Source organism: Carassius carassius, chromosome 4 (assembly GCF_963082965.1).
Source record: "Carassius carassius chromosome 4, fCarCar2.1, whole genome shotgun sequence".
Taxonomy (NCBI): domain Eukaryota; kingdom Metazoa; phylum Chordata; class Actinopteri; order Cypriniformes; family Cyprinidae; genus Carassius; species Carassius carassius.
Window position 1 is genome coordinate 16,064,730 of NC_081758.1, and position 51,289 is coordinate 16,116,018.

General features: G+C 38.6%; 3 protein-coding genes across 4 annotated transcripts; 1 reads left to right on the forward strand and 2 right to left on the reverse strand.

Annotated features, from left to right (window-relative positions):
- Positions 1 to 23,719: 23,719 nt before the first annotated feature.
- Positions 23,720 to 29,732, reverse strand: mboat4 (membrane bound O-acyltransferase domain containing 4). 2 transcript variants are annotated; one of them, XM_059547623.1, is made up of 3 exons: positions 29,006 to 29,732; positions 24,904 to 25,128; positions 23,720 to 24,826 (listed from the first exon to the last, which is right to left on the reverse strand). In XM_059547623.1, the coding sequence occupies exons 2-3, from the start codon at positions 25,080 to 25,082 to the stop codon at positions 23,893 to 23,895; spliced, it is 1,113 nt and encodes a 370-aa protein (XP_059403606.1). In that variant the 5' UTR covers positions 25,083 to 25,128; positions 29,006 to 29,732; the 3' UTR covers positions 23,720 to 23,892. The 2 variants fall into 2 exon arrangements, with proteins under 2 accessions (XP_059403606.1, XP_059403604.1); XM_059547621.1 differs by lacking the exon at positions 29,006 to 29,732 and having other exon boundaries at positions 24,904 to 25,557.
- gldc (glycine dehydrogenase (decarboxylating)) lies at positions 27,971 to 46,539 on the forward strand. Its single transcript, XM_059547624.1, has 25 exons — positions 27,971 to 28,392; positions 28,609 to 28,687; positions 35,865 to 36,000; positions 36,302 to 36,466; positions 36,639 to 36,716; positions 37,151 to 37,298; positions 39,295 to 39,491; positions 39,578 to 39,674; positions 39,758 to 39,863; positions 39,955 to 40,094; positions 40,231 to 40,311; positions 40,408 to 40,505; positions 40,663 to 40,747; positions 40,837 to 40,878; positions 41,000 to 41,142; positions 41,453 to 41,528; positions 43,024 to 43,149; positions 43,603 to 43,752; positions 44,050 to 44,162; positions 44,255 to 44,396; positions 45,099 to 45,210; positions 45,291 to 45,386; positions 45,472 to 45,644; positions 46,003 to 46,083; positions 46,182 to 46,539. The coding sequence occupies exons 1-25, from the start codon at positions 28,117 to 28,119 to the stop codon at positions 46,317 to 46,319; spliced, it is 3,078 nt and encodes a 1,025-aa protein (XP_059403607.1). The 5' UTR covers positions 27,971 to 28,116; the 3' UTR covers positions 46,320 to 46,539.
- A 225-nt stretch (positions 46,540 to 46,764) lies between these two features.
- On the reverse strand, positions 46,765 to 50,927 carry LOC132129968 (4-hydroxybenzoate polyprenyltransferase, mitochondrial-like). Its single transcript, XM_059541577.1, has 7 exons — positions 50,456 to 50,927; positions 50,199 to 50,365; positions 49,837 to 49,958; positions 48,676 to 48,761; positions 48,428 to 48,561; positions 48,155 to 48,343; positions 46,765 to 46,933 (listed from the first exon to the last, which is right to left on the reverse strand). Exons 1-7 carry the CDS (start codon positions 50,760 to 50,762, stop codon positions 46,790 to 46,792), a joined length of 1,149 nt encoding a protein of 382 aa, XP_059397560.1. The 5' UTR covers positions 50,763 to 50,927; the 3' UTR covers positions 46,765 to 46,789.
- Between the last annotated feature and the right edge of the window lie 362 nt (positions 50,928 to 51,289).

Genomic DNA, 51,289 nt, shown 5'->3' on the forward strand with positions numbered 1-51,289 from the left:
GGACACACTGGTGCTGCAGACACTGAATGTTTTTAGATTAATATTCTGTAAAGGACACACTGGTGCTGCAGACACTGAATGTTTTTAGATTAATATTCTGTAAAGGACACACTGGTGCTGCAGACATTGAATGTTTTTAGATTAATATTCTGTAAAGGACACACTGGTGCTGCAGACACTGAATGTTTTTACATTAATATTCTGTAAAGGACACACTGGTGCTGCAGACACTGAATGTTTTTCCATTAATATTCTGTAAAGGACACACTGGTGCTGCAGACACTGAATGTTTTTACATTAATATTCTGTAAAGGACACACTGGTGCTGCAGACACTGTATTAATATTCTGTAAAGGACACGCTGGTGCTGCAGACACTGTATTAATATTCTGTAAAGGACACACTGGTGCTGCAGACACTGAATGTTTTTAGATTAATATTCTGTAAAGGACACACTGGTGCTGCAGACACTGTATTAATATTCTGTAAAGGACACACTGGTGCTGCAGACACTGTATTAATATTCTGTAAAGGACACGCTGGTGCTGCAGACACTGTATTAATATTCTGTAAAGGACACGCTGGTGCTGCAGACACTGAATGTTTTTAGATTAATATTCTGTAAAGGACACACTGGTGCTGCAGATACTGAATGTTTTTAGATTAATATTCTGTAAAGGACACGCTGGTGCTGCAGACATTGAATGTTTTTATATTAATATTCTGTAAAGGACACACTGGTGCTGCAGACACTGAATGTTTTTAGATTAATGTGCTGTAAAGGACACACTGGTGCTGCAGACACTGAATGTTTTTAGATTAATATTCTGTAAAGGACACGCTGGTGCTGCAGACAATGAATGTTTTTAGATTAATATTCTGTAAAGGACACACTGGTGCTGCAGACACTGAATGTTTTTACATTAATATTCTGTAAAGGACACACTGGTGCTGCAGACACTGTATTAATATTCTGTAAAGGACACGCTGGTGCTGCAGACACTGTATTAATATTCTGTAAAGGACACACTGGTGCTGCAGACTGAATGTTTTTATATTAATATTCTGTTAAGGACACGCTGGTGCTGCAGACAATGAATGTTTTTAGATTAATATTCTGTAAAGGACACACTGGTGCTGCAGACACTGAATGTTTTTACATTAATATTCTGTAAAGGACACACTGGTGCTGCAGACACTGAATGTTTTTACATTAATATTCTGTAAAGGACACACTGGTGCTGCAGACACTGTATTAATATTCTGTAAAGGACACACTGGTGCTGCAGACACTGAATGTTTTTAGATTAATATTCTGTAAAGGACACACTGGTGCTGCAGACACTGTATTAATATTCTGTAAAGGACACACTGGTGCTGCAGACACTGTATTAATATTCTGTAAAGGACACACTGGTGCTGCAGACACTGGATGTTTTTAGATTAATATTCTGTAAAGGACACACTGGTGCTGCAGACACTGGATGTTTTTAGATTAATATTCTGTAAAGGACACACTGGTGCTGCAGACACTGAATGTTTTTAGATTAATATTCTGTAAAGGACACACTGGTGCTGCAGACACTGAATGTTTTTAGATTAATATTCTGTAAAGGACACACTGGTGCTGCAGACACTGAATGTTTTTACATTAATATTCTGTAAAGGACACACTGGTGCTGCAGACACTGAATGTTTTTATATTAATATTCTGTAAAGGACACACTGGTGCTGCAGACACTGTATTAATATTCTGTAAAGGACACACTGGTGCTGCAGACACTGTATTAATATTCTGTAAAGGACACACTGGTGCTGCAGACACTGAATGTTTTTACATTAATATTCTGTAAAGGACACACTGGTGCTGCAGACACTGAATGTTTTTAGATTAATATTCTGTAAAGGACACACTGGTGCTGCAGACACTGAATGTTTTTAGATTAATATTCTGTAAAGGACACGCTGGTGCTGCAGACACTGTATTAATATTCTGTAAAGGACACACTGGTGCTGCAGACACTGTATTAATATTCTGTAAAGGACACACTGGTGCTGCAGACACTGTATTCATTTTCTGTAAAGGACACACTGGTGCTGCAGACACTGAATGTTTTTATATTAATATTCTGTAAAGGACACACTGGTGCTGCAGACACTGTATTAATATTCTGTAAAGGACACACTGGTGCTGCAGACACTGTATTAATATTCTGTAAAGGACACACTGGTGCTGCAGACACTGAATGTTTTTAGATTAATATTCTGTAAAGGACACACTGGTGCTGCAGACACTGAATGTTTTTAGATTAATATTCTGTAAAGGACACACTGGTGCTGCAGACATTGAATGTTTTTAGATTAATATTCTGTAAAGGACACACTGGTGCTGCAGACACCGTATTAATATTCTGTAAAGGGCACACTGGTGCTGAAGACACTGAATGTTTTTAGATTAATATTCTGTAAAGGACACACTGGTGCTGCAGACACTGAATGTTTTTAGATTAATATTCTGTAAAGGACACACTGGTGCTGCAGACATTGAATGTTTTTAGAATAATATTCTGTAAAGGACACACTGGTGCTGCAGACACTGAATGTTTTTAGATTAATATTCTGTAAAGGACACACTGGTGCTGCAGACACTGAATGTTTTTAGATTAATATTCTGTAAAGGACACACTGGTGCTGCAGACACTGAATGTTTTTAGATTAATATTCTGTAAAGGACACACTGGTGTGCAGAAATTGAATGTTTTTAGATTAATATTCTGTAAAGGACACACTGGTGCTGCAGAAATTGAATGTTTTTAGATTAATATTCTGTAAAGGACACACTGGTGCTGCAGACACTGAATGTTTTTAGATTAATATTCTGTAAAGGACACACTGGTGCTGCAGACACTGAATGTTTTTAGATTAATATTCTGTAAAGGACACACTGGTGCTGCAGACATTGAATGTTTTTAGATTAATATTCTGTAAAGGACACACTGGTGCTGCAGACACTGAATGTTTTTAGATTAATATTCTGTAAAGGACACACTGGTGCTGCAGACACTGAATGTTTTTACATTAATATTCTGTAAAGGACACACTGGTGCTGCAGACACTGAATGTTTTTACATTAATATTCTGTAAAGGACACACTGGTGCTGCAGACACTGTATTAATATTCTGTAAAGGACACGCTGGTGCTGCAGACACTGTATTAATATTCTGTAAAGGACACACTGGTGCTGCAGACACTGAATGTTTTTAGATTAATATTCTGTAAAGGACACACTGGTGCTGCAGACACTGTATTAATATTCTGTAAAGGACACACTGGTGCTGCAGACACTGTATTAATATTCTGTAAAGGACACGCTGGTGCTGCAGACACTGTATTAATATTCTGTAAAGGACACGCTGGTGCTGCAGACGCTGAATGTTTTTAGATTAATATTCTGTAAAGGACACACTGGTGCTGCAGATACTGAATGTTTTTAGATTAATATTCTGTAAAGGACACGCTGGTGCTGCAGACATTGAATGTTTTTATATTAATATTCTGTAAAGGACACACTGGTGCTGCAGACACTGAATGTTTTTAGATTAATGTGCTGTAAAGGACACACTGGTGCTGCAGACACTGAATGTTTTTAGATTAATATTCTGTAAAGGACACGCTGGTGCTGCAGACAATGAATGTTTTTAGATTAATATTCTGTAAAGGACACACTGGTGCTGCAGACACTGAATGTTTTTACATTAATATTCTGTAAAGGACACACTGGTGCTGCAGACACTGTATTAATATTCTGTAAAGGACACACTGGTGCTGCAGACACTGCATGTTTTTAGATTAATATTCTGTAAAGGACACACTGGTGCTGCAGACACTGAATGTTTTTAGATTAATATTCTGTAAAGGACACACTGGTGCTGCAGACACTGGATGTTTTTAGATTAATATTCTGTAAAGGACACACTGGTGCTGCAGACACTGAATGTTTTTAGATTAATATTCTGTAAAGGACACACTGGTGCTGCAGACACTGAATGTTTTTAGATTAATATTCTGTAAAGGACACACTGGTGCTGCAGACACTGAATGTTTTTACATTAATATTCTGTAAAGGACACGCTGGTGCTGCAGACACTGAATGTTTTTAGATTAACATTCTGTAAAGGACACACTGGTGCTGCAGACACTGAATGTTTTTAGATTAATATTCTGTAAAGGACACACTGGTGCTGCAGACACTGAATGTTTTTACATTAATATTCTGTAAAGGACACACTGGTGCTGCAGACACTGAATGTTTTTACATTAATATTCTGTAAAGGACACACTGGTGCTGCAGACACTGTATTAATATTCTGTAAAGGACACACTGGTGCTGCAGACACTGTATTAATATTCTGTAAAGGACACACTGGTGCTGCAGACTGAATGTTTTTATATTAATATTCTGTAAAGGACACACTGGTGCTGCAGACACTGTATTAATATTCTGTAAAGGACACACTGGTGCTGCAGACACTGAATGTTTTTATATTAATATTCTGTAAAGGACACACTGGTGCTGCAGACACTGAATGTTTTTAGATTAATATTCTGTAAAGGACACACTGGTGCTGCAGACACTGAATGTTTTTAGATTAATATTCTGTAAAGGACACACTGGTGCTGCAGACACTGAATGTTTTTAGATTAATATTCTGTAAAGGACACACTGGTGTGCAGAAATTGAATGTTTTTAGATTAATATTCTGTAAAGGACACACTGGTGCTGCAGAAATTGAATGTTTTTAGATTAATATTCTGTAAAGGACACACTGGTGCTGCAGACACTGAATGTTTTTAGATTAATATTCTGTAAAGGACACACTGGTGCTGCAGACACTGAATGTTTTTAGATTAATATTCTGTAAAGGACACACTGGTGCTGCAGACATTGAATGTTTTTAGATTAATATTCTGTAAAGGACACACTGGTGCTGCAGACACTGAATGTTTTTACATTAATATTCTGTAAAGGACACACTGGTGCTGCAGACACTGAATGTTTTTCCATTAATATTCTGTAAAGGACACACTGGTGCTGCAGACACTGAATGTTTTTACATTAATATTCTGTAAAGGACACACTGGTGCTGCAGACACTGTATTAATATTCTGTAAAGGACACGCTGGTGCTGCAGACACTGTATTAATATTCTGTAAAGGACACACTGGTGCTGCAGACACTGAATGTTTTTAGATTAATATTCTGTAAAGGACACACTGGTGCTGCAGACACTGTATTAATATTCTGTAAAGGACACACTGGTGCTGCAGACACTGTATTAATATTCTGTAAAGGACACGCTGGTGCTGCAGACACTGTATTAATATTCTGTAAAGGACACGCTGGTGCTGCAGACACTGAATGTTTTTAGATTAATATTCTGTAAAGGACACACTGGTGCTGCAGATACTGAATGTTTTTAGATTAATATTCTGTAAAGGACACGCTGGTGCTGCAGACATTGAATGTTTTTATATTAATATTCTGTAAAGGACACACTGGTGCTGCAGACACTGAATGTTTTTAGATTAATGTGCTGTAAAGGACACACTGGTGCTGCAGACACTGAATGTTTTTAGATTAATATTCTGTAAAGGACACGCTGGTGCTGCAGACAATGAATGTTTTTAGATTAATATTCTGTAAAGGACACACTGGTGCTGCAGACACTGAATGTTTTTACATTAATATTCTGTAAAGGACACACTGGTGCTGCAGACACTGTATTAATATTCTGTAAAGGACACGCTGGTGCTGCAGACACTGTATTAATATTCTGTAAAGGACACACTGGTGCTGCAGACTGAATGTTTTTATATTAATATTCTGTTAAGGACACGCTGGTGCTGCAGACAATGAATGTTTTTAGATTAATATTCTGTAAAGGACACACTGGTGCTGCAGACACTGAATGTTTTTACATTAATATTCTGTAAAGGACACACTGGTGCTGCAGACACTGAATGTTTTTACATTAATATTCTGTAAAGGACACACTGGTGCTGCAGACACTGTATTAATATTCTGTAAAGGACACACTGGTGCTGCAGACACTGAATGTTTTTAGATTAATATTCTGTAAAGGACACACTGGTGCTGCAGACACTGTATTAATATTCTGTAAAGGACACACTGGTGCTGCAGACACTGTATTAATATTCTGTAAAGGACACACTGGTGCTGCAGACACTGGATGTTTTTAGATTAATATTCTGTAAAGGACACACTGGTGCTGCAGACATTGAATGTTTTTATATTAATATTCTGTAAAGGACACGCTGGTGCTGCAGACAATGAATGTTTTTAGATTAATATTCTGTAAAGGACACACTGGTGCTGCAGACACTGAATGTTTTTACATTAATATTCTGTAAAGGACACACTGGTGCTGCAGACACTGTATTAATATTCTGTAAAGGACACGCTGGTGCTGCAGACACTGTATTAATATTCTGTAAAGGACACACTGGTGCTGCAGACTGAATGTTTTTATATTAATATTCTGTTAAGGACACGCTGGTGCTGCAGACAATGAATGTTTTTAGATTAATATTCTGTAAAGGACACACTGGTGCTGCAGACACTGAATGTTTTTACATTAATATTCTGTAAAGGACACACTGGTGCTGCAGACACTGAATGTTTTTACATTAATATTCTGTAAAGGACACACTGGTGCTGCAGACACTGTATTAATATTCTGTAAAGGACACACTGGTGCTGCAGACACTGTATTAATATTCTGTAAAGGACACACTGGTGCTGCAGACTTAATGTTTTTATATTAATATTCTGTAAAGGACACACTGGTGCTGCAGACACTGTATTAATATTCTGTAAAGGACACACTGGTGCTGCAGACACTGAATGTTTTTATATTAATATTCTGTAAAGGACACACTGGTGCTGCAGACACTGGATGTTTTTAGATTAATATTCTGTAAAGGACACACTGGTGCTGCAGACACTGTATTAATATTCTGTAAAGGACACACTGGTGCTGCAGACACTGAATGTTTTTAGATTAATATTCTGTAAAGGACACACTGGTGCTGCAGACACTGTATTAATATTCTGTAAAGGACACACTGGTGCTGCAGACACTGTATTAATATTCTGTAAAGGACACACTGGTGCTGCAGACACTGGATGTTTTTAGATTAATATTCTGTAAAGGACACACTGGTGCTGCAGACACTGAATGTTTTTAGATTAATATTCTGTTAAGGACACGCTGGTGCTGCAGACAATGAATGTTTTTAGATTAATATTCTGTAAAGGACACACTGGTGCTGCAGACACTGAATGTTTTTACATTAATATTCTGTAAAGGACACACTGGTGCTGCAGACACTGAATGTTTTTACATTAATATTCTGTAAAGGACACACTGGTGCTGCAGACACTGTATTAATATTCTGTAAAGGACACACTGGTGCTGCAGACACTGTATTAATATTCTGTAAAGGACACACTGGTGCTGCAGACTGAATGTTTTTATATTAATATTCTGTAAAGGACACACTGGTGCTGCAGACACTGTATTAATATTCTGTAAAGGACACACTGGTGCTGCAGACACTGAATGTTTTTATATTAATATTCTGTAAAGGACACACTGGTGCTGCAGACACTGGATGTTTTTAGATTAATATTCTGTAAAGGACACACTGGTGCTGCAGACACTGTATTAATATTCTGTAAAGGACACACTGGTGCTGCAGACACTGAATGTTTTTAGATTAATATTCTGTAAAGGACACACTGGTGCTGCAGACACTGTATTAATATTCTGTAAAGGACACACTGGTGCTGCAGACACTGTATTAATATTCTGTAAAGGACACACTGGTGCTGCAGACACTGGATGTTTTTAGATTAATATTCTGTAAAGGACACACTGGTGCTGCAGACACTGAATGTTTTTAGATTAATATTCTGTAAAGGGCACACTGGTGCTGCAGACACTGCATGTTTTTACATTAATATTCTGTAAAGGACACACTGGTGCTGCAGACACTGTATTAATATTCTGTAAAGGACACACTGGTGCTGCAGACACTGTATTAATATTCTGTAAAGGACACGCTGGTGCTGCAGACACTGTATTAATATTCTGTAAAGGACACACTGGTGCTGCAGACTGAATGTTTTTATATTAATATTATGTAAAGGACACACTGGTGCTGCAGACACTGTATTAATATTCTGTAAAGGACACACTGGGGCTGCAGACACTGAATGTTTTTATATTAATATTCTGTAAAGGACACACTGGTGCTGCAGACACTGGATGTTTTTAGATTAATATTCTGTAAAGGACACACTGGTGCTGCAGACACTGTATTAATATTCTGTAAAGGACACACTGATGCTGCAGACACTGTATTAATATTCTGTAAAGGACACACTGGTGCTGCAGACACTGAATGTTTTTAGATTAATATTCTGTAAAGGACACACTGGTGCTGCAGACACTGAATGTTTTTACATTAATATTCTGTAAAGGACACACTGGTGCTGGAGACACTGAATGTTTTTACATTAATATTCTGTAAAGGACACACTGGTGCTGCAGACACTGAATGTTTTTAGATTAATATTCTGTAAAGGACACACTGGTGCTGCAGACACTGGATGTTTTTAGATTAATATTCTGTAAAGGACACACTGGTGCTGCAGACACTGAATGTTTTTATATTATATTCTGTAAAGGACACACTGGTGCTGCAGACACTGGATGTTTTTAGATTAATATTCTGTAAAGGACACACAGGTGCTGCAGACACTGGATGTTTTTAGATTAATATTCTGTAAAGGACACACTGGTGCTGCAGACACTGTATTAATATTCTGTAAAGGACACACTGGTGCTGCAGACACTGAATGTTTTTAGATTAATATTCTGTAAAGGACACACTGGTGCTGCAGACACTGTATTAATATTCTGTAAAGGACACACTGGTGCTGCAGACACTGTATTAATATTCTGTAAAGGACACACTGGTGCTGCAGACACTGGATGTTTTTAGATTAATATTCTGTAAAGGACACACTGGTGCTGCAGACATTGAATGTTTTTATATTAATATTCTGTAAAGGACACGCTGGTGCTGCAGACAATGAATGTTTTTAGATTAATATTCTGTAAAGGACACACTGGTGCTGCAGACACTGAATGTTTTTACATTAATATTCTGTAAAGGACACACTGGTGCTGCAGACACTGTATTAATATTCTGTAAAGGACACGCTGGTGCTGCAGACACTGTATTAATATTCTGTAAAGGACACACTGGTGCTGCAGACTGAATGTTTTTATATTAATATTCTGTTAAGGACACGCTGGTGCTGCAGACAATGAATGTTTTTAGATTAATATTCTGTAAAGGACACACTGGTGCTGCAGACACTGAATGTTTTTACATTAATATTCTGTAAAGGACACACTGGTGCTGCAGACACTGAATGTTTTTACATTAATATTCTGTAAAGGACACACTGGTGCTGCAGACACTGTATTAATATTCTGTAAAGGACACACTGGTGCTGCAGACACTGTATTAATATTCTGTAAAGGACACGCTGGTGCTGCAGACACTGTATTAATATTCTGTAAAGGACACACTGGTGCTGCAGACTGAATGTTTTTATATTAATATTCTGTAAAGGACACACTGGTGCTGCAGACACTGTATTAATATTCTGTAAAGGACACACTGGTGCTGCAGACACTGAATGTTTTTATATTAATATTCTGTAAAGGACACACTGGTGCTGCAGACACTGGATGTTTTTAGATTAATATTCTGTAAAGGACACACTGGTGCTGCAGACACTGTATTAATATTCTGTAAAGGACACACTGGTGCTGCAGACACTGTATTAATATTCTGTAAAGGACACACTGGTGCTGCAGACACTGAATGTTTTTAGATTAATATTCTGTAAAGGACACACTGGTGCTGCAGACACTGAAAGTTTTTACATTAATATTCTGTAAAGGACACACTGGTGCTGCAGACACTGAATGTTTTTACATTAATATTCTGTAAAGGACACACTGGTGCTGCAGACACTGAATGTTTTTACATTAATATTCTGTAAATGACACACTGGTGCTGCAGACACTGGATTTTTTTTTTAGATTAATATTCTGTAGAGGACACACTGGTGCTGCAGACACTGAATGTTTTTAGATTAATATTCTGTAAAGGACACACTGGTGCTGCAGACACTGTATTAATATTCTGTAAAGGACACACTGGTGCTGCAGACACTGTATTATTATTCTGTAAAGGACACACTGGTGCTGCAGACACTGTATTAATATTCTGTAAAGGACACGCTGGTGCTGCAGACACTGTATTAATATTCTGTAAAGGACACACTGGTGCTGCAGACACTGTATTAATATTCTGTAAAGGACACACTGGTGCTGCAGACACTGTATTAATATTCTGTAAAGGACACACTGGTGCTGCAGACACTGTATTAATATTCTTGTAAAGGACACACTGGTGCTGCAGACACTGAATGTTTTTATATTAATATTCTGTAAAGGACACACTGGTGCTGCAGACACTGTATTAATATTCTGTAAAGGACACACTGGTGCTGCAGACACTGTATTAATATTCTGTAAAGGACACACTGGTGCTGCAGACACTGAATGTTTTTATATTAATATTCTGTAAAGGACACACTGGTGCTGCAGACACTGTATTAATATTCTGTAAAGGACACACTGGTGCTGCAGACACTGAATGTTTTTAGATTAATATTCTGTAAAGGACACACTGGTGCTGCAGACACTGTATTAATATTCTGTAAAGGACACACTGGTGCTGCAGAGACTGTATTAATATTCTGTAAAGGACACACTGGTGCTGCAGACATTGAATGTTTTTACATTAATATTCTGTAAAGGACACTGGTGCTGCAGACACTGAATGTTTTTAGATTAATATTCTGTAAAGGACACACTGGTGCTGCAGACACTGTATTAATATTCTGTAAAGGACACACTGGTGCTGCAGACACTGTATTAATATTCTGTAAAGGACACACTGGTGCTGCAGACACTGTATTAATATTCGGTAAAGGACACACTGGTGCTGCAGACACTGAATGTTTTTACATTAATATTCTGTATAGGACACTGGTGCTGCAGACACTGAATGTTTTTACATTAATATTCTGTAAAGGACACACTGGTGCTGCAGACACTGTATTAATATTCTGTAAAGGACACACTGGTGCTGCAGACACTGTATTAATATTCTGTAAAGGACACACTGGTGCTGCAGACACTGTATTAATATTCTGTAAAGGACACACTGGTGCTGCAGACATTGAATGTTTTTACATTAATATTCTGTAAAGGACACTGGTGCTGCAGACACTGAATGTTTTTAGATTAATATTCTGTAAAGGACACACTGGTGCTGCAGACACTGAATGTTTTTACATTAATATTCTGTAAAGGACACACTGATGCTGCAGACACTGTATTAATATTCTGTAATGGACACACTGGTGCTGCAGACACTGAATGTTTTTAGATTAATATTCTGTAAAGGACACACTGGTGCTGCAGACACTGAATGTTTTTACATTAATATTCTGTAAAGGACACACTGGTGCTGCAGACACTGAATGTTTTTACATTAATATTCTGTAAAGGACACACTGGTGCTGCAGACACTGAATGTTTTTAGATTAATATTCTGTAAAGGACACACTGGTGCTGCAGACACTGGATGTTTTTAGATTAATATTCTGTAAAGGACACACTGGTGCTGCAGACACTGAATGTTTTTATATTATATTCTGTAAAGGACACACTGGTGCTGCAGACACTGGATGTTTTTAGATTAATATTCTGTAAAGGACACACTGGTGCTGCAGACACTGTATTAATATTCTGTAAAGGACACACTGGTGCTGCAGACACTGAATGTTTTTAGATTAATATTCTGTAAAGGACACACTGGTGCTGCAGACACTGTATTAATATTCTGTAAAGGACACACTGGTGCTGCAGACACTGTATTAATATTCTGTAAAGGACACACTGGTGCTGCAGACACTGGATGTTTTTAGATTAATATTCTGTAAAGGACACACTGGTGCTGCAGACATTGAATGTTTTTATATTAATATTCTGTAAAGGACACGCTGGTGCTGCAGACAATGAATGTTTTTAGATTAATATTCTGTAAAGGACACACTGGTGCTGCAGACACTGAATGTTTTTACATTAATATTCTGTAAAGGACACACTGGTGCTCCAGACACTGTATTAATATTCTGTAAAGGACACGCTGGTGCTGCAGACACTGTATTAATATTCTGTAAAGGACACACTGGTGCTGCAGACTGAATGTTTTTATATTAATATTCTGTTAAGGACACGCTGGTGCTGCAGACAATGAATGTTTTTAGATTAATATTCTGTAAAGGACACACTGGTGCTGCAGACACTGAATGTTTTTACATTAATATTCTGTAAAGGACACACTGGTGCTGCAGACACTGAATGTTTTTACATTAATATTCTGTAAAGGACACACTGGTGCTGCAGACACTGTATTAATATTCTGTAAAGGACACACTGGTGCTGCAGACACTGTATTAATATTCTGTAAAGGACACACTGGTGCTGCAGACACTGGATGTTTTTAGATTAATATTCTGTAAAGGACACACTGGTGCTGCAGACACTGAATGTTTTTAGATTAATATTCTGTAAAGGGCACACTGGTGCTGCAGACACTGAATGTTTTTACATTAATATTCTGTAAAGGACACACTGGTGCTGCAGACACTGTATTAATATTCTGTAAAGGACACACTGGTGCTGCAGACACTGTATTAATATTCTGTAAAGGACACGCTGGTGCTGCAGACACTGTATTAATATTCTGTAAAGGACACACTGGTGCTGCAGACTGAATGTTTTTATATTAATATTCTGTAAAGGACACACTGGTGCTGCAGACACTGTATTAATATTCTGTAAAGGACACACTGGTGCTGCAGACACTGAATGTTTTTATATTAATATTCTGTAAGGGACACACTGGTGCTGCAGACACTGGATGTTTTTAGATTAATATTCTGTAAAGGACACACTGGTGCTGCAGACACTGTATTAATATTCTGTAAAGGACACACTGGTGCTGCAGACACTGTATTAATATTCTGTAAAGGACACACTGGTGCTGCAGACACTGAATGTTTTTAGATTAATATTCTGTAAAGGACACACTGGTGCTGCAGACACTGAATGTTTTTACATTAATATTCTGTAAAGGACACACTGGTGCTGCAGACACTGAATGTTTTTACATTAATATTCTGTAAAGGACACACTGGTGCTGCAGACACTGAATGTTTTTAGATTAATATTCTGTAAAGGACACTGGTGCTGCAGACACTGGATGTTTTTAGATTAATATTCTGTAAAGGACACACTGGTGCTGCAGACACTGTATTAATATTCTGTAAAGGACACACTGGTGCTGCAGACACTGTATTATTATTCTGTAAAGGACACACTGGTGCTGCAGACACTGTATTAATATTCTGTAAAGGACACGCTGGTGCTGCAGACACTGTATTAATATTCTGTAAAGGACACACTGGTGCTGCAGACACTGTATTAATATTCTGTAAAGGACACACTGGTGCTGCAGACACTGTATTAATATTCTGTAAAGGACACACTGGTGCTGCAGACACTGTATTAATATTCTGTAAAGGACACACTGGTGCTGCAGACACTGAATGTTTTTATATTAATATTCTGTAAAGGACACACTGGTGCTGCAGACACTGTATTAATATTCTGTAAAGGACACACTGGTGCTGCAGACACTGAATGTTTTTATATTAATATTCTGTGAAGGACACACTGGTGCTGCAGACACTGTATTAATATTCTGTAAAGGACACACTGGTGCTGCAGACACTGTATTAATATTCTGTAAAGGACACACTGGGGCTGCAGACACTGTATTAATATTCTGTAAAGGACACACTGGTGCTGCAGACACTGTATTAATATTCTGTAAAGGACACACTGGTGCTGCAGACACTGAATGTTTTTAGATTAATATTCTGTAAAGGACACACTGTTGCTGCAGACACTGAATGTTTTTACATTAATATTCTGTAAAGGACACACTGGTGCTGCAGACACTGAATGTTTTTACATTAATATTCTGTAAAGGACACACTGGTGCTGCAGACACTGAATGTTTTTAGATTAATATTCTGTAAAGGACACTGGTGCTGCAGACACTGGATGTTTTTAGATTAATATTCTGTAAAGGACACACTGGTGCTGCAGACACTGTATTAATATTCTGTAAAGGACACACTGGTGCTGCAGACACTGTATTATTATTCTGTAAAGGACACACTGGTGCTGCAGACACTGTATTAATATTCTGTAAAGGACACGCTGGTGCTGCAGACACTGTATTAATATTCTGTAAAGGACACACTGGTGCTGCAGACACTGTATTAATATTCTGTAAAGGACACACTGGTGCTGCAGACACTGTATTAATATTCTGTAAAGGACACACTGGTGCTGCAGACACTGTATTAATATTCTGTAAAGGACACACTGGTGCTGCAGACACTGAATGTTTTTATATTAATATTCTGTAAAGGACACACTGGTGCTGCAGACACTGTATTAATATTCTGTAAAGGACACACTGGTGCTGCAGACACTGTATTAATATTCTGTAAAGGACACACTGGTGCTGCAGACACTGAATGTTTTTATATTAATATTCTGTAAAGGACACACTGGTGCTGCAGACACTGTATTAATATTCTGTAAAGGACACACTGGTGCTGCAGACACTGTATTAATATTCTGTAAAGGACACACTGGTGCTGCAGACACTGAATGTTTTTAGATTAATATTCTGTAAAGGACACACTGGTGCTGCAGACACTGTATTAATATTCTGTAAAGGACACACTGGTGCTGCAGAGACTGTATTAATATTCTGTAAAGGAAACACTGGTGCTGCAGACATTGAATGTTTTTACATTAATATTCTGTAAAGGACACTGGTGCTGCAGACACTGAATGTTTTTAGATTAATATTCTGTAAAGGACACACTGGTGCTGCAGACACTGTATTAATATTCTGTAAAGGACACACTGGTGCTGCAGACACTGTATTAATATTCTGTAAAGGACACACTGGTGCTGCAGACACTGTATTAATATTCGGTAAAGGACACACTGGTGCTGCAGACACTGAATGTTTTTACATTAATATTCTGTATAGGACACTGGTGCTGCAGACACTGAATGTTTTTAGATTAATATTCTGTAAAGGACACACTGGTGCTGCAGACACTGTATTAATATTCTGTAAAGGACACACTGGTGCTGCAGACACTGTATTAATATTCTGTAAAGGACACACTGGTGCTACAGACACTGTATTAATATTCTGTAAAGGACACACTGGTGCTGCAGACATTGAATGTTTTTACATTAATATTCTGTAAAGGACACTCGTGCTGCAGACACTGAATGTTTTTAGATTAATATTCTGTAAAGGACACACTGGTGCTGCAGACACTGTATTAATATTCTGTAAAGGACACACTGGTGCTGCAGACACTGTATTAATATTCTGTAAAGGACACACTGGTGCTGCAGACACTGTATTAATATTCTGTAAAGGACACACTGGTGCTGCAGACACTGAATGTTTTTACATTAATATTCTGTAAAGGACACTGGTGCTGCAGACACTGAATGTTTTTAGATTAATATTCTGTAAAGGACACACTGGTGCTGCAGACACTGTATTAATATTCTGTAAAGGACACACTGGTGCTGCAGACACTGTATTAATATTCTGTAAAGGACACACTGGTGCTGCAGACACTGTATTAATATTCTGTAAAGGACACACTGGTGCTGCAGACACTGAATGTTTTTATATTAATATTCTGTAAAGGACACACTGGTGCTGCAGACACTGTATTAATATTCTGTAAAGGACACACTGGTGCTGCAGACACTGAATGTTTTTAGATTAATATTCTGTAAAGGGCACACTGGTGCTGCAGACACTGAATGTTTTTAGATTAATATTCTGTAAAGGGCACACTGGTGCTGCAGACACTGAATGTTTTTACATTAATATTCTGTAAAGGACACACTGGTGCTGCAGACACTGAATGTTTTTAGATTAATATTCTGTAAAGGACACACTGGTGCTGCAGACACTGAATGTTTTTACATTAATATTCTGTAAAGGACACACTGGTACTGCAGACACTGAATGTTTTTAGATTAATATTCTGTAAAGGACACACTGGTGCTGCAGACACTGAATGTTTTTAGATTAATATTCTGTAAAGGACACACTGGTGCTGCAGACACTGAATGTTTTTAGATTAATATTCTGTAAAGGACACACTGGTGCTGCAGACACTGAATGTTTGTAGATTAATATTCTGTAAAGGACACGCTGGTGCTGCAGACACTGAATGTTTTTAGGTTAATATTCTGTAAAGGACACACTGGTGCTGCAGACACTGAATGTTTTTACATTAATATTCTGTACAGGGCACCCAAAATCCAAACCTTGTGGTTTTCAGACAAACATTTTCTTCATTTGAAAAGAAGGCCAAAAGTTATTAATAAAAAATTTATAATAATAAAACACCAGGTTTGCTGTACTTGAAGGGCTGCACAATTTTGCCCAATGTTTTTTATTTTTATTTTTTATTATATATATATCAATAAAACTATTAAAGGTTATAGTTATTATTTCTAAATAAAAACACTAAACAAAATAAGGAACATTACTTTTGTAATAACACTATTTCACTATAATATACAAAATGACTAGCCTATATAATAATAAATATAATAATAAATATAGCTGCAAAAAAAATGCACACTTCTTTACCCCAGAGAAGAACGTAAGGAATTGCACATTTTTACCTCAAAGTTCTTAATTATTTTAGCTATTTTTACTCAAATTAGGGTTTTGCAAGCAATAATGAGTACTCAATGAATTTATTTTTAATTCAAAATCGTCGCCGGAGGGCGCCCTCGCGCAGAAACTCCACAAGTGAGACTCCCTGATGAAGTTCCAGGAAACTCAGCTTTCGCTGTAGATGTAGCTGAATAACATTCAGATAGAGGTTTTACTGATGAAACTTGATGAAAATAAACAATGACTGCGACAGTATATGCTTTTATCTCTGCTCTTCAAACCAATCGCGCGTATTTTTATGAGAATAAAGTTCAAAATGCAATCCTAATGCAAATTTATTCTGCATGTTGTATTACCATGTGGACTCTGATTGGACGGTGGAGTATGGAATGATATTGCGGAATCGAAAATGAAAACGGTAATGCGCGATTTGCATTTGCGTTTGGATTATGTCACATTTTATGCGTCCACAAATTGAAAACGCAATTGCAAATACAATTTGCAATTCCTTTTGAATAAAGTCCGCAATATCATTCCATAGTGGAGAGGTACTCATGTTTATGCATTCTTACTAGTTCTTAATGAGGATGAAGATATCTCCAAACGAACAGGGACTCGGAGTTATTCTGTTTTTGATATCATCTTTTAATTTCTGACTAGTAATTATTGCAATAGTATCTAGTATCTATTTAAATATTACTAGTAAGTATTCATTAGATACTAGTTCTTATTTAATAGATACTAGTAGTTATTCATTAGGTACTAGTTCTTATTCATTAGACACTAGTACCTTTTTAAATCACTACTAGTAACTATTCTTATCTTACTAGTCATATCTGCTTTTTTACTCGTCTTATGTTATGACTAGTCCAAATGGCTACGGTAGAGTTCAACAAAAAAAATTACTAGTAAAATAAAAAATCATACTAGTAACATTTAGAATAAGTACTAGTATCTAATAAATGTGTACTAGTATCTAAAAAATAAGTACTAGTATCTAATAATAAGTACTAGTATCTATTTAATAGGTACTAGTATCTAATGAATGAGTACTAGTATCTAAGAAATACATACTAGTACCTAATGAATAACTACTAGTACATAAAAATTAAGTACTAGTTACTAGTGGAATACATACTAGTCAAAACTCAATAGTTGATATCTCAATGACGGATCCCCATAGAAGTCAATAGCAGAACAAATTTAATTTGTTACTAGTAACAATATAAAAGTTACTAGTCACTATTGAATTAAGTACTAGTATCTAATGAATAAGTACTAGTGTTTAATAAATAAATACTAGTATCTAATTAATAAATACTAGTATCTAATAAATAAGTACTAGTATCTAATTAATAAATACTAGTACCTAATAAATAAGTACTAGTATCTAATGATTAAGTACTAGTAGTTAATGAATAAGTACAAGTACTTAATGGAAAAGATACTAGTATCTAAAAAATAAGTACTAGTAACTTGAAAAAAGATACTAGTACAGCTTATAGATTAAATGTTACAAAGGCTTTCCATAGGTGTGAAGAGTTTGTGACCAGGTGTGTGGAGTAAAGGTAAATGAGTCCGGGATCACGGGAAATGTCGCCCTCTGGTGGTGAGAGGGTGGAACACCGGGTCCGGACTCATGACAAGGATTTGATCGTCCTGTTACAACAGCAATTCTCAGGCACAATTCTTTTGGCACCCTTTGCAGCCATTTGTAATAATAGCCTATGTAAGGTACATAAATTGTTTATTTTGTATTACATTATGTATTTTAACCGTGTTATTCAGTGAAAGCATATGCTTATTATTAATTAACCAATCATTATTGCCTCATTGTTTTTATTTAATGCATTTTATGGCATTTTAAAGGTTATTTTTAGCTAAGGTCTGTTTTTGTAACCACAAAAATATTATCTGAATTACTTACTTCATAAATTATTATTTGAAGAAATTTAAAGTATCAAAGCATGGTTAATTTGTAGTTACTATTGCTACAAGAACCAATTTAAGGAAGGGAACATGAAAATTCTAAGAGAATAATAAAGCAGATGCAGTGGTGATATTTTCACCCACATTAAAACACGATATTAACTTAATGTTATCAACATCCAAAAAAGTTTCACAGAATTATAAACGTAGGGTGAATTGCCCTAATGAGGGATATTTTCTGCATTTCTAATTTATGTGACATATTGCAATGTGTAGCCAAAATATTAAACCCACACCTAATACCATTAAAAAAAAACCAGGATGTATCCTAAATAAATCAAAAGAGAAAATGCAGATAGCACATTCATAAAAGAAATGATAGACATATTTGTGCTCTTAGTACAAGTCGTCTGAGAAAATCTGCAGCTTCCTAATGTGGGACAGAAGTGTTGCTAATGTGTGACAGTAATAAGTCTATGATAAAATATAAAAGTTAGTATTTCTCTTGGTTATGGATGGATAAAATAATCAAACAGCATCAGACAAATAATATATGATAGTTTTGATGCATTTATTAAGACATTAAGTTACTATTATCATAGACCTGTGTTGTGTTATGTTATGTAGGTAGAATTCTACAACCACAGTTAAGGCTTTAGGTTAAGTCAAAGTTAACCTTAGGCTAGATCAACCTTAATTCAGAATTCATGAGCGTGCAGTGAAATACAATTAATAACATTTGAATAGTTACTAGTAGTGATTTAAAAAGGTACTAGTGTCTAATGAATAAGAACTAGTACCTAATGAATAACTACTAGTATCTATTAAATAAGAACTAGTATCTAATGAATACTTACTAGTAATATTTAAATAGATACTAGATACTATTGCAATAATTACTAGTCAGAAATTAAAAGATGATATCAAAAACAGAATAACTCCGAGTCCCTGTTCGTTTGGAGATATCTTCAACCTCATTAAGAACTAGTAAGAATGCATAAACATGAGTACCTCTCCACTATGGAATGATATTGCGGACTTTATTCAAAAGGAATTGCAAATTGTAAATACTGTTAATAACATTTAAGACCAATTTGCCTAATTCTTTCTCTTTTACTAAACAAACATAAAATCATAACTGTCTTTTTGAAAACCTCTAGTAGCCTGCACAGACCTTGAGAACTACCTGAATAAAAACCACCTACAGAGGTTAACTCATTGCAACTCTGAAAACAAGCAGTCTTTTGCATGTCAAAACACCACCTTTATCATCTACAATCCCATGCAGTAACAGCATTCTAATATTGCATAACAGCACTAAAACCCTGTAAATAATCATTTTTACCCCACACACCATGCCCCTCCACACATTTTTGACTGACTGAACTACTGTCCCACATTAGGCTAATCATACTGACTCACTTTTCGAAACCATGCTTCCTAAAGTGGGACAGTAAATTTTATTAAAATATAAAATACATAGTTTATACAGTACATACACAGTTATACTATTTTTTGAAGGACAAACATTTAATAAGCACATTAGGCAAAAAGTAGCAGGATTGTTTTGTTTAACATGAATTTTGACTCCTTAATATCAAGTTTGTCAAAACTCCATGTCACTGACCTTTGAGCGGTCTTCACACAATGTGCTTTCAGTTTGATGATTTCTCCACCCCCATTTATGACTGTAAATTTAAGAGATGATGTGATTTTAATCATATGACACCACAGCTTTGGTAACCCAGAGTTTCACTGGAATTCATATATTTATGGGGGAAAATCCTTGTAATACTCACCTTTTAGCAGTTAAAGGTGATTTTCGATGACAGCGCTGCTCAATGCATTCATTAACAGTGTCTTACAAGCTGTTATTGAAAGTAAAAATCAGAAGATCTGGCTGAGGTGGGACTGCTCTCAGCAGGTTCATGAGCATTGGACTGCCACTGACTGCAAATTTTCAAATAGACTTTATCTTTATTAACAAACCGTATACATGAAGTCTAAACAAGTACACTCTCATCTAAAAACTCTTAAAACTACATTATGTGACACAAAAACTATATTTGATCATTTTTGTGGATTTGGGTGTCCACCATGACACTTGCTGAGAGCAATACTGGAAGCGGAGAAACAGTGAAAGGGCATTTCTGGAGGATACCAGTACAATATCTCATAGTTCTTAACCAATCAGATTTGAGAACCAGAACGAACTGTTGTACATACCCGATTAAAAAAAACACTGGGACACTGTACAAATTGTGAATAAAAACAGAATGCAATGATGTGGAGGTTTCAAATTTCAATATTTTATTCAGAATACAACATAGATGACATTTCAAAGGTTTAAACTGAGAAAATGTATAATTTTAAGGGAAAAATAAGTTGATTTTAAATTTCATGGCATCAACACATCTCAAAAAAGTTGGTACAAGGCCATGTTTACCACTGTGTGGCATTGTCACGCTGTCTAGTCTCTGTTTCCCTGGGTGTCCACTAGTGGGCTCACTTCCCCTTAGGCACTTCACCGTAGGCACTACAATTCCCACTAGCCTTGTCCCTTCATCACAGTAATTGCACTCCTGCTAATTGCACCAGGTGCCTTCACTTAATTGTCATTAGTCTCCCTATTTTTACCAGTCCTTTCCTGTTGTCTGTATGGAGTCCTTACCTTTCGTGATCCCAGTCTTCTCGTCCTCCGAGATTCCTTGTCTTCCTGTTCCCTTTCCTGTTCCTTCCCTGTTTGTTTTATTTTGGATTGTTTTCTGGTTTTGACCCGGCTTGTTGGATTATTCTTTGGATTACCCTAAATAAACATACCTGCATTTGGATCTCTCTCTCCCTGTGTCTTACTGCATCGCGATCGTCACAGGCATCCCCTCTTCTTTTTATAACAGTCTGCAAACATCTGGGGACTGAGGAGACAAGTTGCTCAAGTTTAGGAATAGGAATGTTGTCCCATTCTTGTCTAATACAGGCTTCTAGTTGCTCAACTGTCCTAGGTCTTCTTTGTCTCATCTTCCTCTTTATGATGCACCAAATGTTTTCTATGGGTGAAAGATCTGGACTGCAGGCTGGCCATTTCAGTACCCGGATCCTTCTTCTACGCAGCCATGATGTTGTAATTGGTGCTGTATGCGGTCTGGCATTGTCGTGTTGGAAAATGCAAGGTCTTCCCTGAAAGAGAAGACGTCAGGATGGGAGTATATGTTGTTCTAGAACTTGGATACCTTTCAGCATTGATGGTGCCTTTTCAGATGTGTAAACTGCCCATGCCACACGCACTCATGCAACCAAATACCATCAGAGATGCAGGCTTCTGAACTGAGCACAGATAACAACTTGGGTTGTCCTTGTCCTCTTTAGTCCAGATGACATCGCATCCCAGTTTTCCAAAAATAACTTCAAATTTTGATTCGTCTGACCACAGAACAGTTTTCCACTTTGCCACAGTCCATTTTAAATGAGCCTTGGCCCAGAGAAAATACCTGCGCTTCTGGATCATGTTTAGATATGGCTTCTTTTTTGACCTATAAAGATTTAGCCGGCAACAGCGAATGGCACGGTGGATTGTGTTCAACAATGTTTTCTAGAAGTATTCCTGTGCCCATGTTGTGATTTCCATCACAGTAGAATTCCTGCATGTGATGCAGTGCCATCTAAGGGCCCAAAGATCAAGGGCATCCAGTATGGTTTTCCGGCCTTGACACTTACGCACAGAGATTGTTCCAGATTCGCTGAATCTTAGGATGATATTATGCACTGTAGATGATGATAACTTCAAACTCTTTGCAATTTTTCTCTGAGAAACTCCTTTCTGATATTGCTCCACTATTTTTCGCCTTTCACTATTGGTGATCCTCTGCCCATCTTGACTTCTGAGAGACACTGCCACTCTGAGAGGCTCTTTTTATATCCAATCATGTTGCCTATTGACCTAATAAGTTGAAAATTGGTCCTCCAGCTGTTCCTTATATGTACATTTAACTTTTCCGGCCTCTTATTGCTACCTGTCCCAACTTTTTTGGAATGTGTAGCTCTCATGAAATCCAAAATGAGCCAATATATGGCATGACATTTCAAAATGTCTCACTTTCAACATCTGATATGTTATCTATATTCTATTGTGAATAAAATATAAGTTTATGAGATTTGTAAATTATTCCATTCCTTTTTTATTCACAATTTGTACAGTGACCCAACTTTTTTGGAATCGGGTTTATATAAAACTTTATGATTTCATTCTTTGTTTTTCGTTTCTGAATAATGAATGTAAAGGTTTTGTGTGTTGGTTTAAAAAACAAACTGTATTCAATTACCCTAATGTCTTTCTTTATTCTTTGAAACGTGTTGGACGAAATCCTGACAAACTGTGTGGAAAAAGCATAATATCTCACTACATTGTTATAGTAAACGGTGCCAAGATCCATAAAAGAAAGAAAAAGCCTAAGTGGTTTTCTTTCATTGTCCATTTTGGTCCATGGTTTATTAGTCATCAAAGGGATAATTAACCTGGATATGAAAATTCTGTCATCATCTTTATGTCTTCAAGTTATTTTTAATATTCTCTCATTTTTGTCAATCCATTAAAAGTTCATTCATATAACCAAAACGTTTACCTGTTAAAAAACATTTTTTTTTTTTTTAAGTATTCTGTATGAATCTAGCAGTTTAATTTCAGGGTTTATGAAAAGAAACAAAAATGTCAAATGATAAACATATTTAATTTAGGCTTTTATTTATATATAGACATACAGACTGATGCACACAGAGCACATTAAATATATGGTATAAGCTCAAATATTCTTGCTAATCATGCAAGCTTGGTTAAGCTTTCATGTTTACTATATTTAATTAGATATTTGATGACATATTTGTATTACATAATTTACGCTGCTTCTGTGAATTTCTCACAGGATTATAATTATTAAAACACTGAGTAGTGGAAGCACAGCGATATATGAACACCAGAGCAGTTTCACTGACTCCAAGCTCTGGAGCTCCACACAGACAACAACACATGAAATGGTCAGTTGAGTAAAAGCCCAGTTTAAACACACATACAGCCATTTCCTCCACTTGGAGGTAAGTTTTGGATGCAAGAAGTGATGTATTTTATAGTCCCCTTGCACGGTGACAGCCCAGATGATAAAACCCAGAATCTGACCTGGATGAAGGCCATGCCACCACGCTGAAAACAAAAAGGTCATAAACAGTGGAGATCTGTTGGATCTTTTGAAGACCATTCTTCGAAGCCACACTGCCGTGGTTCTGTTCCACTGGCGTGCAAACGCTGAAGGACGACTCAATGCTTCAGTCACCCATGGACTGCCATCAGAAAACCCATCCCATGATTTTTTTCCACTGTGACTGTACCCATGGAAACCTATGCCTGCAGCATTGTTAACACATTCACTGACCTTCCAGTGTGCATAATAGTTCATCTTAAGTAGCAGCGACAGGATCCAGATCCATATTATGTTTTGACAAACGCAAGGGCTGTTTACTCTAAATGTGATTGATTTTAAGAGCTCCTTGAGAGGATATTTAATCCACACCAAAATTATAACTTGCAATATCTGTGAAGTAAGTCTCCTTAAATATGGAGCCAAAGGTGGAGTCACACTCATTTGCCTAACAGACTGCACAAAAGTGTTAAAACTGCAAAGTGGCCCTCCAAGAAGTGCAGGAAAATTAAGCGAGTAGCTTAGAAATGGTATAAGGATAGACAGATCTTGACTGCTGTTTTGAAAAGAACTAGTGATTGTTCCCTCCTGCAGATCAAGAGATAGAGAAGAAACCCTCTGTGTCATCAACATTAGAGCAGATATGGCCAGTAATAGCCTGTTAGGAATAAAACGAGAGCTCACAATAGGTTCAAATTAAGAACATTTATACAATTCATAATTTTGGAGAAATACCTGGAGTCTGGTGTCTCTTGAAGCCAGTATAACTGGTACTGGAGGTACAAGTGCCAGACAGTTTGCCAACACATCTGCAGTCCCAGTGTCCACTGATGAATATGCGTTGGGTGTAGACAATATATCAGCAGCAGGAGAAGGACGGCACTGAAGAACAGCAATAAGCTGTATGAACCCATTGTTAGAATAGCAAAGATGAATCCTCCCAGTGTCAAATAGACATACCTTACAAGAGGAGATAAATGTAATTTCATAAGTGATCTAAGAAAACGGACACAAGGATTATGTTGTCATACTGTACCTGTTGATTACTGAGAGATGTCCTTGCCTGGCTAAACAATAAAACAGAAATGCAAATGGAATGTTCACAAACTGGTAAAACAGCTGTGGGTTTCCATCACAAAATAGCCGAACGAGATCCATCACCAGCCCAGAACTCTTCTAGTAGGCTAATGTGTGTGAGTAAAAGAGATAGCCTATTATAAATATGTACAGTATGGCTGACTTATTTGAATTGCAGAGTAAATTGTGTTTCTGGATTCCAGGCGTGCATAGATAGACAGATATTCAGTATGTCACAGCTGTGTACTTATTTCCTAAATGGAATCTGAAAGAGTGCCAACCAAGTTATGAGTAAACAATCCTCTCAAACAGAATAATGGAAACACTTTTTACACACACAACAGGCAGAAAGACAGACAGACAGACAAACGGATAGAAAGACAGACAGATAGACAGGTAGACAGACAGAAAGATAAGATAGAAAGATAGACAGGTAGACAGAAAGAAAGACAGATGCAATGACAGACAGACAGATAGAAAGACAGACAGATAGAAAAACAGACAGACAGATTGAAAGCCAGACAGACAGATCGAAAGTGAGCCAGACAGACAGCTAGAAAGACAGACAGAAAGTCAGAAAGGCAGACAGACAGAAAGAGACAGAAAGACAGACGGACAGATAAAAAATACAGACAAGATAGAATGTCAGTCAGACAGACACACAGACTGAAAGAGACAGAATGTCAGTCAGACAGACACACAGACTGAAAGAGACAGAAAGACAGATAGACAGACAGACAGACAAAAAGACAGATAGAAAGACAGACAGAACGACAGACAAATAGATAGAAAGACAGACCGACAGACAGACAGATAGAAAGATAGACATATAGAAAGACAGACAGACAGACAGACAGACAGAATGAACGTCAGAGAGACAGAATGTCAGATAGGCCTATAGATAGATGTATTCCCCACACTCAAAAAAAAAAAACCATCTCCATCCACAACCCTATGTGCCTTAGATGTTCTACTGTGTATATGTAGGGAACTTCAGTATGTAATTTATCTGGTAGTGTAATGTTTATTTAATAAAGAACACGTGACTGGGACAGGAATTTACATTTGATTTGATTTTTTAAGGACTTTGCCGCCTCATTTGAGAGCACCACCGCTCACCATATATATATACTTATTATGTGTACTTATTTCCTAAATGGAATCTGAAAGAGTGCCAACCAAGTTATGAGTAAACAATCCTCTCAAACAGAATAATGAAAACTGAAAAGTGAAACTTGTATATTATATTTATTCATTACACACAGACTGATATATTTCAAATGTTTATTTCTTTTAATTTTTATGTTTACAACTGACAACTAAGGAAAATCCCAAATTCAGTATCTCAGAAAATTAGAATATTGTGAAAAGGTTCAATAGTGAAGACACCTGGTGCCACACTCTAATCAGTGAATTAACTCAAAACACCTGCAAAGCATTTAAATGGTCTCTCAGTCTAGTTCTGTAGGCTACACAATCATGGGGAAGACTGCTGAATTGACAGCTTTCCAAAAGACGACCACTGACACCTTGCAAAGGAGGGCAAGACACAAAAGATCATTTCAAAAGAGGCTGGCTGTTCACAGAGCTCTGTGTCCAAGCACATTAATAGAGAGGCGAAGGGAAGGAAAAGATGTGGTAGAAAAAAAGTGTACAAGCAATAGGGATAACCGCACCCTGGAGAGGATTGTGAAACAGAACCCATTCAAAAATGTGGGGAAGATTCACAATGAGTGGACTGCAGCTGGAGTCAGTGCTTCAAGAACCACTACACAAAGACGTATGCAGTGGAGAGGCACACAATCCATGTTGCTTGAGGTCTAGTGTAAAGTTTCCACAGTCAGTGATGGTTTGCGGTGCCATGTCATCTGCTGGTGTTTGTACACTGTGTTTTCTGAGGTCAACGCAGCCATATACCAGGAAGTTTTAGAGCACTTCATGCTTCCTGCTGCTGACCAACTTTATGGAGATGCAGATTTCATTTTCCAAAAGGGCTTGGCCTCAGCACACAGTGCCAAAGCTTCCAGTACCTGGTTTAAGGACCATGGTATCCCTGTTCTTAATTGGCCAGCAAACTTGCCAGACCTTAACCCCATAGAAAATCTATGGGGTATTGTGAAGAGTAAGATGCGATATGCCAGTTCCAAGAATGCAGAAAAGCTGAAGGCCACTATCAGAGCTACCTGGGCTCTCATAACATCTGAGCAGTGCCACAGACTGATTGACTCCATGTCACGCCGCAATGCTGCAGTAATTCAGGCAAAAGGAGCCCCAACTAAGTATTGAGTGCTGTACATGCTCATACTTTTCATTTTTATACTTTTTAGTTGGCCAAGATTTCTAAAAATCCTTTCTTTGTATTGGTCTTAAGTTATATTCTAATTTTCTGAGATACTGAATTTGTGATTTTCCTTAGTTGTCAGTTATAATCATCCAAATTAACATTTGAAATATATCAGTCTGTGTGTAATGAATGAATATAATATACAAGTTTCACTTTTTGAATGGAATTAACAAAATAAATCAACTTTCTGATGATATTCTAATTATATGACCAGCAGCTGTGTATATATATATATATATATATATATATATATATATAATATATATTAACAAGTGTGACTAAGGAAGCTCTAAACCGTGTCCCCTTCGGAACATTCAAATTACGGCGGAACCTGAGTGAGTGGGGCTTGTCTCTGCGTCAGAGAGAGTTCCCTTATCGATTGGCTGCTCCCTGTGCAACGAGGAGGCGTACGTTATAAAATAGTAACTTTTAAGGAATTTCGCAGACATTTAGTGGGTCACACGCTGTAGAGGCTGTCTGGCTGAAGGATTCTCCCGTACGATTTTCGTCAATCTCAAGTGAAGAACATGCAGAGCTGCGCTAAAGCCTGGCGTGTTGTCATCAGCAGGTTGATGAACGCTCGCGCGCCGTTTAGGAATATCAACAGTAAAGGGGATGTTTTTAATAAACTACAGCGTTTAACCGCAGACGTGTCTGCAAATGTGCGGTGTATGGGTACCTCACAAGTTTTGTGGTCTAGAAAGATTGAACGAATCCTGCCGAGACATGATGATTTTTCTGAAAGACACATTGGACCGGGTGACAAAGAAAAAAGAGAGATGCTTAATACCCTTGGACTTGAGGTAAAACATTTGAAGTTTTTATTAAATGTAATGTTTATATACTAATATGCCATATTTGAACGCTTCATGTCAGCATTTTACTCGTATTGGTAACTTTGAATCAATTTTGCAAAGAAAAACTGCAACTATTTTTTTGCGATTTTTGTTGACGACGACGCTGATGATGATGATAAAAAATAAACCAAGTAACAGTTTACACTTTTCTGTTGATTTCAGTCAATTGCTCAGCTTATAGAAAACACCATTCCCCCATCCATCCGCCTGGGAAGAAGTTTGAAAATGGACGATCCTGTGTGTGAGTTGCTCTTTTACTCCTCTCAGCAGCCGCAGACACAGGAAACACGTGTCGTTTGTTGTTATGAATTCATCATATAACGTTATTTGCAGCGACGACTCCGTATAAGACAAACTGCAAATGTCATTTCAGCGGTATTTGAAAACTGTGTCTGGAATCATATTTTAGAACACTGGAATTATTCATTCCATTTAGCATTTTTAACAATTCTATATATTTTGTTTTACGAAATATAGGGTTTTCTAACGAACAGATTCTGACAAAGGAGTCCATCTGAGCGAGAAATGTAGGTTACACGCTCTTTGTGTGCCAACAGACCTTACTGGAGTGTTTTTCTCCGTTAAGTCTTCCTTTGAACATATTTGGAGTTGTTTTTGCGGAGCCCGACGAGCAGCACCAATCTCCTGACGCCGTCAGCCGATGACAATTAGAGTGTAAAGTTCAGCGTCACACGGCCAGTTTGATCTGGTTAGCAGTAGCATTACATCTCGCGTGCGCCACTCAAAATGCAACTTTCCTTAAAGATTCAAAATTGAACGGCATTAACAATGAATAACAGGCGGACCTTTCAGTTGCATTTGCAATTATAAAGTGATAATTATTTAAAAAAAACGTACGTACTCTAGGGAAAAGGGTGTAAAACACGTTTTTAACAAGAATCTTAAAATGTAAAACACGTTTTTTGTAATATTTATGCAGATGTTTAAAGTCTCGAGCTATAGTCTTCTGACAACATTTCACCAACCCTTTCTCAAGTCACAAGACCGTTTTTCCCCCTCCCCAAACTATAGTGTGTATGGTAAGATGAGGGTTTTAAAAGGAATATTGTCATTAAATAAAGAATTTATTATAGTTAGTCTAATGCTTGACGTATGGCAGGGGTCAGTTTTCTCATCTGCTTGTGTGTGTCTTTAATGAAGCAAGCCATGCTGAAGCTGATGGGAGGGCTGGACTGGATTCTGCTGGTTCAGCTGCACAGAGCTCGGTCTGCAAATCATCACTGCTTAACAATGAGATCTCTGATCTTTCCCTTTTGTAGTTTTATTAATATTTTTTTTTATTGCTCGAAATGGTCATGTTAAAAAAAGGGTACCTTTTTAAAACCAATTTAAACACTAGGCTATACATCAAGACCTCAGACAGCTGCCTGCCTCATTCTCGTGCACACATTCAGCGTAAAACTTGTTATAATAACATCCCCCAGACATGTCAGTGTGAAGGGGGTCAGTAATGTGTATTTCTTACCCCCCTCTCTAGCTGTTTTTACTACAGCATTATCTTTGGCCTGTTCAGTTGCCGTGTTGCTAAGCTGCAGCACAATGCCTCTGGAATTCGAGTGTTTCTGTATGAACCGGCTCCAGAGCCCTCAAGCTATTAAACTACTTACCTAGCCATCAGGAAATGTCCCATATGTGCCTTACTTACCTTTTTGCTACTGTGTTAAGAATTGCAAAAACGCTTAATGCATATATTAATCAGTGAGATCGTGTGCTCTTGTATTATTCATCAGATCAATGTAGGTCATGCCGTGTGACGTTTTCCTAGGGTGTGTGTTTAAATGCCAGGTGTATTTGCCAATATGTGTAAAAGCAATTGTTTTGCACTAGCGAGTCATTTTAGAAGCTTCCTAAAAAACCAACTCCCAAGTCACTTGCGAAACAGAGGCTGAATTTAATTTGATGCAACACAAACAATAGAGGTTATTTACTGTCAAATCAGAGCAATTCTTTCATGACTATATAAATGCGAAACTACTCCGTAAGCATGTGAGCACAGTTTTATTAATCTAGGGTGTTTTATATGGAATGTAAATAATGGCGTGTATATATACACAAAACAGATATTAAAAAATACACTTTTTGCAAACATAAATTAAACTGCGCAAAAGCAATGATTTTGCAATACTTATTTTCCATGACCATATCTATTTATTTATTTGCAACGCTGCTTTTATTTTGCGTGTCAGTCTAGTTTGAGCTTGCGATACCGTTTTTTCCCTTTGTGCTTAATTTCCCTTTCATAGGTCACTTCGATGCTGCGGTGATGTCACCTGCTATGGGAACACCTTCGGTGTGACGAATGTCTGAAGCCCTATACCATCCCGCCAATCATATTGGCCAAATAGCGCTAGGCACCGCCCCACGCATGCGTACGCATCGTATACCTGGTTTCATTCCTTCAGGAAAGCGAATCATCTGTGCCCTAGAATTCATTTCGCGTTCTCCAGCGGTTTCTACGAGCAATGTTAACAACTCTTCGCGGACGCGATGAGTTTTTGAAAATGCAAGGAGCTGTCTACCAGGTACATCACGAAGGGAGACACTCATAACAGGTGCGTAGTATGTCTGGGTTTACATCACGCACACGTGGCGCTTAGCGGCCTTTCTTCCTGTCCCCATTGTGATAGCCTGTGGCTCAGAGTACTGCGCTCGAGGGTGGAAGTATTTTCCGATGTCGCCCCCGTGTCTAACCCCCGCCATGTCACTTCTGCGACTGCCGAGGCACCGCACGAGGTGATAGCTTGGGGTGACATGTGCGACATGGATTTCGAGGACAGCATAGCGCTGGAATATTCTCCACATCGCTCGCTCTCCCCTACCCTGGTGCAGAATAAGAGTTTTATTGAGCCTGTCGTCTTCTCTAACGAGGATTCACAGCCCACACCGGAGGCATGTAGTGCCATCTCCTTCGGTTGTGGACGCTATGAGGACGACGTTTTATCCACCGCGGCCTCGGGGTCTGAGGACTTCGCGGCCGACACTAGCCCTCTCCCTCCTAGCGGACAGGAGAGGCGTGTTCCTCCCTCCTACAGCGAGCTGTTGGATGTGGTTTCTCGTGCGGTGGGTAAATTGGGGCTGGATTGGGAGGTTGAGAAGGCCGAGGCCCAACCTTCCTCTAAGCTGGACGACCGTTTTTGTAACCAGTTGGACACCTGCACAGCCCCGGAGGCCTTTACCCTTTTTCCCGGATCTCCACCAAGAGGTTTTGAGGTCCTGGAAACAGCCGTTCTCGGCTCGGATTACTAACGCTGCGGCTGCGGATTTCGCCACCATTTCTGACATGGCGAACCATGGCTATGCAGCAGTGCCTCCGGTGGAAGAGACTCTCGCCGAACACCTCGTGCCTAATTCGGCCGCGGCATGGAACCCCTTCTTCCCTCTAAGGCGTGTCGAGTCACGTCTAGCCTAGTTGGGAAATCCTACATGGCCACTGGCCAGGCGGTTGCTTCGCTCCACTCTATGGCGGTCCTCCAGGCCTACCAAGCGGAGCTATTAAAGGAACTAGACGAAGGGGAGGGTATCACACCAGAGGCAGTAAAGGAATTACGGCGAGCAACGGATTTGGCGCTACGTGCTACCAAATATACCGCTCGAGCAGTTGGCCGTTCCATGGCCGGTTTGATTACGGTTGAGCGCCACCTCTGGCTTAATCTCACCGACATCAAGGAAAAGGACAAATCTTTCCTCATGGATGCCCCTGTTTCCAAGGACGGTTTGTTCAGAAAGGCTGTCACTTCAGTGGTGGAAAAATTCAGGGCAGCGAAACTGCAATCAGCCGCTTTCCGCCAGCTGATTCCCCGCAGACCCAGGGAGGTTGAACGCCGACAGGCGCCAGCGCGTTCTCGTTGAACGTCCTCTCACCGCCAGCGAGTAGCCTCTCGGGTGGAGCCTTCATCTATGGCGCCCCCTTGCAAGGACTGAGGCCCTAAGGTTTTCCCACCGGCTCACCAACGTCAGCGCAAGAGGTTAAACCTGAGTTCGACGGCTAATGCCTCTCATTCTTGAGCACCGAATAGCAGCTCCTGATCTATTTGCTGCTTGCCAGGGACTGTGCCCTCCGCTAGAGAGCGCTCTTGGACCGTTTTCGCGAATCCAACACTCTCATTGCAGTCCCCATGCTCAAACTCTGACTGTCTCGCCGCAAACAGCGCCTCGAGCAGCATTGGATCGAGCTGTAACGCCAAACGCTCCCTCAGACACTCTGCGCAATCCTGCTTTCAGAATTCGAGGGGCGATTCAAGGGTCCCGCACAGACGACCCGTTTATGACGGCTCGCACAGCCGCCGCTTTTTCGCTAGCGGCAGAGCCCAATGTTCAATCTGTTGGCCTAATTCCTGCCGTGGACACGTTTCAGGATTATAGACAACGAGATGCAACTGCTCTTACACATACACTTTCCCTGTGCACGAACGCCACAAGCTTTTCGGGCCCGGACGTTTTAACGTGTATGACACCGTTGCAGGAAACAGAAATTTTGAGACCTCTAATATTGTCTCGGGCCGCGTGGGAACGCTTGCCCGGCATTTCTCAATGGGTGTTACGCACAATTTGTCATGAATACACCATTCAGTTTCGAAGAGGCCCGCCTCCTTTCCGCGGAATTCTTTCCACGGTGGTGAAACCGATGGAAATAGCGGTGCTGCGACAGGAGATGTCAACTCTGCTGAGCAAAGGGGCTATAGAAGTACACCCCTCTCAGATGGAGTCAGGGTTTTACAGCCGTTATTATGTGGTACCAAAAAAAGACTGCGGGTTGCGGCCGATTGTGGATTTACGCCGTCTGAATCTTGCACTCAGGCTGAGCAAATTCAAGATGTTGACGGTAAAGTCTATTTTGTCTCAGATTCAACCAAACGACTGGTTTGTCACGATCGATCTGAAGGATGCATACTTTCATATCCAGATCATCAAGAGACACAGGAATTTCGTCAGATTCGCTTTAGAGGGCAAAGCGTATCATTACCGCGTTCTTCCCTTTGGCTTAGCTCTGGCTCCCCGTACTTTCTCAAAATGCATGGACGCAGCTCTGGCCCCATTGCGGCTCCAGGGTGTTCGTGTTTTAAACTACTTGGACGATTGGCTGGTGTTAGCGCAATCGCAGACTCAAGCACACTCTCATCGGGATCTTGTGCTGATTCATTTAAGCAGCCTGGGCTTACGCACAAATTTCCAGAAAAGTGTTTTAATCCCCTCTCAACGGATAACCTTTCTGGGAATAGACTTGGACTCTCGCGATGACAGCAAAGCTTTCTCTCCCGCGTGCTCAGTCGATTGCGTCATGCGTGCGGCGCTTCAAAGCGGGTCGCACAGTGACAGTGATATTGTGCCTCAGACTTTTAGGTCTAATGGCAGCGGCATTTCCCATAATTCGTCTGGGATTACTTCACATGCGCCCTTTTCAGTGGTGGACGAAAAGGAGTTCGGCTGGGAATTTGTGCTTCCCCGAGAGACTGTCAGGACAGATGCGTCTTTGACCGGCTGGGGAGCTGTTTGTCAAGGGCGCCCAGCCCGCGGAGTGTGGACAGCAGCGCAACGCAGTTGGCACATAAACAGGTTGGAATTACTGGCAGTTTTTCTGGCTCTCCAGTATTTCTCGAACCTGCTGATCGGTCGTCATGTGCTGCTCAGGTCAGACAACACAGCGGTTTTGTCATACCTGAATAATCAAGGAGGATTGCGCTCTCGCCCCCTGTGCAGGCTGGCGAGACATGTTCTTCTTTGGTCTCAGAACAAATTTCTGTCGATCCGAGCTGTTCATCTCCCCAGATGATTGAACTTCGGAGCGGATTTGCTATCCAGACAGACTCTGAAGCAAGGGGAATGGAGGTTGCACCCCCAAACGTTGAATCTCTTATGGCAGATTTTTGGAGAAGCGAGAGTGGATTTATTCGCGTCGAACATGACTATGCATTGCCCGCTATGGTTCTCCTATGCCCTCCATCGCCCCTGGGCTTAGATGCGTTAGCTCACAGCTGGACCAGGACCAGCTTGTATGCTTTTCCCCCTATTCGTTTGATCCCAGCGGTATTATGCAGAGTACGGCTGGACAGTGAAACAGCTGCTGCTGGTGGCTCCGTGGTGGCACACACAGCCGTGGTTTGCGGACCTGATCAATCTGTTAGCGGGCTCTCCATGGGAGATTCCCCTCAGACAGGATTTATTATCGCAGGCACAGGGACTGATTTGGCACCCGAGGCCAGATCTATGGAAATTGTGGCCGTGGCCTCTGAGCGGAGTGAGTTAGTATGTCCCGGTCTTTCTGTTGATACTACCGAGTATCATTAAAAAATGCGCTACACATGGCATTTTAAAAACGGGATATTTTATTTTTAGTTCGATTACGGATATTTCACGTCGTGTTCGAATGCATATTCGAATATCGAATAAAAAGTGACAGCCCTAGTTTGCTCAAGTTAAAGAAGTTGTTGACATGAACATCTGCTGTTTATTTCTCTCGATTAAAATGTGTATCGTTTCATTTGGTTAACTGCATGTGTATTAACAGTGATTGTTTAAAATCTCTTTTTTTCTTTCTATTTGTGGAGGACGTCAGTGCACAGAAGCGTTCTTTGTTCACATTAGTTCAGTAGTTACTGCTAGTTTTAATTTGAAAAAATGCAATTCACTTCATAAACTATAATTTACATCATTAAAGAGGTCTACGACTCAAGTTTCATATCAATCTCGACTTTGTTTTCCTTTTACACAACTCCTGGCACAAATTAATATATGACTGTCATTGTAAGATAAAGCTAGAGTCTTTTTGGTTTCGTTTTGTCGTGGCCATGAGTTAAATGCATAAACTAACCCGCGTGACCAGAGCAACCTGAGATTATCAGAGATTGATAAAATATTTTTATCCATCCCACAGTCCGTTGATTGTGTCTTTTATGCATTTATGTGCATATAAGGCTATTATTATTTTTAGCATTATATATAATATATCCAAGTGGATGCTGCACACTGCTGGTGGTTGAGGAGAGACCCACATGATTGTACAGCGAGTTGGGTGTACAACAATAAATTATAAAGCGCTATATAAATGCATCATTCATATAGGCTAACCGTATATAATAATTGATTATAATAATAATAAATTAATAGATATAGATAGGGAAAATAAGTACTGCAAAATCATTGCTTTTGCGCAGTTTCATTTGTTTTCAATTCTTTATTTTTGTTTGCAAAAAGCTAAATTATTTCCCTCAATACTTTAATTTTCGTTTGCAAAACTTTATTTTTTGCATGTATATATATATATATAATATATATATATATATATATATATATATAATATATATGCCATTATTTTAACTCCATAGTATTATACACTTACTGTGTTTAACGGTAACCACAGATTTCCAAATCATTCTCATCTTCGTGCTTAATGACTGCAGGTGAGAACGAAATTCTTGATTCGCTCCAAAAGATTGCTTCAAGGAACAAGATGTGGAGGTCCTATATTGGAATGGGTTATTATAACTGCTCCGTCCCACCAGTCATACAAAGAAACCTGCTAGAGAATTCGGGATGGTATGTATCTCTTGCGGTTTGAATTTCACCTTCTGCTGGCCCAAAATAAAAAAATGGACCAATGAAAAATTTTGACAAACATCAACTCATTGTTTCAATCAGGGGACTAAATATTTACAGCCACGAGTTGAAACCTTGTATATTAGTTTCTCATGGCCCGTACAGTTTTAGCCAAAAAGCGAATTGCATTTTGATTATTTTATCACATAAACTAATAGTAGCGTGCCCAGCATAAGATAAATCTTGTGACTTGGGCTGAAGGTCTTTGGTTAGGGCTTCAGTGAGTTTTTGTGTTCTCTAGGGTGACCCAGTACACCCCCTACCAGCCCGAGGTCTCTCAGGGGCGCCTGGAGAGCTTGCTCAATTATCAGACCATGGTCTGTGATATCACGGGAATGGCAGTAGCCAATGCGTCACTGCTGGATGAAGGTACTGCTGCTGCTGAGGCCATGCAGCTCTGCAACAGGTCAGTGCACTAACTGCTGGAAACATCTGTGAAGAACAGGATTCCACTGATCAAAGAGACATTTATTCTGTTAGCAAACACCTGAACCAGCTCATTCAGGTCTTTGGTGTGCAGGATGGTGTGTCCCCAGGGCTGGGAGTGATAATTAACACTCACCTTTTCATTTTCAAAGACAAAACAAAAGAAGAATTTTCTACATTGACCCACGCTGCCATCCACAGACTATTGCAGTTGTGCAAACCAGAGCCAAGTAAGTAAGGAAGTACACCAACATATAAAATAAAACGATATACATTTGTCCACCTGTCTTTCTATCTCTCTAGCTATCTATTCTTCTATACATCTCTGTCTCTCCATCTGTTTGTCTGTCATCCATATATCGATCCATCTGTCTCTTTCTTTTTATCTCTATTTTTCTATCCGTGTCTGTCTCTCTCTCTGTCTCCCTGTGTATGACTGTCTGTCTGTACATCTAATAATCTCTCTGTCCATCCTTCTATCCATCGGTCTGTGCCTCTGACCCTTTGTCTGTGTCAAACTTTTGTCCATCCGTCTTTCCTTGTGTTTGTCTGTCTCTCTAACATCTGTCTTTGTCTCTCTCTCTATCTGTCCTTCTGGCTATGTCTCAGTCTCTATCTCTATCTCTCTATCTGTCAGTATTGATTTAAAATTTGTATCCTTTAGTTACATTGGTGTGAAAACCGTTCTGAAGCTTCCTCACGAGATGGACTTCAGTGGGAAGGATGTTAGTGGGGTGCTCTTCCAGTATCCAGACACTGAGGGCAGAGTGGAAGATTTTACTGCACTTGTTGATCGGGCTCACAAGGGTGGAGTATGTACCTCTCACCTCGCTGTTATTATAAAATTCACATCTGCAGTTGCTGATACCAGTTTTTGCATATGGGTTGTTGATGTGACGTGGCATTTTCACTGTCCCACAAGATAAAAATGAATATTATTAATATTGTTGTTATTAAAAATGCAGTAAATCATTAAACATTTCTTTGTCCTACGTGGAACTGTTGTTTATAAAAGCTGCAGTTTTATTCAAATATTTTTTTTTTTTTTTTTGAGCCAACTCTTAAAATTTTCCCATGGTATGACTGTCCCAAGCATAGTTCAATAAATTACAACTTTTATAAATTAAAAAGAAAAGCATAAAATTAATACCTCCGGCATAATCTTACAAGTGTGTCTATTTTAGTAAATGACAGTAATTTTTTTTTTCATCCATATGTTTCTGAAAGCATAGGAATTGATGCATTTTGACTCTCAGGAAACCATGTCCTCTGGTGTGACACCATATCATGATTTTAAATCGGCCAATTCCAAAGAACACTTTACTTCGTTGAAGGACTCCATTCATGATCGTGTTAAAGAAAGCCCCCTGTCAAGCCCATGACATGTGCATATGGTCAGTTAAACTGTATGTTAAACTACTTAATCATGGAAAATTATGCAAATGTGTCTTGCTAACTGCTGATGACAGGTTAGCTTGGAATAGCAAAGTCATTAATTGACAGAAAATGTCCTCTGGTGGGACGCCTGTACTGTTACACCACAAGACAAAGATGTCACACCAGAGGACAAGGTCTCTTTAAAAAGCATTTAAAATAAAAAACTGGTTTAATTCATTTTTATTAATATTTTTGATCATTTTCAGTGTTTTTAAATGCAATAATTACATTAAACTATTTTCTGATGTTTTTGCAGATAACTTGTACTGTTAGAAAAAGTCATGAAAATAAGTCTAAAATCTCATCCTCGTTTAAACCGAAAGATTGAGGGAAAACAATTAGTGGAAAAGAGAGGACACGGAAATATAGACAGAAAATTAGAAGAATTGAGCGAGGGATTTTTTTTTTTTTTGGTAAATTTTTTTTTTACTATTGTTTATTTAAATTAACATTTCTTCTCCTTTGACGTTCAAAATGAAATCGAAATAATTTAACTAGAATTTCTGTCCTATGGTGTGACGTAACCACAGATCTGTTTTTATCTCAAAATATCTTAAAGAAAAAAATTTAACAGCTGAGTATTGCAATAGGGGAGATATAATCATTACAAAATTGTATAATTTTCAGCAGTTTTGAATGGATGACTGCAAATTTTGTCTTGTCAAAAGTTTCTTCAAATTGTCCAACAAGTCAGGGGAAAAATGTTTAATTATAATTTCATATTAAATGACATTAAGTGTTTAACAATTAAGAGAAATCTCTCATGACATTTATATATTAAGATTATAATTTTTTTCTCTTAATTTTTGCTATGTCTCACCATAGGACAAATTTATGGTACAGTTCAGTAAAAAATTACAATGAAAGAATTAAAGTTAGTGACCCGTTATATTTTCTCAAAGATCAGACTTCACACTACATAAAAATATGGATTTCTTCTTCAAAAATTGTCTTTTACTTTTATTCCGAATTAATGTATTCACCCCATGCCACTCCAAACCTTTTAGACTTGTATTTTTTTTTTCTGAGAAACATAAAAGGGGAAAGAACACACTGTTCTTTTTGTACTACTAAATAGTTTAGGGCTCTTAATCACTGATATGAAACCTGGTGTGTCTTCTCTTCATGGAACGTTTTAATATGGAAGTGAGATTGGGTTCACGGAGAAAAAAAAATTTAATACAGGTTTAGAATGACATGAGGGTGGGTAAATTGATAAGTGATTTTTGGGCAAAGCAAACTATACAAGTGTTCGCTTAATTGCAACAACAGAATCCTTTACTAGTTTTTGTGCACACATCTATTGCAATAGCTGATTTGGTCATGTTCAGAGCACCAGACCTGATTTTTATTGTTTTTATTTTTTCAAAGGCACTGGCTTGCTGTGCCACAGACTTGCTGGCGCTCTGTGTGTTGCGTCCTCCGGGTGAGTTTGGAGTGGACATCACCTTGGGCAGCTCTCAGCGCTTTGGGGTGCCTCTCTGCTATGGTGGGCCTCATGCTGCATTCTTTGCAGTCAAAGAAAATCTGGTTCGGATGATGCCAGGAAGGATGGTTGGAGTGACCAGGTGACTCTGTAATTTATCGACTCAAGGCTTCAGTGTACTTTGCTTCATCGGTGCTGGTATCTGCTGACAAATGCTTCGTGTTACAGAGATGCAGCGGGTAAAGAGGTTTATCGTCTGGCTCTCCAGACCAGAGAGCAGCACATCCGCAGGGACAAAGCCACCAGCAACATCTGCACTGCCCAGGTAGTGCTTCACAAATCTGAAAATACAGCGTGTATATATTTGTGAAGTTCAATGTCTGAACTCAGTGTTATTGTTTTATTTAGGCTCTTCTTGCAAACATGGCTGCCATGTATGCGTTGTATCATGGTCCTCAAGGATTGAGGCACATTGCAGAGAGAACCCATAATGCAACATTGATTCTGGCAGAGGGCAAGTTGTTCGACTCCTGTTTACTTTCTTCTTTTAAGAAGAATTTAATAACAAATTTTGTGATGCTGATTGTTTCCCATTGTTATAATAGGGCTGATAAGAGCAGGGCACAAACTCCAACATGAGAACTTCTTTGACACGCTGAAGATCAACTGTGGTGTGGCCGGAAAGGACATCTTAGAAAAAGCTATGCTGCGGGAGATCAACTTACGAGTGTACAGTGATGGCCTGGTGAGGCTTGGGAAAATGTTTAAAATAAAACAGACAGTGTTAATTTTTATGTATCGTTTTTTTTTAAATATAAACAAGTTTGCACTTTTTTAAATTTTTAGTATTATTTTACTAACGTTTATTGATGTGGTTTTAGCTTGGAGTGTCTCTGGACGAAACGGTCACCGAGAGAGACTTGGACGATCTGCTCTGGATCTTCGGCTGTGAATCCTCAGCTGTAAGTTCTTGCCTAAATCCAAAAGATTTCAATTATTCTTTAAAATCATCTAATCTCCTTGCCCCAACGAGATCTCATCTTTTTGACATTTATCAGGAGCTTATTGCTGAGAAAATGAGTGAACGAACAAAAGGATTGCTGGCAAGCCCTTTCAAGAGAACCAGCAAATTTCTTTCCCATACAGTGTTTAACAGGTTTGTCTGCCAGTTTTAATGCTAGTTGTTGTTTCTAACATATGTTTATCAATGAAACTTGCTTCAAAATCAGAAAAGTTGGCTCTTGTTCATCTACATGTATAGATATACTGAAAAACAGCACAATAATAACTTTATTATATATCTTCAATTTCAGCTATCACTCAGAGACCAATATTGTACGTTACATGAAGCGCCTGGAAAATAAGGATATTTCCCTCGTACACAGTATGATTCCTTTGGTAAGTAAAGAATCCGTTTACTTTGGCGTTTATCCACTGTAATGATTTAACATGCAAACATTAAAAGTAAACTCTGCTGTTGAATCCAGGGTTCGTGCACAATGAAGCTGAATAGTTCCTCAGAGCTCATGGTGAGTCGATATTAATCTGCTCTTTCCTTTTTATTGCTGTATCCAAAATGGTATCTCTGACATTGCCTCATTGCAACCAGTCTGATCTTTTCACCGTTTCACTGTAACCTTTCCACAACAGCCTATCACCTGGAGAGAATTTGCAAACATCCACCCTTTCGTGCCATTGGATCAGGCTGAAGGTTATCAGCAGCTCTTCAGACAGCTAGAGAGAGACCTTTGTGAGATTACAGGATATGATAAGATCTCCTTTCAACCAAATAGGCAAGTGTCCTGCCTGATATTGTTGTTACAATATCAAAAACTTGATTTATTTTAATCTGTCAACAGTGTTCTTGTAGTTGACAAGTCAAATTTCAACATGACGCATTGTTTCATTCAGGTTTCTGGTGCTGATAAGTTTTGGGGGTGTGTATGCATTTATACATTCTGCATTGTTGACACTTTAACAGGATCATTAGCATACTGTACTCTTGGACAAGGGCCTTTTGAAGCAATCTTTGAACTTTGCTGTGCTCCGGCAGAAAGGTTACATGTACATGATTTAGATTTTTTTTTCCTCTTTGTCCCATAGTGGTGCGCAGGGGGAATATGCTGGCTTGGCTGCAATCAAAGCCTATCTAAATTCCAAAGGAGAATCTCACAGAACAGTGAGTATCATCCTGCAGTTCAACACTCTGTAGCAAAGTCTCCTTTCATTTAACTTCAAGACTGTTTTACCTCGGGGCCATTTAAAAACATACGTGATCTTTGAAGTATCAAATTGACCCTTATGACTTTTCCTAATCTTAATCTAATAACAATCTGTTAATTTAACAACTATCTGTTGTTTCTTGAATGTCCTCCATAAAAAAAGTGGAAAATGGTTATGTGTTTCATACCTGAGAGAAAATAGCTGGAAAAGTGGTAAATTGTTAGTGAATAGTGGAAATAAGGTCAGCGATAAGGTTTTTTTTTTTTTTTTTTTTATCATCTTGCTAATAAGCAGATCTTAGATAGCGGATGCAGCTCTTAAACCAGCCAAGGTTCAAACTGCCATGGTTGAGGAAATAGTCATAGAAAACAACCACCCTGTTACAGGATTCATCTTAAGTGCAAGACTCCATATTTGGAGATTAAGATGTACAGTCCTTGGATGATAAGTTTGTTCATGGTGACCTATTGAAAATTGCATTGTGTCCTTAGTTCTGAATGTGTGTCATATAGTCTGTGATATTTTATTTGACATTTAAAGTTGAATTGGAGATGTTCATTTAAAATTTAATACACCCAAATGAAAAATTTGGCCTCATGCCAATTTGTATATCTCTGGAACACAAAAGGATTGATAATAAAAGTAGACCTAGCGTATGGCTCCATGAAAGTAGTCCATATGAGCTACTGTATAAAAGCCTCATGAGGAACAGACCAGAATTTGTTTTGATGAAAGTAATTGGCAGAATATCTGTAAACTCAAAAGTAAGATCACATCTTGCCAAGCTTAGTGTTTTATATATTCCCTGGGTTTCACATACAAGGGTTAAGCTTAGTTTAAGACTATAATTCATGTCTGAGAAACTTGCACTGACATTTCTTAAAATAAATTAGTGGCATTGTTTTGTCACCAGTGTACAGATGTACACCAGTAATGATTTTCGTAAGGCATGTTTATAAAAGGTACTTACCTGTCCTAATTGGACAGGTCTAATCCTGGTTTAACCTAAACTCTGTCTGTGAAACCAGGCCCTAGTGTATAACTAAGACAACAAAAAATGTTGATTGTGTGCATGTTAAACAAACATTAAAGATGAAGAATACAGTTTCTGTGCTATTAGTGTCACCATGTGAAAATACAAAGCAGTAACCATTGCAGATGCTCCTTCTCCAATGGAAAATAAATTAGATTTTCCCATGCAACGTGCCAGCTATTGTCCCACACTGGCTAAACACCCTCTGGATCAGTCCGCTACAGTAGCAATGCCCCAAACTCTTGCTATTGGTTGAGCTGATCTGAGCAGACCTCTCTAAATGTTTTGATGGTGCCTGGGAGACTCTGTTTACACATTTGGGGGAGACATAACCATGAATGGCATATTTTTGTTTGTATGCATGTATGCTTGTTTTGTCCATTTTAATCTTCTATATCAAATCTGTTGAATTTATCAGGTTTGTCTGATTCCCAAATCTGCTCATGGAACCAACCCTGCCAGCGCTCAGATGGCAGGCATGAAGGTTCAGGTGGTGGAGGTGGATAAAGATGGCAACATTGATGTGTCTCACCTGAAAGCCATGGTATGTACAATGATCTAAAATGTCACATTTTGTATCTTTTGTCAACAGGAAGCCTTTATCTTCTGTTAGAGAGCTATTTACACTGATACCCTTGTCTCTGATAACATTATCTTGTCGGTGGCAAAGTTGAAGTGTGATACTTCTGCCTCACTAGCAGCACCAAACGAAATTATAAAAATAATGACTAGGATAAAAACTTTTTTCCTGAACTCATGTCTTAACTGCCATTGATTAGGCAGACTAGTCCAAACTCTCATGTTGCTGCGGTGTAATGGTTCTCAAACGAACAGCTATGTTTTGAAAGCTCAGTGTTTATACTGTAGGTTTTGGAGGGAATCAACCTATAAATAGCTTGGTTGTAGATGGGAGAAAGTGTTTTAACATTAAAAAAAATGACATCACCTTTAAAAATGGACTTCACTGAATCAACCATGTTTTCTTGGTTTTTGTCAGGTGGACAAACATAAGGCCAACTTGGCTGCCATTATGATCACATACCCCTCCACTAATGGTGTGTTTGAGGAGAACGTGAGTGAAGTGTGTGAGCTCATCCATCAGAATGGCGGACAGGTGTACCTGGATGGTGCCAACATGAACGCACAGGTCAGACGAAGAACGAACCGTAACACTTTAGAATATGGCAAAATTAAAATCGACTAGCAATGAACAGTACATTTTACAGCATTTATTAATCTTGGTTAATGTTAACTCCTTCATTTTTACATTAACAGTTGTAGGTGCTGTACGAATGAACCATGCACCATATTTCTGAATTAATTAAAATAAATGCTAACCGGTTTAGAAACAAGAAGTTTTTCAGAGAGCTGTATTTACAGTGATGTAAGCTTTTTACATTAAGTGTGCATGTTATTATGGAGTTTTCATGTTCTTCTGATTCAGGTTGGATTATGTCGGCCAGGAGACTATGGCTCAGATGTGTCTCACCTGAATCTCCATAAAACTTTCTGCATTCCTCATGGTGGTGGCGGCCCTGGGATGGGACCAATAGGAGTGTAAGTGTTTTGAAGTGAGCAGACCTGCTGTACTGAATCTTTCAGAAAGGTTGAACTGTTGACTTTAGCTTACCATATGGCTTTTTTGACAGGAAACGGCATCTCGCTCCCTTCCTGCCCAGTCATCCAGTGGTGAGCATGCAGTCCAGTAATGCAGGAAGTTCTCTGGGCACCATCAGTGCCGCTCCCTGGGGCTCCAGCGCCATTCTGCCCATCTCATGGGCTTACATTAAGGTCAACACTCACATCTTACGTTTTGTTTATCTGAATTCAACATTCTGACCGATACTGACTAATAATTTTCAGGTTATGTCTGAGATCAGTTTCTATACTAGTTTGCCAAAACACATTAAAAATAAAACACAAATCATTTCAGACACACAACATTAAATGGTACAGTATGAACAATAGATATTCATTTTGAGGTTTGCCAAGTGAGCAAACCTCATTTGTAAAATGAAGTTTCATTTTACATTTGTTAAATTATTGGTGGATTTAAAGAGTAACTTTAAAGGAATAGTTGACCAAAGATCCAATGCAAATTGTCATTTATCACCCTCAAGTTGTTGAATTAAGCACAAAAGATGATATTGTTGATGGTAGCCACTGACTTCCATATTATGGAGAAAAAAAACCTATGGAAGTTAATGGCTACTGTCAACTGTTTGGTTATTTACATTCTTCAAAATATCTTTTGTGCTTGGGAAGATTTGTACTAAAGATTTGAAACAAATAAAGGGTGAGTTAATAATGAGAAGCTTTTCATTTTGAGTGAATTGAGTTTAGTTTAAGGCAAAGGTCATCTAAATGTAAAAATGAGAAAATATCCATTATAAAGCCAATACCAATAAAAAATAATATAATCTAATAAGGTACCAATAAATCATGCATGCCCAATTTATTCATCTAATATTTGATTTATTTTCCATTTAACAGATGATGGGTTCAAAGGGTCTTGCTCATGCTACAGAGGTGGCCATCCTTAACGCTAATTACATGGCTAAAAGACTGGAAAACCACTACAAAATTCTTTTCAGGGGCTCTAAAGGTTAGCTTTATTGAATTTAGTTTATTTTTTGGTGTTAAATTAATCGAAGTACCTCACAAACATTTATTTTGCATTTGCAGGATTCATTGCTCATGAATTTATTTTGGATGTGCGGCCTTTCAAAAAGTCGGCAAACATTGAAGCAGTTGATGTAGCTAAAAGACTGCAAGATTATGGTAAGTGGAAAAACATCTATAAAGTAAATGTTTGGCTTTAAATATGTTTGATAATTTATTGATTCACCACCATCTTTTATGACAGGGTTTCATGCACCGACCATGTCATGGCCTGTGGCTGGTACTCTGATGATCGAACCCACGGAGTCTGAGGACAAGGTCGAACTCGACCGCTTCTGTGACTCGCTGCTGGCCATCCGGCAGGAAATTGCAGACATCGAAGAGGGCCGGATGGACTCCAGGGTTAATCCTCTCAAGGTGAGCGTTTTAAAGCTTAACTTACCTTACTTGAACCCGGAACATTCCTTATCTGCAGCATCTGTGCAGCTTTAATCATGTGTATAGTAATGCACACACACTGGAAGTCTATGGAGCATAGAACTATTTGTATTCCTTGTCATTATTTTATGCCCAGAAGAATTAATAGAAGCACTTTTATTAAAAACACAAGATTCTCATTCCTGCTTTTAAACCCTTCAGCTTGTCTTTGCCCTATAGACTTTCAGTAATTGCTTTTCGGGTTTATGCATTAATCACATTAATTCTAGTACTGAACTTTTATTGAATCTGGATCTTTCTGTAGTTCCTCTAACTTGTCTTTTGATGTTTTCCAAAGATGGCTCCTCACTCACTGGCCTGTATTACCTCCACCACATGGGACAGACCTTACTCCAGAGAGTATGCTGCTTTCCCCATGGTGTGTGTCTTGCATCAGTGTAAAAATAGATAAACCTTACTAAAAGTAAATGTTTTTATTCACAGTTTTAAAATGTATCTTCAACCCTGTTATTTCAGCCTTTCGTGAGACCTGAGACCAAGTTCTGGCCCACAATTTCAAGGATCGATGACATCTACGGAGACCAACATCTCGTCTGCACATGTCCACCCATGGATGTCTACGAGTCGCCATATGAAGAAAGGGCTTCGTCATGACCTCATTACTCAATGAAATGCTTCTTCATCCAAATGAACCATTCCCATCAAATATGATCATTTATTCTTCCCTGTGATTACGGTCTCTTCGTAATGTACATGGTGCTTCATATTTCCTTTTGCATGCAATGCACAAATAGCTGGCCTTTCCTCCTCTGTTACTCTACTAAAATGATCCAAATCTGATTCAGATACTGTAATCGGCCTGTATAGAGGTTTCACTTTTGTTGTTGGTTTTATATTTTTATTTACTGTATAAAAGAAGGTTTGTTTTTTGGGGGGTTTTGTCTGTTTGTGGGCATAACTTACTGGCACTGTTCTCAATGTTAACATTCAAATTATTTAAGAAATCGAGCCTGTTTGTAACAATTTAATAAATATTTTAAGAAGAATATTTACTGGTTTACATGTGTTTCCATCAATGGTATTATTGGTCACCCAACCAGCATGCGTTCTAATTTGAAATGGAGTTAAGTTGTTTCACACTGATGGTCATTTCTCATTTTCCATAGGTTTCCAGTCACTATTCCTAAAAATAAAAGCAGTCCAAGATTTCGGTTTGAAGCAAACTTTTTCCAGCAGTCCTCCGGTCTGTGGATGTCCACAGCGTAGATCTATGGCACACAGAATAAATGATTGTCAAAGTAACCATTTATTTTATAATTCATTATTTTCCATCAAATATTCTTTTCAGCAAATATTGATATGCAATTAATCTGGTGTTTAATCATTTAATTTTAATTAAAGGGGTGCTGTTATGCTTTTTTCAACTTTAGTCTGTAATGTTGCTGTTTGAGCATAAAAAAGATCTGCAAAGTTAAAAAGACTAAAGTCCAATTCAAATGGAGACCTTTTAACAGAAATCACTTTTCAAAAACTCATGGAATAAAACATTTTCTGGGGTTTGTGATATCACAAAGATTGACGAATGAGACAAGACCTGGTTGAGCTGCACTAGAGAAGACAACGAGTGTTATCGCTATGAAGGAGACGTGCTAGTGTTCCCAACACAGACGAGCTTAGAGTGGTTACAATCATCCGCTCAAATTGATTTGGTTTTGACCATAGATTGTATAAAAACAGCGGCAATCCATCTGTCACTCTAGTGGCCACGCCCTTAATTATGCAGAACTTTAAGGCTTAATATAATTTAAAGTTTAAAAAAATAATCCCCCTCACAGTAGTCATGTGTAAAATTAGCTATGTAGACCAAAATAATTTTTTGCACCAGGCTGTAAACATGTTTTTCTTTTTCTTCTGTAAAGTTGGCCATTTTAACATCCTTTTGCAGCCAGCCTCAAGCGGACAGTCGATGAATTGCAGTTTTAGTCACTTCCTTGCTGGCTTCACGAGAGAGAGCGGGAGGATGCCACTCGGTTTTGACACAATATTTAAACTGAAGCTCGCAGCAGGCAGCTTTGGTAAGACGCGGGACATTTCCCGACCAGGTGCCGAGTGATGTCAATCATAACACACACTGGCCCAGATAACCAATCACAGCACAGACTGGCCCAGCTAACCAATCAGAGCACATCTCGTATTCCAGAAGGCAGACCTTCATTTGATACAGGGACTATTTGAGCCGTTCATGCAAGACTGGGGAGAGAGGTATCGTAATAATGTAGAATATGTTAAAAATAATGTGTTTTTCAAACAACCTAGTATGAGAGCCTGTTCTAGTACACCCCCAAAAACAAAATCAAGACTTTGTAAAATAGCATAATAAAACCCTTTAAAGCAACTGATAAGCCAAAGTTTTTTCTTCAAAAAGCTTAATTTGTTTTCTTGTAACCCCAGGCAGGCTACAACTATCAAGTACAGTTTATCTTGCTCACCTGATGTGCTAGATGAATGGCTACTGCAGACACTGCACAATAGTAGGGCAAAGTCTGGTCAGCATTAGCTCCTGCTAGAACCAGCCCTGACAGCATCGCCCCAGTGAAGCCACTCAGCCACAGTTTGGTGTTCTCCTGAAACCTCAGAGCTGTGGACTTCACACCCACTTTTAAATCATCATCTTTGTCCTACTCGAGAAGAAAAAATGGATCACCAAATATACACTATGCAAACAATGTTTTGGTGTGATATTAACTAATCAGATACTGTACCTGATGGGCATAGATTGTGTCATAAATCAATGTCCACATGACACCAGATACATAGAGAGGTAAACACACCGACCAATCACATGATCCCTTCACAGCAGACCAACCCAGAAGAGCACCCCAATTAAGAGTGAGACCTACAGAGGGAAAAATGTACAGAATGTTCATGCAGAAACACTTTCAACATTTTCTTTTTTGGAAGGGTTTGAGAAACTGGTATAGAAATATTTAGTACATTAATAGTAACACACCTAAAACAAACTGTGGCCAGTATGTGATTCTCTTCATGAGAGGGTATGTGACCACCAGCGACAAAGAGGCGGCTCCAAGAACAATGCTAGAGGAACACAGTTTATCAGTTAGAAAAATAAAAGATGGCATGAAACGGAAATTCCAATCATTTCTTAATCGTTATCTAAAGAATTAAGATATACTAAAGACTAAAGATGTACAAACAAAATAAACATTAAAGTGCCCCTATTATGCAATTTCCAATATGGCATTTCATGCAGTGTGTAGCTGTAGGTGAATGTAAATGATCTGCAAAGTTGTAAAACCCAAAGTGCACGATAAAGTTACCCAAAAAGAAAGAATCTTGTCAGAACAGACTAAACGAGTCTGCATATTGCATAATGCCCGCCTATATTCTTTGTTGGCCGTCTGCAAACAATTTGACCCTGCCCTCAAACACGTCATTTTACTGACAACTGCTTCTCTAATCTTGGGGAGTTTAACACTGGAACCATTTATTTGAACCAGCTGGCTCCACTGAATCACAACCTGAGAAATAATATATATTTATTTAGGTAGACCAATCACAACAGACTGGGCCTTCTGACCAATCAGAGCAGAGCAGGCTCAAGTAAAGGAGGGATTTAGAGAGACTGAATCTCAGAACTGCTTCGAATGAATTGTTTGAGAATCGTTGGAAAATGAGGTGATGCATTTTCGATAAAACGAAAGGGTTGTTTGAACTTGCATGCATGTAAACCTGTTGTAGGAGATTCCAAAAGCGATATTAGGAACCTTAAAAATAGCAAAATAGGTGCACTTTAATATAATATCAACCTGAAAGTTAAAATACTACTCCATATTTGCAAAATACTGGTAACACTTTAGTTTAGGGACCAATTCTAACTACAAAGTAGTTGCTTATTAGCATGTATATTACTATCATATTGGCTGTTTATTAGTATATATAAAGCACATATTAATGCCTTAGTCTGCATGACCATATTTTAGATCTTATACCTTATACCTAAACTTAATGTTTACCTTACTAACCATTAATAAGCAGCAAATTAGCAGTTTTTGAGGTATCAGTTGTAAATAATAAGTTAACTGTAAGAATTGGTCCTTAAACTTATGTGTTACCAAAATATTGTGTGAAAATACTGTAAAATAGAAAGCACCTGTAGTAATTGAGGCAGAGCAGAACCCCCAGTGCTAAACTCAGCTGGCCTCCAAGAAAAACCAGAGCCTGAAACGGTGTGATCTCCCCTGATGCAATGGGCCGAGTGGCTGTCCTTGACACCTATCACAAATATGCCATATCCCAACATCAGATTCCAGCAGCCAAGATCAAATCCATCCCAAGTGCCTTTTTTTGTCCTGAACCTTGCTAACAGTCTAACTGTACACATTCACTCGATCCACTTTTTAAAGATTCAGCCTGATTAAACTGATAAAAAAAGCACAAGTTGACTTTCTGGGAGGACTAAGAGAATAACATGATGAGGAAACAATCCATCTTCTTCTACGTATGTACTTTTACCTTCATGTCAAAGTCTTTGTCCCACATGTCATTGATAGTGCATCCTGCTCCTCTCATAAGTAAAGCTCCCACACCAAAGAGCGCAAGCATATGCAGATCAGGAAGGCATCCTGGGTCGGCCGCCAACCCAATACTCCACGTACAAGGCAGATACAGCAGCCACGTTCCTACAAGAACACATTGAAATGTCACAGAAACAAAGAACAACTTGTAATTTGGATAACAACACATTAGATCTCCGTTTCACATGAGCTCACCTATGGGTTTGTCCAGCCTCATCAATCTGAGGTACGGCTGAACAGAGGCTGGGGCTGAGTTCACAATCCCAGCAGGAGTGAGGCTGAAAAACCTTCTGCCACAGCTGTGACCTTCCAATGAAGGAGGCCATATTCTCTGCCTGTGGTCATCAGTTTTGTTAAAGCCAGATCCAGGCTGACAGAAGGCTCTGGCGATGTTTCCATGCTGTCTTCTGAGACCTGAAAGACGGGCAGCGCAGATCTGTGGTAGACTCCTTTTCAATGCATGCGGCTCAAGCAGTGCCAGTAGTCTGGTGCACGACATCATCTTGTCTGCTGAGCTGTCATGACCAGCTTTCAGTAAGAGATGTCACGCTTCATTGTGTACTTGCATTCAAGTCCAAATGAGGGAACAGTGAACCTGACAACATTGACAGCAGGGAACAAATTACTGACGAGTCATGAAAATGCCAACTTGAGTGAATCTTGTGCCAGTATTTTATTCTGTACGTGTGGTGAAACTAAACACAATTTTAAGATATCAAATATTATGCTGCATCTGTTAAACTGAACACTTGCTATGTGCCAGTATTCTGTACGTGTAGTCAACACTTGCTATGACCATTGAAACGCTCGTGATTGACTAACGGTGTAACAAGCAGCAACAAGCATCGCTAATATGTAATATACAAATAAAAATGAAAGATCAGTAGTGTCGATTACCTGAAATATTGAACTACAGTGACAGCTGAACAATTTTGAAGTCCTCTTGTCCTTCACGTTGTGTGCGCCGTCGTCGTGTTCCCCCTGAAGCGTTTGTTTTACTGTATGGTTCCGCCTGTGAATGTGAAAGTT

Coding starts and splice junctions, on each gene's coding strand:
- mboat4 (XM_059547621.1), bottom strand. CDS start 25,157: ATGAAATTACATTTATCTCCTCTTGTAAGGTATGTCTATTTGACACTG. Junction 24,827..24,903: donor CAAGAGACACCAGACTCCAG/GTATTTCTCCAA, acceptor TATTCCTAACAG/GCTATTACTGGCCATATCTG.
- gldc (XM_059547624.1), top strand. CDS start 28,117: ATGCAGAGCTGCGCTAAAGCCTGGCGTGTTGTCATCAGCAGGTTGATG. Junction 39,492..39,577: donor AGGATGGTTGGAGTGACCAG/GTGACTCTGTAA, acceptor TTCGTGTTACAG/AGATGCAGCGGGTAAAGAGG. Junction 46,084..46,181: donor AGTATGCTGCTTTCCCCATG/GTGTGTGTCTTG, acceptor CTGTTATTTCAG/CCTTTCGTGAGACCTGAGAC.
- LOC132129968 (XM_059541577.1), bottom strand. CDS start 50,762: ATGATGTCGTGCACCAGACTACTGGCACTGCTTGAGCCGCATGCATTG. Junction 48,762..49,836: donor CTCTGCCTCAATTACTACAG/GTGCTTTCTATT, acceptor GTGTTCCTCTAG/CATTGTTCTTGGAGCCGCCT. Junction 48,344..48,427: donor ACACAATCTATGCCCATCAG/GTACAGTATCTG, acceptor CTTCTCGAGTAG/GACAAAGATGATGATTTAAA.